This window comes from Malaclemys terrapin, chromosome 23 (assembly GCF_027887155.1).
Source record: "Malaclemys terrapin pileata isolate rMalTer1 chromosome 23, rMalTer1.hap1, whole genome shotgun sequence".
NCBI lineage: Eukaryota > Metazoa > Chordata > Testudines > Emydidae > Malaclemys > Malaclemys terrapin.
The window spans coordinates 16,914,129-16,983,031 of NC_071527.1; the positions used below are offsets into that span (position 1 = coordinate 16,914,129).

The following is a 68,903-nucleotide window of genomic DNA, read 5'->3' on the forward strand; positions in this document are numbered from 1 at the left end:
ACTGCCTTCCTGGAGCTGGGAACGGAACCCAGGAGTCCTGACCCCCCTGTCCTCTCCTGCTTTAAGCAGCAGACTCCACTTCTGCCCTCCCCCAAGCTGAAACAGAACCCAGGAGTCCTAACTCCCAGCCCCCAGCTCTAACCACTCAACCCCATTCCCCTCCCTGAGCTAGGAACGGAACCCAGGAGTCCTGGCTCCCATAAAGCTAACACTGAAGGCTTCCCCCCCTCATTGTCTCATGGGACGAACGCCCTGCGCCGCCCCCCCCCCCATCCCCGCCGTCATGGAGCATAGGGTGGCGGGATCCCAGCCGGGACGTGTGGCTCGCGCTCTGTGCTGTCCCCAGAGCAGGGGACAGGCGGGGCGTGGGGCTGATAAGAGCGCAGGGCGGGCGGGGAGGCCCTGAGGCCGAGGCCAGGGTTGGAATTATTCAGAGTGTTTCATGGCTGGGAAGGTGACCTAGGACTGCTGGCTCTGGGAGAGCAGTGGAGACTGGTGGTTAGAGCGGGGGCCTGGGAGCCAGGACTCCTGGGTTCTCTCCCTGGCTGTGGGAGGAGTGGGGCCTGGTGGGTTAGGGCGGGGGGGGGGGGGCTAGATGGGGCCTGATCCTGATCCCAGGCACAGGGAGGGTCGGGCAGATATAGGCTGTATTGGCCCGTTGCTCGGCTGGGTCCAGGTCCTGGCGAGGGGTGAGGTGCCAGGGCTGGCCCGGAGGCCTCGCCAACCAGGGGGATGGTGCCATGGGAAGCGATGGCTCTGCTCCAGCCCCGCCAGGGACGGCGCATTCCTGCTTGGCAAGCAAGCGGGGCCTTATATAAAGTTACACCATGAGGTGCTGGGAGCCCCGGGGGGGAGGGCTGTGCTCCTGGGGGCCGGGGCTGCGAGACCTGGGCCCAGCCGTGGGCTGGCAGGCAGGATTGAATCCCGGGTGACCGGATGGATCCAGCCACGGCCTGGTCTCCTCAAGGGACTCGCCCAGGGGTCCCAGAGCTGGGGAGGTGCAAGGTCCCTGTGGCGGGGGGGACACAGACCCTGGAGAAGGATCCTGGCCAAGTTGGGATGCCCAGAGCTTCCCTGAGTCCAGAGGGTGGGGTGTGGCTGGGAATCCGGACTCCTGGCTTCTATCCCCAGCTCTGGGAGGGGAATGGGGTCTAGTGGTTAGAGCTGGGGGCCAGGACACCTGGGTTCTGTTCCCAGCTTGGGGAGGGGAGTGAGGTCTAGTGGTTAGAGCGGGGAGCTGGGAGCCAGGACACCTGGGTTCTGTCCCCAGCTCGGGGAGGGGAGTGGGGTCTAGTGGTTAGAGCGGGGAGCCGGGAGCCAGGACCTGTGGGTTCTGTTCCCGGGGAGGGGAGTGGGGTCTAGTGGTTAGAGCACAGGTGGTTTGGGAATCAGGACTCCTGTGTGCCTAGGTTGCGTTACACCAGCTGAGGATCTGTCCCCGTGTACTAAAAAAGCCCCTCCTTTGTTAGCAGCAGGCTGGGGAGGGGTTCGCAGGGGGCTTTTTCCCCTCGCCGCCCCCTCTGCACACAGTCAGTTTCACAGCTCTGCTTGTCCCCTGCCAGCCCGGCGCTGTTGCCTTTAGGTCCCCACGCTGGGGTCTCTGTGTGTGGGTTTGACACCCCCTAACACCTCTGCAATCTCACACACACACACGGCAGGGTCCCTGTAGCAGGCATTGGGGTGTCGCTCAGCGGTGGCCGCGTAGGCTCCTAGCTCTGGAGAGGGCTGGTTTGATCCTGGGAGGGCAGTTGCTGTGACAACACACGTCTCCCCTCGCCTGGGATCTGATTCTCCTGTGACTCGCCCTCCTTGACCTCGGGAGAGTCACTCCGGAGTCAGACCCGGGCTGTGAATAGTTCCTCCTCAAACCTGCAGCTGGGGCCTTGGCAAGCGGAGATCCGCCCCATTCCTGATGCGCTCCCTCGCCTTCTACAGCGCGGGTGATGTAACACCCCGTGGGAACACCCCAGTTGGCCAATGCGGATGTTGAGTTGCTGCCTCGGCTCTGGTTTAGTGGGTTAGTAGGGCAGAGCCGCTCCGAGGGCCGAGCCTGAGCAGAACACAGCGGTGGGTGGGTGGACTGCACTCAGCTAACCTCCTGAGAGGTACCTGGGGGCACGGATAGGCACTGAGAAGGGACCTGAGGGGGTAGGGAGACAGGTGGACCTGTCACCAGCTCACCCAAAATATGGTGTGTGTTTTTCGAAAGCACCAGCTCCTGGAGTCATGTGACATACGAGGACCTCAGTTTTTGTTTACATTTTGGTAAAGGTATACTGCTGTTTATTAGGTGTAATACGGTGAACGAGGACTCCATGTGCTGGTGCTGCACATTATGTATTAGGTGTATTACGGTAGCACCCCGGGCCCCATTGTGCTAGGGATGGATGGATGTGTATGGGAATGGATGGATGGATGGATGGATTGATGTGGATGGGGATGAATGGATGGATGTGCATGGGGATGGATGGATGGATGGAGATGGGGAGGGACGGATGGATGGGGATGGGGAGGGATGGATGGATGTGCATGGGGAGGGACAGATGGATGGGGATGGGGAGGGATGGATAGATAGATGGATGGGGAGGGATGGATGGATGTGTATGGGGAGGGATGGATAGATGGATGGATTGATGTGTATGGGGAGGGATGGATAGATAGATGGATGGATGGATAGATGGATGGATGGGGAGGGATGGATGGATGGATGGATTGATGTGAATGGGGAGGGATGGATAGATAGATGGATGGATGGATAGATGGATGGATGGGGAGGGATGGATGGATGGATGGATTGATGTGAATGGGGATGGATGAATGGATGGATGTGCATGGGGATGGATTGATGTGTATGGGGATGGGGATGGGGAGGGATGGATAGATAGATGGATGGATGGGGATGGGGATGGATGGATAGGTGGATGGATGGATTGATGTGTATGGGGATGGGGATGGGGAGGGATGGATAGATGGATGGATGGGGATGGGGATGGATGGATAGGTGGATGGATGGATTGATGTGTATGGGGGTGGGGATGGGGATGGGGAGGGATGGATAGATAGATGGATAGATGTGTATGGGGAGGATAGATGGATAGATAGATGGATGGATGGATAGATGGATGGATGGGGAGGGATGGATGGATGGATGGATTGATGTGAATGGGGATGGATGAATGGATGGATGTGCATGGGGATGGATTGATGTGTATGGGGATGGGGATGGGGAGGGATGGATAGATAGATGGATAGATGTGTATGGGGAGGGATGGATAGATAGATGGATGGATAGATGGATGGATGGGGAGGGATGGATGGATGGATGGATTGATGTGAATGGGGATGGATGAATGGATGGATGTGCATGGGGATGGATTGATGTGTATGGGGATGGGGATGGGGAGGGATGGATAGATAGATGGATGGATGGGGATGGGGATGGATGGATAGGTGGATGGATGGATTGATGTGTATGGGGATGGGGATGGGGAGGGATGGATAGATGGATGGATGGATGGGGATGGGGATGGATGGATAGGTGGATGGATGGATTGATGTGTATGGGCATGGATGGATGGGGATGGATGGATGGGGATGGATGGATTGATGTGTATGGGCATGGATGGATGGGGATGGATGGATGGGGATGGATGGATTGATGTGTATGGGCATGGATGGATGGGGATGGATGGATGGGGATGGATGGATTGATGTGTATGTGTATGGGGATGGATGGATGGGGATGGATGGATGGGGATGGATGGGGATGGGGTGTGTGGGGAAGGAAGGGTGAATGGACAGACAGACTGACCAAAGTAGCCCAGACAGACTCCCTGGGAGCCGACCTTTGCCGGAGGGCGCTGGTCTCTGCCTTTAGGTAACCCAGTAGCCCGAGGCAATGACACAGAGCTGGGAAGTAGGTCAGTGGCATCCTTCATACCAGCGCATCCAGGCAATGCCCAGACTTGCCCTCACCGGGAGTACACACCCGCCCAGCTCCACGTGCCATGAGGACATGGGGCCAGTGCCTGGGGCGGATCCTCCCTGGGAGGAGCGGTGGCTTGTTTGGGTGGAAATTCTCTTGCAGCCTTGACCTAGAAAGAGAAGAAAACAGAGTAGATGGTGGGAAGTGCAGGGAGAGACTCCGCAGAGAATGCCATGGTGCAGGCAGGTCAGTAGGGGGTGCTGTGCTGCAGGGAGCAGGATGGGGGGCTCACCGGGGGGAGGGCTCGTGGCTAGGGCACCAGACACCTAGGTTCTCTTCCCAGCTCTGTTACTGACCTGCTGTGTGATCTGGTGTCCCTGCCTCTCTCTGACTCAGTTTCCTCTGCTCCCCTGTGTCTATGTAGATTGTAAACGCTGTGGGGCAGGGACTCTCTGGCGCTCTTTTTGCAGCAGCTAGCGCTGTGGGGCCCTGCTCCGTGACTTGGTGCTACCATAATACACCTAATAAATGACAAGTAAAGGAGGGAGGAGTATCCCCTCATTTACAGATGGGGAAACTGAGGCCCAGAGCGATTTAAGGGGCAGCAGGCTGGATGGTGGAACCTGGCGGCTCGGTGAGGGGCAGACGCTTTTTCAAACTGGGCCCTAAATAAGCTCTTAACAATCTGGCCCCGGTCTTCCAAGGGCATGAGATACCTAACTCCCATTGGTCCCAAAAGTGCCTAAACCTCTTTGGTGATCTCGGGCCTCACCCCAGATCTCTCAGGACACAGCTTCCACCCACCCATTTCTCTCCCCTCCTGGCTCAGCTCCTGCTTAGATAATCTCTCCGGGCGGCATCGGATCCCAGCAGCATGGAGCTAAGCCGCCCAGGCCCCTTTGCTGCTTCCAATCCCCCCCTCTCCTCCCTGCCCCATAGCCCCGTAGCCCCATTGTTCCTCTGGCTTTCGCACAGAACCTCTTTCTAGGCTAGTAGGTTGCTGGCGCTGCGCCCGGGCCTTAGCAGCGGCGTTGTGCAATATGCCAGCCGCGGACCTGTTTTGACTGCCTGGGCTGATAAATATTCAATGTTTACTGACCTATATTCCTAGTGCTCACATCTGCCGGCCCAGCTCGCGCGGGCGGGAGGGGGCGTCCAGGCCGAGCGTGCAGCTCCACACACGCTCCCCGGCTCGGCGCGAGGGCGTGGAAATAGTCCTCCCCGGGACTGTGACCCACTGGGCGTCCTGCCTTATGCAACCCACCTCCCCGCTCCAGCCCCACTGGCCTCCTTCCGGGAAAGAGCCAGGCCGGAGGAGGAAGGAGAGTGGGAAGCCGCCTCTCTCTTTTCGTCGGGCTTTCTGCGCTCCCCTCTGCCCAGGGTGGACGCGCCCAGGCCGATTGCCTTGCCACTGCCCGTACATGCCACACTACAGCTGCCCTGGCAGTCAAAGCAGGGGCGCTGGCAAGGTGGGGGTGTGGTGTGTGTGTGTGTTGCACTGGGTGATGTGTGCATGGGGTACCGTGGTGGGGGTGCGTGGTGGGGGTGCCATGTCTGATGGTTGGTGGGTACTGTGGTGCTAGCTGTATGGTGTGTATTGTGCAGTGTGTGTGTTGGGCTGTGTGTGGGGTCTGGGGGGGCAAGGTGTAATTGTGTCGTGCAGTGTGTGATGCATGCATGGTGTGCAATGTGTGTGTGTGTGATGTCTCTGGGATGTGTGTAATGGTAAGTGTGCAGTCTGTAGTGTGGGTGTGTGGTGCTGTGTGTAGTTGTATAGTGTGTGCTGTGTGTATGGTACAGTGTGGGTGTTGGGCAGTGTTTGTGTCAGGTCTGTGTGGAGTGCAGTGTGTAATTGTGTAGTGTGCAGTGTTTGGTGTGTGTGTGCAATATAGTGTCAGATGCGTAACATGTACACGGTGTTCAGTGTGTATTGTGCAGTGTCTGGGGTGCAGTGTGTAATTGTGTAGTGTGCAGTGTGTGCGTGCATGGTGTATGTGTGCAGCGTGTGATGTGTGTATGGTGTGTAGTGTGTGTGCACGCAATGCACTGTGTGTAGCTGTGTGGTGTGCGGTGTGTGCTGGTGTGGTGTGTAGTGTCTGTAGTATGTGTGTGTGTGGTGTGCTCTGTGTGAGTATGCAGTGTGTAGTGTGTGTGCATGGTGTATAGTGTGTGTCTACACAAACACACACTATACACCATGCACAAACACTGCATACACACACAGTGCACACCACACACACACACTACACACTGCTTACACACACAGTGCACATCACACACACACACTACACACTGCAAACACATAGTGCACACCACACACACACACACTACAGACTGCGGTGTGTAGCTGTGTGGTGAGGTGTGCAGTATGTGTGTGTACAGTGTGCAATGTGTAGCTGTGTGGTGTGCAGTGTGTGTGTGTGTGGTGTGCAGTGTGTAGTGTGTGTGCATGGTGTGTAGCTGTGTGGTGTGTAATGTGTGCGCATGCGGTGTATAATGTGTGCACGGTGTGTAGTGTGTGTGTATGTGGTGTGTAGCTGTGTAGTGTGTGTTGTGAGTATCTGTGTGGTGTGTGGTGATGGTGCAGTGTGTAGCTGTGTGGTGTGTAGTATGGTGTGTGGTGTGTAGTGTGCGCAGTGTGTAGCGATGTAGTGTGTATGTGTAGTGTGTGTGCCTGGTGCACGGTGTGTAGTGTGTGTGTGGTGTCTATAGCTGTGTGGTGTGTGTGTGCCTGGTGCGCGGTGTGTAGTGTGTGTTTGGTGTCTGTAGCTGTTTGGTGTCTGTAGCTGTGTGGTGTGTGTGTGCGTGGTGCGCGGTGTGTAGTGTGTGTTTGGTGTCTGTAGCTGCGTGGTGTGTGCGTGGTGCGCGGTGTGTAGTGTGTGTTTGGTGTCTGTAGCTGTTTGGTGTCTGTAGCTGTGTGGTGTGTGTGTGCGTGGTGCGCGGTGTGTAGTGTGTGTTTGGTGTCTGTAGCTGCGTGGTGTGTGCGTGGTGCGCGGTGTGTAGTGTGTGTTTGGTGTCTGTAGCTGCTTGGTGTCTGTAGCTGTGTGGTGTGTGTGTGCGTGGTGCGCGGTGTGTAGTGTGTGTTTGGTGTCTGTAGCTGCGTGGTGTGTGCGTGGTGCGCGGTGTGTAGCCGGGGCAGTCCTGGTACCCGGCAGGCCGGGGCACACGCGTCGCCGTAGCGGGGCGGAATGTGGGGCATGCTGCCCGCTGGGCCCGAGGCTTCTCCCGCCCTGCCCAGACCTGCTTGCCTGTGGCTTATGTAAGCGGCAGAGAGGGGTGTGACGTGCTGGGCCCCGGTCCAACCACCCTCCGTGTCCTTCCTCCTAGGTATTCTCTCCTCCTCTTCCCGGACCTGACACGGCTCCCGCCCCCCGCCCGCCTCACATCCCGCAGCGCCCGCAGCCCAGCCACGTCTCCGCAGCCAGCCTCCCGGAGCGGGACACGGGTGCCAGAGCTTCCCGGCGCGCCCGGCAGGCACGGAACGGACCCAGCCGAGCCTGAGGCGCCCGCCGGAATCCCACAGCTCCTAGCGGAACGGCAGCTCCTCCAGGCGCCCGGAAGATGATCCACAGGTGCCCAATGTACCCGCCGGCGCCCGAGGGTGCCCATCGCGGCTTGTTGGTCGCAGCTGGAGGGCCACTCACGGCAGTAGCTTGCCCGGTTACCGGGCTCGTTAACTGTTTGGGCTGAGGACCTAGCGAGAATCGTCCGTTCCAGTGGCAGAGTTCTGGGGGGCATTATCCCCGTGGCAGAGATCTAGGGCGCAGTGTCCTGGTGGCAGACGTCTGTGGACCCATATCCCCGTGGCAGAGATCTGGGGCGCGTTATCCCCGTGGCAGAGACCCGCGGGTGAGTTCTTGAGCCATCTCTAACCTCAACATCCCGACCCTTCCCCGGCGACTGTCCTGGGCTCTCTGAGGAATATCGAGGGTCAGAGCCGGGGTGACCTGGGTTCTATTTCTGGCCCCGTGATGGAGGGTCTCAGCTCGCCTGGCCAGTGCGTGGCCGGGGGCCCCCCCCCGGAGGGCGTGATGCAGCGGGCCCGGGCCCTGAAGGGCAAAGCCAGCACCAGCTGCCGGCGCAAGCGGGAGTTCATCTCGGACGAGAAGAAGGACGCCAGCTACTGGGAGAAGCGCCGGAAGAACAACGAGGCGGCCAAGCGCTCGCGGGAGAAGCGGCGCTTCAACGACCTGGTGCTGGAGAGCCGGGTGCTGGCGCTCAACGAGGAGAACCTGCGCCTCAAGACGGAGCTGCTCCAGCTCAAACTGCGCTTCGGGCTCATCAGCACCGCCGCCTTCGTGGAGAGGAGCCAGCAGCTCAGCGCCGCCAGCAGCGGCTACTCCAGCGCCTCCTCCCGGGCCCAGCACTCGGAGGACTCGTCCGAGACGGAGCAGTCGGGCCGGGACGCCGCCGGGGCCAAATACTCGCCGCGGGGCTCCCTCTCCGACATGTCCGACGGCTCCTCCCGGGACAGCCCGCTGCCGCGGACGCCGGGGGAGGCGGAGGCCGTGAGCAGGGCCCGGGGGGACGACGTGGCGCTGCGTCCCCCCGACCCCCAGGCCCCGGCCTCCCGGGGCGTCATCCTCTTCAGTGCCAATGGCTTCACCACGGTGGAGCCGCCCCGAGCCTGGGAGGCGCCGGGGCGGGGGGCCGGGGCGGAGGACGAAGAAGAGGAGAAGGCCCTGGGGAGCTATGCCCAGCAGATTCCCGGGGGTCGCCATGGCGACTGTGAGGCCTATTGCCAGCAGGGGGAGCTGCAGGGCCCCCCCGAGGCGTATGGCTGCCCACGGGCTGAGGGCTACGGCGCCCCTGCTGGCTTCCTTGCGGAGGAGGAGGCGCGGGAGGCCAGGCCGGAGCCCATGGAGATGGCGGTCGAGCCGAGTTCCCCCTTCGCGGGTTACTCCAGCGAGGAGAGTGGGGAGGAGCCCGGCTGGGGGTGCCCGCCTGCCCCCTACCCGCCCGCCCCGGACGTCAAGCTGGCCGCCCTGCCCCACAAGCTGCGCCTCAAGTGCCGGGCCCACAGCAGCGGTGGCCAGGACCTGGGCCCTGAGCCTGGCGCCACCGGTTGCCAGCAGGAGACGCCCGCCGACTGGGAGAGCGAGCGGCACGAGGAGATGGCGGCCCTGGTGCGGCAGGCGCTACTCCTCAACGGGCACCCCCCCGCCGCCGGCGCCCTGGACAGACTCCTCTACTGCAGCCCCCCACCCCCCTCAGACAGGCCGGAGCCTGGGGACTTTGCCGGCGGGTGGAGGGGCAGTTGCCACAATGAGGGCGCCGGGCCCATATAAGTGGTGCCCCCGAGCAGGGCACGGACCTTGAACAGCTGCTGCCTGGGCAGGTGACATGGACAAAGCCAACACTGACTGTCCTGCTGGGCCCGGGGATCTGCCCGGATGGGATCCAGTGAGCAGAGAGATCCCTGTCCTGCTGGGCTCGGGGATCTGCCCGTCTGGGATCCAGTGAGCAGAGAGATCCCTGTTCTGCAGGGCCTGGGGATCTGCCCGGCTGGGATCCAGTGAGCAGAGAGATCCCTGTCCTGGGCCCGGGGATCTGCCCGGCTGGGATCCAGTGAGCAGAGAGATCCCTGACCTGCAGGGCCTGGGGATCTGCCCGGCTGGTATCGGGTGAGCAGAGAGATCCCTGCCCTGCTGGGCCCGGGGATCTTCCCAGCTGGGATCTGGTGAGCAGAGAGATCCCTGCCCTGCTCGGCCTGGGGATCTGCCTGGCTGGGATCTGGTGAGCAGAGAGATCCCTGTCCTGCTGGCCTGGGGATCTGTCAAGCTGGGATCCAGTGAGCAGCGAAATCCCCGTCCTGCTGGGCCTGGGGATCCGGAGAGCAGCCAGTTCAGCTTGGCTGGGCTCACAGGTCTGGGAGCCGTCGGACGGTTCCCACCAAGCCAACATCTGAGCCCCACGTGCTGGGTGGGGCTGGCTTTGCAGGGAGAGAACCAAGCGGGGTCCCACCCCCTTTGGCTTTGGAGCCCCCTGGATGGTGACAGCGGGGTGCAGCCAGGGTCTGGGACCAGCAGCCTCCTTCATGCTGGGACTGTCTCACCAGCGGCGCCACCAGCCAGCCGCGTTGATGCCACTGGGACTCGTGGGGGTGGGGGGGATTTTCTGAGTCAGGAAACATTTGATGAAAATAAAACTGTATCTTTAAAAAAAATCCAAATAAATGTCCCAAAAGGATTTTCCAAAGCGCTGTGGAGCCGCTGTGGGGGGAGGGTGTGGAATGAGAGAAGGAAAGAAAGTTGGATGGATGGATGTGTATGGAGGGAGGAAAATAGATGGATGGGGGTGGTGATAGAGGGGGTGTATGGGGATAGATAGAGCGGGGGTGTGGCGATAGATAGATAGATAGATAGAGGGGGTGTATGGTAGGGTGACCAGACAGCAAATGTGAAAAATCGGGATGGGGGTGGGGGGTAATATAAGAAAAAGACCCCAAAATCGGGACTGTCCCTATAAAATCGGGACATCTGGTCACCCTAGTGTATGGGGAGAGATAGAGGGGGTGTACGGGGATGGATGGGTGGATGTTAGATATGTCAGGGAATGGACGGATGGATGGATAAGTAGGTGTGTACAGCATTGGATGGATAGATTGGAGAGGTGCATGGGGACAGAGGGACGTGTATGGGGATGGCTGGATGGGTGTGGGGGGGCATGGATGGATGGTTACATAGTGGAGGAGTGGTACAGGGTGCACACCCTTGGCTGCTGGAGGGGTTGGGGTGGAGCCAGGAGGGGGCTAGCAGGTGGTGGCTGGTCCGTACGAGGTGGGTCTCGGACCCCATGCCTCCCCCTGTTTTCAGAAGAGGGGGTCTGGGCCTGTGGTTTTTGCTTCCCATCCCCTTTTGGGGGCTTAGATCCATGGTGGCCCCCATGTTAAGAACCCAGGGGCTCCCCCCATGGCAGGCTCAGCTGGCGGTGGAGACGGGGTGCTGGCAGGGGGCACTGTGTGGTGTGTTGGGGGGCATCTCTCCCTGCTGCTGCTCCCCCGGTACTGGGGTTACTATCTGGGCCAGCACCGGGCCTGGCTGGCATCTCAGCGTTAGTAGGTCAGGCAGCTAAAGTAGGGCAGCACCAGCACCCCGAGGGCACCCGCGTCAGCAGCCATAATTGACAGCGCGGGGGAGGGAGCGTCCGGTGCAGGCCACAGGGGTTGGGGGATGGGGGTGGGGAGCGCCTGTGTGGGTCAAGGGAGCATCCCAACTCTGGAGGGGAAGGAGGGGTGGTGAGGCCCTGGGGATAGACAGAGGGGTACGTCCCACACAGCATACACAAAGTATCACACAGACACACAAAATACAGACAACACACAGACCCAACAACCCTCTACACACAACAGCACAGAGACAAAACACCATGTACACACACACACACACACACACACATGCACCAAACCCTAGGCACACTCATGCAAAATAGTACTGACAAATACACAACACAAAGGCACAACAACACACACACACACACACACAAAACAACACACTGTATGCAAAATACAGACACACACCCACCACAGACAAAATAACACACTCTGCAAACAACACACATGCTCATGAAAAAAATACATGCCGACACACAAAATAATTCAAACACACACACAGCACAAACAAAAACAATGCACATGAAACACATTCATGTGAAACAACACGCAGATGCATGCACACACACACACGTGTATGCATACAGTGCGCACAACGTAACACACAACCCCCCCCCACACACAAAGCAACAACAGAGCGCAACACAGACACACAGCACCAATATGCCCTCTGCAGCTCTTGGAGGAGGTGGGTGTGCTGGGAGATGGAGACAGCTGTGGGGAACCCCCCCACACACACAGGGACATCGTGCCCCAAATCCTGCTCACTCTGGGAGGTCAGCTAGGGAGCGGGGAGGGGGGGACCCCAATCCCACTGGACTGAGTGTAGGGGAGAGGACCAGGCCGGGGCCCAGGCCGGGCCTGTGGCCCTGCCCCACACACATAAGAACTTTTGTGTGGGGCGGGGGGGGCAGCCCAAGGGGTCCAGGAGATAAGTGCTCCCCTCCCAGAGCTGGGGATAGAACCCAGGAGTCCTGCTCCTAGACCCCCCCCACCAGAGAACACAGACAGGCTCGGAGCTGTCTGTACCCCCACTTTGCTCCTGCCCTGTAAGAGCTGAGTTCCCCCCGCCACCCTCCAAGTCAGGGCAGGATAATCCCCGATTAACATGGGCAGGAAGAAAGCACCAGCGAAAGTAGGTCATGAGCTGCGCCCGCCCCCCCCGTCAGCGGCTGGGCTCCCGCTTGGCACCACCAGTGCCCGTTCTGTTGCCATGGCAGCCCCTTCGCATCCTCACCACCGGGAGGGCGGTTTCATGGCGGGGGGCTCAGCGGTGGGAGACGGAGAGACAGAGGGTGGGGGGGATCAGTGATGGGGAGAGCCTGTGACAGGCGGGGGGCGGGGGGGAGCCCAAGCCATGCTACAGGGCTGGGACAGACAGGTTGGGGGGGGGTGTATGGGGGCTGATGCTGCGGTGGGAGATGGGGCACCGGGGTCCCATGGGAGGCTATAGGGGGGTTGTGATTCTGGGGTGCAGAGCAGGGGTCCCTATGGGACTGGGGGGCCCATGGGAGGCTATAGGGGGCAGGGGGCCCCCTCTGATGCTGCAGGGTTGGCAGTGGTGGCACATGGGGGGATGACCATAATCCCCCTCTGGGCTCTGGTGCCCCAGTGCACCCTGGGAGGCTCCCAGGTGCTCCTGGCCTCCCCCAGCTGCTGGCACTGTGGGTTCTGAGTTCCGTAGCCATTGGCGGGACAGGGGCTGCCATATCCGGGGGCAGGGGAGAGGGGGAACTGGGCTCACTGAACCCCACTCCCCTCCATGAGCCGGGCTGGAACCCAGGAGTCCTGACTCCCACCCCATCCCTGCCTCCCTTCTCTAACTACTAGACCCCACTGCCCTCCCAGAGCTGGGGCTAGAACCCAGGAGTCCTGGCCCGCTCTGTTTGACCTTAGCTCCTGGGCTCAGAGGGGGATGGGCACAGCCCTGGGGGCGGGGGAGGGGGGAGGTGTGTCCTCAGCCCCAGGGTGGGAGCAGAGCTGCCACCTCTGGGCTGGGGCTGAAGAGGGGAATGTGCCCCCAACCCGCCGCCCCACAGATATTGTATGAGAGGACAGGGGCGACTAGTGGTTAGAGTGTGTGTGTGTCGGGGGGGAGACACAGGCTGGGAGTCAGGACTCCTGGTATCTAGTCCAGGCTCTGGGAAGGGAGTGGGGGATAAATTGGGGGGCCTCCCCCGAGGCTCGGGGAGACAGTGGGGCTGGACGCCTGCCCCAGAGCCAGGCATTGGAGGGAGATGCTGGTTCATGGGCCGCACGCGTGCCCAGTCTGGCCCCTCTGCCCCATGGCAGGTTCGTCCTGGGGCGGGACAAGCCCCCAGCTCGGGACGGGGGCGGGGGAGGCTGTGGGGTTTGTGCCAGAAGGCCCTTGCCAAGGGGTAGGTGACACGGAGCTCACCAGCCACCCTGGAGCAGCGCCCACCTCTGGCCTCAAATGGGCCGAACCAGACCCTTGACCTGGCCCCACTGTGCCCATTTGGCCCCAGCCCACCCCCCTCCAGCCTGTCTCCGGCTCGGACCCAACCCCCGTGACTCAAGTGCCTCTGTGTCACGGCTGAACCAGAACCCCCAGGTCAGGCCGGGTGGCAGATCAGAACCCCGCGGCCGCTGCCCCATGGGCGGGTGGGGGTGACGCCGCCATGACACCTTTGGCCCATTTCCGCCGGCCTGGCCCGTGTGAGCCCAGCCTCACGTGAACGCAGCTGGTCACACCAGCCCGTACAGAATGGGCAACGCCCGGCCCCCACAGGCGGCTGGATCGGGGCCAGGCCTGCGCAGGAGGTCTGGCATGGGGCTGGGGCAGAACCAGGAATCAACGGGGCATGAGATCCAGATGGCACATGGCGGCTGGGGGAGAGGGTCTGATCTGGGGGGGGCCCTCAGAACTGGCCCCTGCCTCCCTGATCCTGTAGTAGTAATTAATGCTGTTTATGGGGGGGGGTCCCTTGATTTCACCCAGACAGGATGATGTGTTCCCCCACCCGGTCACCATCCAATGCCCATGGCACCCTCCACCGGCCGAGTGCAGGGAGGAGCCGAATGCCCGGGGAGGGCGGGGGGAATGTTGCACCTGGAAAGCGGGAGGCCCATGTGGGGGGGGGGGTTGGTGTTATGGGGGGGGTCTCAAGTGGGGCGTGGCTGTAGGTGCTGGGGCCACCAGACCTCAGCCTGGGCACTGACCCCGCCCCCATTCAATCTTTTGGGTTATGACGGGGAATGGGGGAGGCAGGCTGATCCCCATCCAGTCACTGCAGCAGCTGGTGGGGGGGGGCATGTTTGGGCTCCCCCCCCCATCATGCAGTGAGAAGGGTTGTGGGGGGGACACGAGCCCCTCCCCCAATGCTGCAACAGATACGGGGGGGGGCAATCGACCCCAGATAATGCAGCAGGGGAAGGGCTGACTATATCGACAAGCCCCCCCCCCAATGACACACCACACGGGGGGGTTGATATGTGCTGTACAGTCTTTATTATTACATGAGCACACGGTTGCTTTAGGACCCACGTGAGGGCTGGACACCGTGTCCCCCCCACACACAACACACCTGTGGGGCCCTCTCATATACATGGGGGCTGTGGAGTAGGAGGCAGCGGGAATCCCCCCCATAGCCAGAGTGACCAGGGGTTATAGCACCTTTCTCTGGGGGGGCGGTTATAAGGGATAATTTCCCCACCCCCCATCGTCCCCCCTCCTTGGTTATCACTTGACCCAGCCTAGGGAGGTACCGTTACTGGGGTTCCCCCCCCCTCAGCTCTCATTCTCCTGTCTGACCCACAGGCTGGAGAGAGGCCTGGGGACCCCTTTCTGTGAGGAGACCCCCCCCGCCAAGGCCTGGGGGGCGGGGTCTGCCACTGGGAAAGGCCCCCCCTGCTGGTCCCTCTGCGGGGGGGGTGCATGGGCCATGGGGGGGGGCATGTGAGTGTGTGTGAGCAGGGTGCCTACTGCATGCAGGGTCCATTAAGGCTTGGTTGGTGGGGCAATATGGGGGGGGGGGGGCGAGACAAAGATCCCCCCCCAATGGGCTGTGTAGGGCCCCCAACAGCTCGATTTGCTCTCAGGGCAGCACCGGGCATTTGCATAGCGAGAACCGTGCCCATGGGGGATGCCCCCACCAGGGCACATGGGGGGAGATTGGAGTAGCATCAGCACTGGGGGGGCACTGCCACGGCCCTGCTTTGATGACATCATCACACGGACAGGGCTGGTCTGATGACATCACAAACACGCGGGAGGAGGGATGGGGGTGGAGCTTGATGCCATCACCACAGTGCGCTAGGCACCTCGATGACATCACACAAGCAGCCATGGGTCGATGACATCATCATGCCAGCACAGTGGTGGGAGGGTGAGCTCCCCAGGCCGGGCCATGCCCTTGCAGCGCCACTGGCTGCCTGTTGATGACATCACCACCCACCTGATGATGCGACAGCTGCTGCTTAGTGACATCAGCGAGCCAGGCCCCAGTTTGGCTCTGGCCCGCTGGTTACCATGGTGACGTATAACCAGGGAGTGGCCAGGGGGCACTGAAATTCCCGCCCCCCCATCCCTGGAATCCGGGGACACGTTAACCCTTCCCTGACGGGGCCATGGCAAGGACCTGGGGCGCGGGGGCGGGGGGGGGGCAATCACAGTATTAACCCTTCAGTGTACGTGGTATTCTTGCGCGTATATATTATATATATATATATGTATAGATACTTTACACAGGACATGCCATTCACTGGGGGCATTACAATGGGGCGCTGCCTCCACTCCCCCGTGTCCATGGAGCTTAGAAACCAGGCGGGGGGGGGGGGGGAGTTCCTCCTGGCTCCGTGCCCCGCACCCCACTGATGGAAGCAGCTGTGACTAGAGGCGGGGGGGCGCTTTGTGTAACCCCATGCCGCCCTCTGCACAAAAACAGACCAGATTCCTTTTGGGGGGACGGCCGAGGGGATCCCGACCGTGTCTCCCAACATTCAGGGGCGTCCCCCTGTTTCCCTGCGGCGTGTACACTGCGGGGGGGCACCCTGCCCCCCCCCACTCCCCTCTTCTCAGTGCCCTGCCGCATTTTTCTCCACAACGGCAGGGGGCAGGACTTGGGGGGCAGGGCCCCTCCCCGCTGGCAGGATCACTCCCAGCGTCTTCGCCTCAGCCAAGCCCTTCCGGGGGGGGGCCAGCCCATTTTTGGCACCCAAGCAGGGGCCTTTGGGGGAGGAGGGCTTGGTTCGGGGCCCCAGGGTGGTGTGCTCCTCCACCACCTCCAGGATCAACTTCTCCTTGGGGGAGCCAGCCTGGTTCTGGGGGCCCTTGGGGGGCTGCCGGCCCTGGCCCCCCTCGACGTTCCTCTCCCACAGCCCCTGCCCGTCGGCAATCTCCTGGGGCTCCACCACCAGGGGCACGGGCCCGCGCGGCGCCCCCTCTGCCTCGCCCCTCCTGCCCTGCTCATATTCCTGCACCGGGCTCAAGGCTTTGGCCGGCGGCCGGGCGGGAGCGGCAAAGGCTTCTTCAGTCTGAACCCCCTGGTGCCTCCTGACGCCCCCCGCCGGGTCGCGGGGGCTGCCGGCCGCCTCAGCACAGGCTGGGCCTTCCTTGGCGCTTGTCTGGCCCCCGCCGGCCGGACCCGCCGCCTCCCCGGCTCCGAAGCTGAGGGCCGACTCCTGCCGGCCCAGCCGCCGGGCGGCCACTTGCCTGCCGGCCCCGTCGCCGGCCCCCGGGCTCTCGCCGTCCGACTCGACCAGGCTCTGCAGCCCGGCCTCGGGGTGGAATTCCTTGCGGTAGTCGGTGTGGGTCACCTCCAGGCTGTGTTTGCGCACGGCCCCCTTCTTCTCCGAGCCCAGGGGCGAGCCCAGCTTCTCGGCCGACTGCACCCGCTTGAGCAGGGGCGAGCGGGGTGGCTCGGCGCTCTTGGGCCGGGGCCGGCCCACGGGGGGGGAGGAGTGCAGCTTGGCGGGGAAACTCTGGGTGGTGTGGGAGCTGCCCACCGTGTGGCCGGGCAGCGGGGGGGGCGAGGACTGGGTGGGCGAGGGGGTGTGGGCCAGGGGCGACAGGGGGATGTTGCCGGCAGACTTGCAGCGGGCCGAGCGGTACTGGCGGTGCAGCTTGGGCGACAGGCCGTGCAGGGTGCTGGGCCGGATGTGGTGGGAGGAGGTGGCCGGGGAGTTCGGGGTGCTGGAGGCTGGGGAGCTGCTCTGGGACGAGGCGCCTGCAGAGAGAGGAGACCGGGAAGGGGGGTGAGATCCTGGACGGGGGCGGCTCGGATCCCTGGAGACCAGGGCCTCTGAGTTCCCCGAGGGGGGCAGTCCAGGGGGAGGACCCATCACACAGCCCCCCTCCCCATCCACAGCCTGATCCCCCTACATCCTGGGGGGCAGTCCTGGAGGAGCCCCCCCATGGCATACAGGCTGTGTTTCAGCCTGCTTGGGATCAGCAGAAGTGGAGAGAGCTCTCCCTGCCCCCCTCATTGCTGGAAGGACAGATGAGTGGGATGGGGTGGCCCCCCCAATGGATGGACGGACAGACGAGTGGATGGGGCGACCCCCTGATGGATGGATGGACAGACGAGTGGGATGGGGCAGCCCCCCCCAATGGATGGATGGTTGGACAGACAGATGAGTGGGATGGGGCTGCCCCTCCGATGGATGGACGAGTGGGATGGGGCAGCCCCCCCCCAATGGATGGACGGATGGATGGATGAGTGGGATGGGGCAGCCCCCCCCCCGATGGATGGATGGATGGATGGATGAGTGGGATGGGGCAGCCCCCCCCCGATGGATGGACGGATGGATGGATGAGTGGGATGGGGCAGCCCCCCCGATGGATGGACGGATGGATGGACGAGTGGGATGGGGTGGCCCCCCCCCCGATGGATGGACGGATGGATGGATGAGTGGGATGGGGCAGCCCCCCCGATGGATGGATGAGTGGGATGGGGCAGCCCCCCCGATGGATGGACGGATGGATGGACGAGTGGGATGGGGCGGCCCCCCCCGATGGATGGACGGATGGATGGATGAGTGGGATGGGGCGGCCCCCCCGATGGATGGATGGATGGACAGACGAGCGGGATGGGGCGGCCCCTCCAATGGATGGACGGACAGACGAGCGGGATGGGGCGGCCCCCCCGATGGACGGACGGACAGACGAGTGGGATGGGGCGGCCCCCCCAGTTCTCTTGGAGCACTCAGCTCACCCCATATCTCTGGTCACTGGCGCTTTGGGCCTGGATCCCCATCGCCCTTCTGCCCCCTGCCCACGGGCACCGGCTGATGTGGGGGCACAGTGCCTGGGCAGGGAAGATGGCCCTTGACAGACCCAGGGTGTGGGGGGGCTTGAACGGGGCTGGGGCGCCACCTGGTGGAGGGAGCAGCCCCTGCAGCCCAAGGACATCCCAGAGGTTTTGCCACCCCTAAGTCCAGCGGCAGTGGGGCACAACCTGACTCACAGACGCAGGAAGGTGGCTCTGAAGCCCCTCAACTCACCTGCACCCCCTTTTGGCATGGGGGCAGGGATGAGGAGGTAACAGAGACCCCCCCATGTCCCTGTCCCCCCCACTCCCTCCTGGTGATCCCTTGCCCCTGTGCTCTCCTGCCGTGCCCCCAGCCCACACCTGCTGTGCCCCCTCAGCCATGCTCCCTGCTCACCCCATAGTGCCCCACTCCCAGCCCACCCCAGTGGTGCCCCCACACCCTCTGCCCCCCAGTGCCCCCCCAGTGCCCCGCGCCCGGTACCGAGGTAGGCAGAGTCGGGGGTGGTGCGCAGGCTCTGGGTGGGCGAGCGGGCACTCAGGCTGTGGGTTGGCGAGCCGGGCAGGCTGTCACTGGAGGAGAGCGAGCGGCTGAGCGAGGAGAGGCTGCGGCTGGTGTGGAGCAGGTTGGCTTGTTTGGTGATCTTCCGGAAGAGCGAGCTGCGCTTCTTGCTGCGGGGGGGAGGGTCAGTGCTGGGGGGGGGTCCCCCTCATGTTTCCCCCACCCCAGTACCCCTTCCTGTCCTCCCTGCTCAGGCACCCCTTCCTGCCCTTCACCCCATCCCTCCCCCTGCTCCAGCACCCCTTCCTGCCCCAGCACCCCTCACCCCCCTTCCCGGCCCCCACTTCCTTCCCCCGGCCCCAGCACCCTCTCCTTTCCCCCAACCCTGCACCTCCTCCTGTGCCCCCCGCCCCAACACCCATCCTTCCCCCCAACCCTGGCACCCACCTCCTTCCCCCGGCACCCCTCCTGTCAACCCCAGCCCAGCACCCCCTCCTTTCCCCCCCCCGCACCTCCTCCTGCCCCCGTTCCCTTCCCCCTCTTCCCCCCCACCTTTCCTGCCCCTCCTTGCTGATGCTCCTCTTGTTCCTCCGCGCCATCTTGGATTTGTAGCTGCTCTTGCGGGCCGGCCCGACGCGGATGGATGTGTTCTCGAAGGGCGTCGTGGTCACCATCACCTTGTTCCCGCTCTGCCATGAGAGACAGGCCACGTGGGGAAGGGGCAGGAAACACCCCTCCATCCCCATTAGCCAAGGCCTGCCTCCGGCCGGGCCCTGTGGACAGCACCTGGGGACACAGCTGGGCTCCATGCCCCACGGTGGGGCAGGGGCTTGGCATCAGGTCCCTCTCCCAGCATGCTCTACTCCCTGGTGAGGTGCGAGGCCCTTTTCCCAGCATGCACCGTTCCCTGGTGAGGTGCGAGGCCCCTTTCCCAGCATGCACTGCTCCCCAGACCCCTTTCCCAGCATGCACCACTCCCCAATGGGGTGCAAGGCCCTTTTCCCAGCGTGCACTGCTTCCCAGGCCCTTCTCCCAACATGCACTGCTCCCTGGTGAGGTGCGAGGCCCCTTTCCCAGCGTGCACTGCTTCCCAGGCCCTTCTCCCAACATGCACTGCTCCCCAGACCGCTTTCCCAGCATGCACCGCTCCCTGACGCTTACCTTCAGGATGAGCTCTACCACCTCCGTGTGCACAAGCCCGTGCACGGGCTCCCCATTGACGTGGGTGATGAGGTCCCCGGCGCAGAGACCCGCCTCGTGGGCTGGGCCCCCCTCCTCCACGTGCTGCCGGACAGGAGGCAGGTGTCAGGGCTGGCCCATGCTGCTTACCCACAATGCAACGCCCCAACCAAAGATGCAGCACCTCCCCCGCCCAATGATGGTGTGAGGGCGGTACCCAGAATGCATTGCCCCCAGCCTTTCCCAGGATGCACTGCACCCTCAGGAAGGTGTGAGGTCCCTTACCCAGCATGCCCTGCCCCCAGGTGGGCACAAGACCCTCTGCCAGTATATCCTGCTCCCCTGTGGGGTGCAAGATCCCTTTCCCAGCATGCACTGCCCCAAGGATTTCCCAGCATGCACTGCCACCAGAGGGCACAAGGCCCCCCAATGCCCAGTCTGCATTGCCCCCCCATGGGGCACGAAGCCCCTCGCTCGGCCAGGCCGTACCCAGACGATGTGGTGGACGCTGTAGACGTCACTGTCGCCCATGTAGACGCGGATGGCGCGCAGCGTGAAGCCGTACTTCTTGCCGGAGCGCTGGATGGTGATGGGCGAGCGCAGGACGGTGACGGCAGGCGAGTAGTCGCGGCTCGGGGAGGAGTCCCGCGAGGACGGGTTCGAGGAGAGGGAGCGGGGTGACATGGGGCTGGCCAGGGGGGAGCTGGTGTGCTGCTCCACTGCAGAGAGACAGGGGCGTGTGAGACCAGCACGGCCCCGCCGGGGCCCTGCCGGGAGACCCAGGAGTCCTGAGCCCCAGTCTCCCTGCTCTAACCAATAGACCCCACTCCCCTCCCAGAGCCAGGGACAGAACCCAGGAGTCCTGCTGTCCAGGGCGCAGTACCTGTGGGGATCATGACGGCCAGGGCGGGGGGTACCTGTGGGGATCGTGACGGACAAGCTGGGGTGTCTGGGGAGTACCTGTGAGGATCATGACAGAAAGGCGGGGGGGTACCTGTGGGGATTGTGACGGACAGGCGGGGAGGTCCAGGGGGGTACCTGTGGGGATCATGATGGACAGGCGGGGGGTTACCTTTGGGGATCATGACGGACAGGCAGGGGGCGGGGGGTACCTGTGGGGATCATGACGGACAGGCGGGAGGGTCCAGGGGGTACCTGTGGGGATCATGACAGACAGGCGAGGGGAGGTTCAGGGGGGTACCTGTGAGGATCATGATGGACAGGCGGGGGGAGGTTCAGGGGGGTACCTGTGAGGATCATGACGGACAGGCGGGGGCAGTTCAGGGGGGTACCTGTGGGAATCATGACGGACAGGGCGGTGGCCGAGGCAGACTTGATGACCTTGCCCCCCACCCGGGCGCTGCGCCTCTCGCCCGCCGACTCCCCGGACAGCTGCTGGTGCCGGGCGCGCCGCAGCACCAGGTCGCTGGTGGCTTTGGGGGTCTGGGGGTCCGCCTCCTTCGGGGCCTGGGCATCGCCCCCCTTCACTCTATCGCCTGGGGGGAGAGACAGAGCAACGGGGTTGGGGGGCACGTGAGGGTCTCAGCCTCCTCCCTGTCACCCCTTCACCTCTCCATCCCACACAATGGTGGCACCATTACCCAGCATTCACTGCTCCCTCAGCAGAGATTTCAGGGCCCTTTCCCACAATGCACCTCTCTCTGCCCCCCCATCCGGTTAAGAAGGGCTGGTACCCACAATACACTGCCACCCCCAAGCTTTCCAGCCTGTTACCCAGAATGCACCTCCCCATGCTCTGCCTAGTTGGGTCAATGAGCAGGGGGCAATTACCATGGGGGAGGGGAAGTTCCCGGGGGGGGGGGGGGAGGGGATGCCACATTTAACGCTTTGCCTGGTTCCCCTCCCTCCTTCCCGGGAGCCCTGGGTCCTACCCACCAGCCTCAGCATCCCTGGGGGCAGCAGGGTCCCCGGCTGCCCCCGCGCTCCCTTCCTTTCCCTCGGCCTGGGGGGCAGCTGCGGGGCCCCCGTTCTCCCTGGCAGGGCCCCTGGCCCGGGGCTCGTCGTCGTCCTCCAGCGGCGCGGTGAAGCGGCTGGTGTCCATGAGCGCCGAGAAGCGGCGCCGGGCGCCCAGCGGGGGGCTCGACTCACTCTCTGGGTAGGTGTACTCCGAGGCCGAGAGGCGCTTCCTGCGGCACAGACATGGGGCGGGCAGGTGAGGCCCCAAGAGAGAGAACCCAGGAGTCCTGGCTCCCAGCCCCCTGCTCTAACCACTAGACCCCACTCCCCTCCCAGAGCTGGGGAGAGAACCCAGGAGTCCTGGCTCCCAGCCCCCTGCTCTAACCACTAGACCCCACTCCCCTCCCAGAGCTGGGGAGAGAACCCAGGAGTCCTGGCTCCCAGCCCCCTGCTCTAACCACTAGACCCCATTCTCCTCCCAGAGCTGGGGAGAGAACCCAGGAGTCCTGGCTCCCAGCCCCCCCGCTCTAACCACTTGATCCCACTCCCCTCCCGGAGCCAGCCTCTGCCAGAAGGTCTCCTGGACTGGTCCAGCAGGGGGCGCTGCAGGCTGGGATGAACTGGGGTTTCTGGGGGAGAGCCTGCCCAGCCCTCTCCTGCCCCCCCTCACACCTCCAGGGAGCCCCCCCATCACAGCTCCGGGACCCCCCCACTCACAGCTCCGGGGAACCCCAGTCACCCCCCTGTGGAGCCCCCCCACTCACAGCTCTGGGTAGCCCCCCTCAGTCACCGCCCCCAGTCACCCCCCTGTGGAACCCCCAGTCACCCCCCGTGGAGCCCCCACTACTCACAGCTCCGGGGAGCCCCCAGTCACCCCCCCGTGGAGCCCCCCCGCACTCACAGCTCCGGGGAGCCGCTGCGCCAGCTCTTGTCCCGCAGGGTGAAGCTGCCCAGGCTCTCACGTTTGCCGAGTGCCTCGTCTTTGTGTTTGTTGCTCTGGTCCCGCTTGGGGACGCCCGGGCCCTTGGGCTCGTGCTGGGAGAGGTGCTCCATGCTGCTGTACACCTGGGGGGGGCAAAGGTCAGGGGGGGCGCCGCCAGCCCCACGGATCCCACGCGCCCGCAGCCCCATGGCTTGCACACGGCCCCAGCCCCACGGCTCGCACCCGCGCTTCCAGCCCCATGGCTCGCACACGCGCCCCCAGCCCCATGGCTCGCACACACTTCCAGCCCCACAGATCACACACACGGCCCCAGCCCCATGACTCACACACATGCCCCCAGCCCCACGACTCGCACACACTTCCAGCCCCACAGCTCGCACACGCGCTTCCAGCCCCACGGATCGCAAACACACCCCCAGCCCCATGACTCGCACACACTTCCAGCCCCACGGCTCGCACACACTTCCAGCCCCACGGATCGCACACACGCCCCCAGCCCCACGACTCGCACACGGCCCCAGCCCCACAGATCGCACACGCGCTTCCAGCCCCACGGATCGCACACACGCCCCCAGCCCCACGGATCGCACACGGCCCCAGCCCCACGGATCGCACACACTTCCAGACCCACGGCTCGCACATGCACTTCCAGCCCCATGGATCACACACACGCACCCACAGATAACACACGTGACCCCAGCCCCACAGATCGCCAGCCCACAGACCTGGCCCCACAGATACAGCACCCATTTATCCAAGCCCAACAGCTCACACAGGTTCCATGCATCACACACACAAACTCATCCCACACAACCACTGCCCCAGGCGCCCCAGACTGGCCAGCCCTTTGCCTTCGGTGTTACGCGGTCCCACCTTGCTGAACCTGGGGGAGCAGGACGAGAACTGCCGAATTTCCACCGGCTCATCCTCCGTCGTGTCGTCCTCGTCGTAGGAGTTGATGTGGTGGTACTTGTCCGAACGAGCTGGAGGGGGAAGGGAGATAGTAATAAACAGCCCCTGTGCGCCACCCCAGAGGTGGCTGCATCTCAACACCAGATGAGGGGTCCCCGTATACACAGCCCCCCACCCTACCCCAGAGATGGCTGCATCTCAGTGTTGGACGAGGGGCCCCTGATCCTGCCATTCATTCCCAGCTGCTCAAGTGGCCCGCCCGGACACAATGAGTTTGCAGGCTCTCAGCAGGCCGGGGGCCCATGGCACATAACCCCGTCACCCGACTGGCGTTAATGGGAACCCAGGGGGACTAGGGACTGAACAGGGCATGGAGACCAAAGTCCCTTCTGCCCCCGGCCAGAGATGCTGCCTGTGGGCCTGGAGTGTGGGCAGCTTGCCCGGCCACTGACTAGGCCGAGAACATCAGACCCTAATCTCCTTTAAAAGAAATGGAAAGCAACACCCCCTGGTGGCAGCATGGAGGATTGAACACCCCTACTCTGCCAGAGCCGGGGAGAGAACCCAGGAGTCCTGGCTCGCAGCCCCCCCCTGCTCCAACCACTAGACCCCACTCCCCCCCCCCCCAGAGCTGGGCCATAGAACCCAGGAGTCCTGGCTCCCAGCCCCCTGCTCTAACCACTAGACCCCACGCCCCTCCCAGAGCTGGGGATAGAACCCAGGAGTCCTGGCTCCCAGCCCCCCTGCTCCAACCACTAGACCCCACTCCCCTCCCAGAGCCGGGAGAGAACCTGAGCCCCCAGACCCATGGTTCTAGATACACAAGTCTCTTGAGTCCCCATTCCCTGAGCTCTGGACCCCAGGCTGGCTCATGCTTCGGCCATGGCGGGCTGCCCGGGCTGTGCCCGTGGTGGGGAGGGGGTGGCAGGAGCGGGGGGGGGCACTTGCTGTCGAAGTAGCTGGTGTCCTCCTCCGACTCCAGGTGGGGGATGAACTCGGCCTTGTGGCGCAGCAGCCCTGCCCAGTCGAGCTCCTTGAAGAAGTTGTGTTGCTTCACCTCGAACGCGCCACCTGTGGAGACAGACCCCCGCCGGGCGTCAGGGAGGGGAGGCCGGAGAGCGGGGCCCTTCGCTGGGGGCGGGCAGGGGGAGGCCGGGCCCATGGCTGCTGGGCACCACACGGCTGTAATGGCCAAAAGGCTGCAGCAGGTCCATGGTGAGATGCTCGTGGCCCCGAGCCCGAGTCCCCATCCCCAGCTGGGCCCCGTGGGGGGGGGGGGGGAAACGTCTTACCGGCCCCCAGGCGGACGAGCGGGTCGGTCTGCAGCAGGCAGGAGATGAGGTGTTGGGCATCCGCGGGCAGGGCCTCCTCCCCATCCGGCCACAGGATGTCGTCTGAGAATGGGGGCGGGGGGTTAGATGGGGGCAGAGCTGGACCCCAACTCAGCCCCACCCCCGACTCTTCCCCCCCACACTCAGCCCCTCCCCTGACCCTTCCCCCCAAACTCAGAGCCTCCCCCAAACTCAGCCCCACCCCGACCCTTCCCCCCAAAACTCAAACTCAGCCCCACCCCCGACCCTTCCCACAAAATGTACATTGTCCCCTCCATGAACCTGCCCTCAAACTTCACCCCCCCCGGGGATGCCCGTGACCCCCTCCCCCCACGCCCCCACCTACCGCTGATGACCTGCCCGAAGAGCTCCTCGGGGGTGTCCCCGAAGAAGGGGACGCAGCCCACCAGGAACTCGTACAGGATGATGCCCATGGCCCACCAGTCCACCGGCTTCCCGTAGCCCTGCCGCAGGATCACCTCGGGCGCGATGTACTCGGGGGTCCCGCACACCTGCCCAGGGGGCACCCGTCAGTCCTCGGCCAGTGCCCCCGCCCCCGCTGAGCCCCCCTCCCCGTCAGTCCTCGGCCAGTGCCCCTAGCCCCCGCTGAGCCCCCTGTGATGAAGTGGGACTGTTCTTAATGTTTCCTCTGAATACTGTGTGGGTGCCTCAGTTTCCCCAATGCAGTTCTTAAGTCTCTAGGTGGTGGGAAAAGGCCAGTATGCATAAATCACGGGCACTTTGTGTCCCTGGCAACAAATGGCCGGGGCCCTTCCCCCCTGCAAGGAAATAGCTAAAGGTGAACAAAGAGATCAGGTGACCTCCTGGCCCGGGAAAGAGACAAAGGCCAGAGAAGGAGGGGCTGGAGGGGGTTTTAGTTTGGGGCTGGCTGGGGACGGGGAGTGAGGGCAGACGGGGGTGTCTGGCTCTCTGAACCCCAGAATGGACCCGGCTGAGGGGTCCCGTTCTCTGGACCTACAAGCTCTGTTTTAACCCGTATTCCGGTCAGCTAATAAACCTGTTTTACTGGCTGGCTGAGAGTCACGTCTGACTGCGAAGTGGGGGGTACAGAACCCTCTGACTTCCCCAGGACCCCGCCGGGGCGGCTTCGCTGTGGGAAGCGCACGGGGGGACATATGCTGAATGCTCCCAGGAGAGACCCAAGTGAGCGTCTTGCCCTGAAGACAGTCTGCTCCGCGGGAGAAGAGGCTCCCCGGAGTCCTGACTGGCTTTGTGGGGAGCAGTTCCAGAGCATCGCCCGGGGACTCCGTGACACCCCCCACCCCCCATCAGTCCTCGGCCAGTGTCCCCAGCCCCCCGCTGAGCCCCCCACCCCATTAGCCCCCAGCTAGTGCCCCCAGCCCCTGCTGAGCCCCCCACCCCGTCAGCCCTCGGCTGGTGCCCCCACTGAGCCCCACTAGCCCTGGCCTAATGCCCATCCCCTGCCTGATCCCCCCCATCAGGGGCCCCTGTAGCTCCACCCCATGGCCCCCCATCCCCTGCCCTGTGGCCTCACCTGCTTGTCCAGGAACTCGCGGGCGTCCTTCTCGATGTGGCCCTCGTACAGGTTGGTCGTGAGGCTCATCAGCCCCATCTTGGAGAGGCCAAAGTCTGTCAGCTTGATGTGCCCCATGGAAGTGATGAGCAGGCTGGGGGGACAGCGACAGGGAGCCCCTGAGAGCGGGGGCTGGGGAGCGGGATTCTGAGGCCCCCCCACCCCCTCCTGGGCCCCAGATCACCACATTGCATGGCCCATCCCCATCCTTGGGGGGAGCTGGGGGGGCCCCAGATGGGGCTGAGGGATGGAGATGAAAGAGCTGTGGAAGAAGCTGCCTCCTTCTGGGAATAGAACCCAGGAGTCCTGCCTCCCAGCCCCCCCGCTAGGCCCCACTCCCCTCCCAGAGCTGGGCAGAGCACCCAGGCGTCCTGCTCCCCGCCCCACTGGCTCCATACTTGTCGGGTTTGAGGTCGCGGTGGACAATGCCATAGTTGTGCAGATACTCCAGGGCCAGCACGGTCTCGGCGAAGTACATTCGCGCCAGCTCCACGGGCAGGGCCCCAATGTTCTTCAGCAGCGTGGCACAGTCCCCACCTGCCAGGGGAGCCAGAGAGACCCAGTTTACCCTGGGAGGAGGGTTCCCCTCATACCCCTAGAGCAGGGAGCTCCCCATTCTCGAGCCCTGTTGATGGTGGGATTCATGGAGCCCCAGGAATCTCGGCTTCCAGCCCCAATGTACTTAGATACTCCTGGGGGGATTCTGCACCACTGCGTGTGAACATAATTCATGTGCCGTGCATACTTTTATTTTTTTCCACAGAAAATAACTTCTGCTGGAAAGTTGCTGCCGTCCCACCTTTTGCCCACCAGAGGGCGCTGTGGTGCTAGACCAAAGCCGCCGCTCCCAGCCAGCCCCAGCTGCTGAGAGGGAAGAGAAATGTAGTGCCAGAGATATGGGGAGACAGACAGCATGGGGCACTTGGAGCTGCTGGGAGGTCACAGATAGGAGATCATAAGGGCTAGTCGGGGGAGGACAGGCTGGGGCAGGGGCTGAATGGGAGTGGAGGCATAGGGGGAAGGGGTGCAGGGCCACATGGGCGAAGGGGGATGGCTGAGCGGGGGCACAGAGACACATGGGGACAGGAGTGGTGCAGGGCCACATGGGGATGGGGGGAGGGGGTGTCTGAGCTGGGGTGGGGGGACACATGGGGACAGGGGCTGATGTGCTTGATGAATGGCAAAGGCCAGGGGTCAACCAGAAGGAAGCTCCCTAACAATCCCCCCGCCCCGCCCCCCAAAAAATATTCCATACTTTTCCCACCCATATCCAACAACCCTCCAAAGTTCACACCCAAGCTCCTTCCCAGCAATTACTTCCCTCTCCCTCAGCTCCTCCATTACCCCTGACTCCCCCGAGCCTTTGCACTGCTTCTGAGGGGTGCGGGAAATACGGTTCTGCACTGTAGTTTAAAGGAATTATTTCTCAGAGTTCTGTATTAATATGCCTAGTAAGGAATCTATTTGTCAAAAAACATTTCCTGACTCTTTTTTGTCGTCTGTATTGTTACAGACATACACGCTGAGAGGTATTTTGAAATAAATTACTAAAATAATTGAAACTGGCGTGATTATATTGTGTATTTTGACAAATGAACTATGCAGACTTCTGCAGAATTTTAAAATATTGTGTGCAGAATGTTAATTTTTTGGCGCAGAATGTTAATTTTTTGGCGCAGAATTCCCCAGGAGCAGTTAAAACAGCCTCTCGGTGATGTCGGGGTCTCACCGTGGGAAGCCTGTGCCGAGAGGATGTGAGGCAAGATGGCATGTCACAACATCGCCCCGGTGAAATGCAACACGGCTCTGTCACAACCCACCACCGCCCTGTCCCAAGACAACAGCACCCTGGCACACCACAGTGCCGACCCGTCATGCTACCGCACAAATCCACCCTGTGGGGACAAGACGCTGCCCCACAACGCCACCCTGCCACTCTAAACCCCGGCGCCGTTAGGACAGAACACGGCCCTGTCGTGACCCAGCAAGGCCATGTCCTGGCACGAGCGTTCCCTGGCCCGATCCCTGTCATGATGCAACATCTCCCCATCACGTCCCGTCGTTGCAATACAACTCCACCCAGTCGAGAGGCCACGCTGACCCTGCTCCGTCATGACTCAATGTCAACCCGTCCCAACACCCATCCCCCACGCATGACCCACCATCCCCACCTGTCAATTCCGTGTCAGCACAGCACAGTGCCGCCATGACACGGCATCGCCCCACTGCGCAATCAGCACCTCACACCGCACCACCCTGCAGAGCCAGCCCGGCACGACACACCGCCACCATGGCATGGCCACGCCACTGCGCAGAGAGGGCAGGTCACAGGATGACACCACCATGCTGGGAGGTGTCACATCGCTGTGCAGAAGGGGGCATGTCACGACACAACGCCACTGTGTGGTGACACGACACTGCTAGGCAGCTCCACCATGTCGCGACACCACCATGTTGTGACACAACACGCTACACCATCTCATCACAACACACTGCTAGGCAGCCCCACCACATCACAACACAACGCCACCATGTTGTGACACAACACACTGCTCCACCATGTCACGACACCACCATGTTGTGACACAACACGCTACACCATCTCATCACAACACACTGCTAGGCAGCCCCACCACATCACAACACGACGACGCCATGTTGTGACATGACACACACTAGCCACACACTGCATGGGCAGCGGAGCCAGTTTCAGGGCTGCTGTTGGTGTCCCCTCCCAAGGTGGGCCGGGCTGTGGCCCCCCCACCCCTGGGCGTGCCCGCCCTGCTCCCCCCCAGCTCCAGAAGTGCCCCCCTCCCACCCCAGGCATGCCCTCCTGACCCCTTAGCTCCAGAGGTGGCTCCCCCAGCCCCAGGTGTGCCCCCCATTCCCCCCAGCCCCCGGCGTGTCCCCCCAGCCCCAGGCATGCCCCCCATTCTCCCCAGCCCCAGGCGTGCCCCCCGAGCCCCAGGCGTGCCCCCCCAGCCCCAGGCGTGCCCGCCGTACCTTCCACGTACTCCATGACCATGCAGAGGTGGCGCTTGGTCTCGAAGGAGCAGAACATGCTGACGACGAAGGGGTTCTCGGCGAAGGTGAGGATGTCCCGCTCCACGAACGCCTGCTGGATCTGGTTCCGCAGAATCAGGTTCTGCTTGTTGATCCTCTTCATGGCAAAGCGCTGCCGCGTCTCCTTGTGCCGCACCAAGTACACGGCCCTGAAACCCAGCACAGGCTCGGTCCGGCCCCGCCCAGCCGCCGGGGCCAGGTGAGGACCCAGGAGTCCTGGAGCCAACCCCCCACCCCCCAGCTCTAACCTCTCCCCTCCCAGGGCTGGCGCGAGAACCCAGGAGTCCTGGAGCCAACCCCCCACCCCCCAGCTCTAACCGCTCCCCTCCCAGGGCTGGCGCGAGAACCCAGGAGTCCTGGAGCCAACCCCCCAACTCTAACCGCTCCCCTCTCAGGGCTGGCACGAGAACCCAGGAGTCCCGGAGCCAACCTCCCACCCCCCAACTCTAACCACTCCCCTCCCAGGGCTGGCGCGAGAACCCAGGAGTCCTGGAGCCAACCCCCCAACTCTAACCGCTCCCCTCCCAGGGCTGGCACGAGAACCCAGGAGTCCCGGAGCCAACCTCCCACCCCCCAACTCTAACCACTCCCCTCCCAGGGCTGGCGCGAGAACCCAGGAGTCCTGGAGCCAACCCCCCAACTCTAACCGCTCCCCTCCCAGGGCTGGCGCGAGAACCCGGACTGACACCCAGTCCTCCCCCACTCTAACTGCTCAACCTCACTGCTGCCTCAGAGCTGGGACAGAACCCAGGAGTCCAGAGTTCTCCCTTCCCCCCTCAAATTCTCTGTGAGCCTGGGGGCGGGTTTGGGGATGCTGATCCCTTCCACAGAGCAGTGGGGCTGTGAGGGGAGGAGCCAAATCTCTCCTGCCTCCCCCTGACCCCCAAGGGATGCAGACCACGGCCCCGGGTCAGGGTTCAACCCCTCCCTCAACACTCTCTCACCCATAGGCTCCATTGCTAATAAGTTTGATGGTTTCAAAGTCCCCTTCTCCGGGCGGTTTCTTGTGTTTCAGGGCAGCTCCCCGGCCCTGGAATAAATCACACGCATCACTGAGGGTAGGGGTGGGAAAGAGGGAGCTCCGACCCCCCAGATCCAGCCCCCATGTCAGCCCTCGGGCCCCACCAGCTCCCAGCCCCCTGCTCTAACCACTAGACCCCACTTCCTCCTAGAGCACCGGGTGCCTGGTGTTCCCATTCTGGGCTAAAGCCAGGTGGGGCAGCCTGGGGCAGCATTTGTGCGTGTAGCTGTGGGGCTGGGAGTCCCTGGTGGAGTGGGTCTATGGGGTGTGTTGTTTCTGGGTCTGTGTATGCGTGTCTGTGTCCAGTGTGTCTGTGTGTTGCTTCTGGGGTTGTGTATCTGTGTGTGTGTGTGTTATTTCCAAGTTGATGGCTCTGTGGGGAGTGTAGTGTTTCAGATGTTGTGTGTCTGTGAGGGAGGTGGCTCCGCAGGGAGTGTGAGTGTGTTTGTGTGTGTCTGGGGTGGGTTGTATTGTTCCTGGGGTTGTGTGTGTCTGCGGAAAGTGTGTGTCTCTTCATGTTGTTTCTCAGGCTGTGTCCTTCTGGGGTGTGTGACCGTCGGCAGCGTTTGCGTGTTGTTTGTTTCTGGGGCTGTGGCATGTGTGTCCGTGGGGAGTGTTTCTGGAGTTGTGTGTCTCAGCAGGGGTGTTGTTTTGGGGGTCGTTTCTCTGGAGCTGTGTGATGGTGGTGAGTGTGTGTGTCTCACAGGTTGTGTGGGTTGATTCTGGGGTTGTGTCCCTCTAGCCTTGTGTGAGTGTGCTGCATGCTGGACTGTGTGTGTCTGGGGTGGACTGTGTTGTTTTGAGGGTTGGTTCTCGGAGGGGGTGTGACAGGGAGGTGTGTGGGTGCCTCTTGGGTGAGTTGTGTGTGCTGTTTCTGGGGTTGTGTCCATCTAGGTGTGTGTGATTATATTGCACACCAATCTGTGTGTATTTCTCTGTAAACCTGTACGGGAGCGTGCGGGTGTCTGGGCGTTGTGTGGCTGTGTGGGAGTGCGGTTGTGTTGCCTCTGTTGTGCGTTCGTATCTCTGGGTGGGCAAATGCCCTGTGCCATACTGCCACCCAGTGGGACCCAGCGGGATGGCGCCCATTACAGCACCTCAGGCCAGGGCACGGGGGCGGTTCTGACACACACAAGGGCTGTTCCAATCCCCTCCACAAGGGGGCAGTGGGATGGTGAGTCCCCCATCAGTAGAGACCCAGAGCTGTGGGGCACCAGCCCCAGCCGTCACATGCTGCCCACCCCCAATGGCTCGGAGCCCTGATGGCCGCGTGCTGTCTGCAAACCTGGGGGCGGGGACTTACCTCCATGAACTCGTCTGTCTCGGGCGTGTTGGATCCACCGCTGTCGTGTTCCTCCAGATGCACCATGTCTGGGGAGAAACACGGACTGAGGAGAGGGGTCACGGGAGCCCCCAAGTAACGAAGGAAGGGCAATGCGGGCAGCCACACACACACACACACACACACACGGACACATGCACAGGGATAGACAAGGCAGTCCCAGACAAGGCAGGCGCGTACACACATGTGCATGCTAACATGAATGTAGTCACGTGTAGGCCCACACACAGATACACGCATGCAGTCGTACAGGCACACACATGTGGCTGCAAACACACATGCAGTCATACATACACATATGCAGTCACATATATGCATATAGACATATGCACAGAGTTGCAAATACATGTATGTCTTCGGACACCCATGTGAATGCTAACACACATGTAGTCATAGAAATGCAAGCACAGACGCATGCCTGCTAATGCACAGTCACACACGCACATGCAATCACACACACACGTGTATGCTAACATGCACAGTCACACACCAATGTGCAACACACACGTGCCTGCTAATACACATGCAGTCACACAGCCACATGCAATCACACACACACACGTGTATGCTAATACAAAAATGATAATACACAATCACACACCAATGTGCAATTACACACACATGTGCCTGCTAACACACATGCAGTCAAGCAGCCACGTGCAATCTTACACATGTGCAGTCACACCCCAATGTGCAACAACACACACACACATGCAATAACACACACAGGAATGCTAATACACACAGTCACACACTCACCTGCAGTCACACACACGTGCATGCTAAGACGCACGCAAACACCCACATGCCATCACACACACTTGTGCAATGCCAACACGCATGCAGTCACAGCCACCCATGCTCACCAGCACAGGCCTGGCCACAGAGGGCACCGGTCCCCGTGCCCCTCTCCCCTGCCGGGGTTACCTGTGAAGGGGTCGCGGGTGAGGCCCAGTTGGCTGATGATGTAGCGGGGAATGTCCGTCTTCATCAGGTGTCCCTCCTTGGCGTGATCCTCAGCCGCCTCCAGCAGGTGGTAAAACTCCTCGGGGTTAAACTCCTGCAAGACGCCGGCACGGCCACCAGCCCCATCACTAACGGGCAGGCGGGGGGGGGGGAGGGCACACCCCCATATAGAGACCCTGCGGGCTCGGGAGACACCCCAGGGCTGCCCTTGTGTCCGAGAGCAGGCACTGGGGGGGGGGTGCCCCAACTATAGATCTGCACGCAGGGCGGGCGGTTACCAGGTCAGCGAGCAGGATGGAAGCGGGGCACTGGCATACCAGGGACTGCCAGCAGGGGCACAGCAGGTGTGGTGCCCTTGTTTGCATCAGTCTGTATGGGCGTATCGGGGCGTGTGTGTAAGTGAGTGTGCATCAGGCATTTCTGTGCGTGTGTGTATCAGGTGTTTGTGCCTTTGTGTGTTTCAGGGGTGTGTGGGGTGTGTGTGTGTCAGGTCAGGCCTTGCAGGCATTTGTGCACATCTGTGTTTGGGGGGGGGGGGTGTTGATGTGTCTCTATGTCCATTTCAGGTATTTGTGCGTGTCTGTTTTAGGTGTGTGGGGGAGGGTGTATTTGTGTTTCAGGGATTTGGACGTGTGTTGGCGTGTGTGTCTGTTTCAGGTGGGTGGGAGTGGGTGTCAAGTGTGTGGGGGTGTATTTGTGTTTCAGGTGTGTATGTGTGTTGGGATGTGTAGCATGCCAAGGTGGGTGAGGAAATATCCTTTATTGGACCAACTTCTCCTGGTGAGAGAGACAAGCTTTCGAGCTACACAGAGCTCTTCTTGTGTGTGTCGGATGTTGGGGGGGGGTTTGTGTCTCAGGTGTCTTTGTTTGTGGATGTATTTTGGGTGTTTGTCAGGGGACTCTCTCTCTCTCTCTCTCTCACACACGCACACACACAGAGCTGTGTCCTTTGTCTCCGTCTCAGAAGCTGCCGGACCCTCCCCCTGGGTCTCCCCGCCCCACGTCCCTGGGCGAAGCGGGGGTCACACACTGCTTGGCGAGTTAGACAGCTGAGGCTTTCGGGGTGCAGGGCAGAGGGGCTACCTACATCCCAGCTGGAGGATGTCTCTGCCTGTCTCTGTTGCCATGACGGCCCTCTAGCAACTGGGCAGCGATGGCTGTTGCCACAGCAACAGGCCGCACCAGCAACCTGCCTTGGCCAATGCCACACCGCTCCCTGCTGCCAGCTTGCTCGCCATTGGGCCAAGGCAGCAGCCCAATCACTGGCCAGCACAGCTGTTGTCAGGGCGACCGGCTGGGTGCCATCCGATTGGCTGGCATGGGTGATCCAAGCTGCCAGGTTTGGGGATGGCTATGGGGGGAACATAGAGAGGTAGGGGCAGGCTGGGGGTGTGAGTGGGGGAACTGGGGGGCAGGCACAGGGGGGATGGGGACAGGCACAGGACTCCTGGGTTCTCCCCCTGGCTCTGGGGGACGAGCTGGGGGTCTAGGTGTTTAGAGCAGGGGGCTGGAAGCCAGGACTCCTGGGTTCTCTCCCCGGCTCTGGGAGGGGAGTGGGAGTTAGGGGGCAGAGTAGTGGGGCTGGGAGCCAGGACTCCTGGGTTCTCTCCCCGGCTCTGGGAGGGGAGCAGGGGCTAGTGGTTAGAGCTGGGGCTTGGCATAGGGTTAGGGTTAGAGCAAGGATGCTCGCAGCACGGCACTCTGACGGGCAGCAGGGCTGGGATCTGGGTGTCCCAGAGGAGAGCCCCAGCCCCTAGCGTGGGGCGCAGCAGAGTGGGGGGCTCCTGCCCGCCCTCACCAGGCACTCCAGGAGCCGCGCCGGGCGGGAGATGATGATCAGCAGCTTCTTCACCAGCTGGGTCACGAAGGCGACTTCCAGGCTCTCCGAGCGCTCGTACGCCTGGGGGGGGGAGATGAGAGGCAGCCCATGCCGGCCCTATGTCCTGGGCCTGCCCTCCTGCCCCACTCCACTCGCATCATCCCCAGGGCCCTCATCGTGTCCCCCATCACCCCACTTCCCAGCACCCTCCTGCTCCCATCGCATCCCTCTGACCCCCCGTCCTACCCCTGTTGCCCCACCCTGCTCCCGTCACAGCCCCACTGCCCCATCACCCCCCAGCCCGCTCCCGGCACAGCCCCACTGCCCCATCACACCCCAGCCCATTCCCGTCACAGCCCCACTGCCCCATCACCCCCCAGCCCGCTCCCGGCACAGCCCCACTGCCCCATCACCCCCCACCCCGCTCCTGTCACAGCCCCACTGCCCCATCACCCCCCAGCCCGCTCCCGTCACAGCCCCACTGCCCCATCACCCCCCAGCCCGCTCCCGTCCACACCTGCTGGCAGCCTCTCCCCCCACTCACGTCCTGCAGCAGCTTCTCCATGTTCTCCTGCAGCTCGTAGAAGTAGATGCTGGTGATCAGCCCCTCGCGGGCCTTGGCCAGGCAGTCCCGGGCCAGCTCGATCACCTGGTGGTGGATGAAGCTGAGTGCCCCGTCGGCCAGGGGCAGCACGCTCTCCGGCTCGAAGGCCGTGATGAAATCCTGCAGCTTCTCCTCCATCTGCGCCGTGGCCTGGCCGGGGGCAGGGATGGGGAGACTCTACTGAGCCGGCACCGGGGGGGGGGAGTTTACCCCAGAGACCAGACTGCTCTGAGCAGGAACCCCACTGCCCTCCCTGAGCCAGGGCAGAACCCAGGAGTCCTAGCTCCCAGTCCCCTGCTCTAACCACTATTCCCCACTCCCCCCTTCCCCAAGACAAGATGGAACGAAGGCGTCACCTGGCCTGTCGCAACCCAACCTTGGCTAGACCCCCCAGACCTCTGTCTCTTGGTCCCAGGGGTGAACGAGACCCTGAGGGGAATGGGGGGCGGGGTCCCCCCTCCGACCCCCCCGGGATCCCCCATGGAAACCCCGGAGAGAACAGGCAGCGGTTGTACAGTGTTTCGCCACCAGAGGGCTCCCTTCCCAAAGGAAACCCCCCCCCCAGGGTTCGGCTGGACACCCCCACCCGGGAGGGGGGGTGTCCTGGGGTCCTGCTCAGCCCATCCTGCCTGACTCCCCTTGCCCAGAGACTCACAGCTGGGAGCTTTGCCCACAGGCACTGCAGGGACCTCGCAGGCCTCCCCGCTGGCGAATCCCACACCAGGACACAGGGCTGCCCTGCTGCCCGGGCCCCCACCCTGCTGTACCCCTGGGCCCCCGCTCGCTGGACTCTGCCAGGCCCCCAGGCCCCCACCCTGCTGCACCCCTGGGCCCCTGCTCGCTGGACTCTGCCAGGCCCCCAGGCCCCCACCCTGCTGCACCCCTGGTCCCACACCCTGCTGCACCCCTGGGCCCCCGCTCGTTGGACTCTGCCAGGCCCCCGGGCCCCCACCCCTGCTCCCTGGGCCCTTGTCCCCTGTGATGCCCTCAGGGCCTGTTCCCTCCCCCCCCCCCGCATACCTTGGGGAACCGTTCCTTGTACACATGGTTCATCATCACTATCTCGTTGTCGTAGGAGGAGGGGGAGCGGCCCGGGCTGCAGGACAGGGAGGGGGGGGAGGAGTCACTTGGTGTTCCATCTCCGTGCCCCCCCCACGCCGTGTTTCCCCCCAGTGCCTCCCGCCTCCCAGAAACCACCCAACCGGCGCTGAGATGCAGCCACCTCTGGGGTGGAGACCTGGGAGCTGTTACACCAGAAAGGCTTTGCACAAGGAAGAGCGCCCCCTGCTAAGCCCCTGATCCCTCTCCTGATCACCCTGCTGGGGAACTGGGGTCAGCACTGGCTTTGAGAGGAGAGCGCCCCCTCCTGAGCCCCCACTTCCCGCAGCACAGCACCCGCTAGCACCTCACTGGGGCCAGCATCGACTGCTGGGGGAGGGCGCCCCCTGCTGAGCCCCTTGCCCCTGCAGTGGACAGATTTCCATTGTGACCCCAGCCCCAGGGGAAGGGAACAGACGCTGGGGGAGGGGGAGTCCGGAGGGGATGGGGGCGTCCCCTCTGCTCCTGCAGTACCTGAGGCTCCGGGACCGGGGGCGCACGGCGGGGGAGCGGCGCCCCCCATCGTCGTCCGTGATGCTCTCGGTGCTGCCGAAGTGCTTGGAGAGGAAATGCAGCTCGTCCATGGTGGGCTGGTAGGGCAGCTGGTGCAGCCGCTCCTGGGATGAGCAGGACGACTAGGGAGGGAGAGAAAGAGGAGGGTTAGGCAGGGACCCGGCACTGAGGTGCAGCCACCTCTGGGGTGGGGCGTGTCAGGTAATTAATCGCCGCTTCGGAGAGGAAGTGAAAGAGACTCCCACGCCCTATTAGAACTGCAGCACAGCGCCCCCTAGTGCTGCACCGAAACCAGCCCTGACAGAGTGAGGAGAGCGCCCCCTGCTGACTCCCCGCCCCGCTCCCTGCAGCGCCGCACTGGGCCAGCATTGTGTGGACGCGCCGGCCGGCCCTACCCGCCCGTCTGGGGGGTCGACACTCACCGACACGGTGGAGCTGGGCGTGTTGGTTCCATATCCGGATGAGGGAAGGGAAGCCAGAGACCAGCGGCGCCCGTCTGCCCTGAGGGGACCAAACAGCGGAGGGTGAGGGGATTCAGGCCAGGGGGATCCGGTCTAGTGGGGATCCAATCTCCAGAGAGCAGTGAGGGCCTCGGCCCCGTCCAGCCCAGCTGCCCCCATGCCATGGGCTTGGAGCTGCTGCCTGGCTTGTGGGATGGGGGAGAACGGGGCTGAGCAGAGATGCCAGGCAATGCCCCACCCGAACAGCTACATGGGGACCCACACTCTGAGACCCGGGGGTTCCCTAAGGGCTCGGGGGTCACACACGGGGCCACTGGGAACGATGGCGGTGTTAATTAACTCCCCTCCCAGAGCCAGGTATAGGACCCAGGAGTCCTGGCTCCCAGACCCCCTGCTCTAACCCACCAGCCCCACTCCCTTCCCCGAGCTGGGGAGCGAACCCAGGAGTCCTGGCTCCCAGCCCCCTCACTCCAACCCACCAGTCCCCGCTCCCCTCCCAGAGCTGGGGAGAGAACCCAGGAGTCCTGGCTCCCTGGCCCTGTCCTGCTCACACTCCCTTCCTGGCTTTGGCCCAAGCCGGCTCCACCAGTCCCTCGCTCCGTCCCTGCGCCAGGGTGCATGGGGAAGGCACCATGCGGAGGGACAGAGACCTCGCGCCCCATGGGCCGGAATGGAGAAGGGAGCGGCACTTTCCACCAGTCGGTTCAGCCGAGGGACGCCAGGACCAGGAGGAGACGGCGCCATTTCTCCCCGGGCTCTTGGCAGGGGCTGTAATCAGAGCAGGGAGCGGCAGCTGCAGCCTCTTGCGTGGGCCAGGGGATCGGATGGGAGCCAGGACTCCTGGGTTCTCTCCCCAGCTCTGGGAGGGGCGTGGGGTCTAGTGGTTAGAGTGGGGGGGCTGGGAGCCAGGACTCCTGGGTTCTATTACCAGATATAGGAGGGGAGTAGGGTGTAATGAGTACAGCGGGGGGGAGGGGCTGGGAGTCAGGACTCCTGGGTTCTCTCCCCAGCTCTAGAGCCAGTTCAGGCTTTGGTGTTTTGTGCTGAGGCTGCTGGCGGGTGGGAGGGTGTCGATTAGCTGTGGAGGGAGAAGGTTGTTTATGGTGAAGACACCTGGGAACTGGGCTGAGGCCCGGTAAACTCGTTCCACTCCCCGAAGACTGGCACCAAGGGGGCGGCGCAGCCCTTACCTGCGCGAGGTGGTGAAGGAGAAGTGGGCGGGTGCATTGGGGGAGAAGTTCCTCGGGCTGTCCAGGGGGCTGCTGCCTGCGAGGGAGAGGGAGCAGGGGACGACAGACAGACATAGAGCATGTTAGGATCCCCCGATGGATAGCATCCCAGCGCTGCCACCAACACCAAATGCTTCCCCCATAGAGGGCAGAGCCACAGGGGGTGGACTACATTGTTATTGGCTGCTGTTCCCACTTCCTCCCAAGAGCAGCCAATGGGGTGGAAGGCAGTAATACTTTTGTAAGCTTTAATAGACATGTTGTAACTTTTGTAAGCCTAAATTCATTACAGCAGGTCATAAAATCATAGAAGATTAGGGCTGGAAGGGACCTCAGGAGGTCATCTAGTCCAGCCCCCTGCTCAAAGCAGGACCAATCCCCAGACAGATTTTTGCACCAGATCCCTAAAAGGCCCCCTCAAGGACTGAACTCACAACCCTGGGTTTAGCACGCAAGCCACTGAGCTATCCCTCCCCTAATGTCAGGCAAAGTTGCTGGCGGTTGGAGAAAGTGGTGATGGGGGCATGAGAAAGAGATGGATGGATGCAGAATCCGTCCATGGACAGACAGCTGTATTAGCAGATAGATAAATGGATGGATGGATGGATGGATGGATGGATGGATGGATGGACTGACAGAAGAATGGACAAATGGATAGACTGATAGATAGATGGGCAGAAGGCTAGATGGGGAGATGGATTGGAGATGGATGAATGGATGGATGATCTGAAAGATAGAAGAATGGATGGATGGACTATAGTGAGGTGGACAGTGGATGGATGGATGGATGGATTGAAAGAGATGGATGGTTGGATGGATGGATTGAAAGAGATGGATGGAAGGATGGATGGATGGATGGATGGAGGACTCAGGAACGAATGACTGGCTAGAGTGATGGATGGATGGATGGATGGATGGATGGATGGATTGAAAGAGATGGATGGTTGGATGGATGGATTGAAAGAGATGGATGGATGGATGGATGGATGGATGGATGGATGGAGGACTCAGGAACGAATGACTGGCTAGACTGATGAATGGATGGATGGATTGAAAGAGATGGATGGATGGATGGATGGATGGATTGAAAGAGATGGATGGATGGATGGATGGATGGAGGACTCAGGAACGGACGACTGGCTAGACTGATGAATGGATGGATGGATTGAAAGAGATGGATGGATGGATGGATTGAAAGATGGTTGGATGGATGGATGGATGGATGGATGGATGGATTGAAAGAGATGGATGGAGGACTCAGGAACGAATGACTAGCTAGAGTGATGGATGGATGGATGGATGGATGGATGGAGGACTCAGGAACGGACGACTGGCTAGACTGATGAATGGATGGTTGGATGGATGGATTGAAAAAGATGGATGGATGGATTGAAAGAGATGGATGGATGGATGGATGGATGGAGGACTCAGGAACGGACGACTGGCTAGATTGATGAATGGATGGATGGATTGAAAGAGATGGATGGATGGATGGATGGATGGATGGATGGATGGATGGATTGACAGAGATAGATGGATGGATGGATGGATGGATGGATGGAGGATTCAGGAACGGACGACTGGCTAGATTGATGGATGGATGGATGGATTGAAAGAGATGGATGGATGGATGGATGGATGGATGGATGGAGGACTCAGGAACGGACGACTGGCTAGACTGATGAATGGATAGATTGACGCTGTGGTAAATGAATAGACAGGCGAACGGACGGACGGGCAGCCAGACACAAGGCCCCAGGGATGGAGCCAGACGCAGAGCTGGGCAGCCGTTGGCTGATGGGAGCAGCCCCGGGCCAGCGAGGGAAGGGAACTGCCCGTGGTGGGGGCAAGCGCTCCCCCTGCTGGCTATGGAGCAGCATGGCTGGGACGACGCTGGGTGGATGGAGTCCCGGGCTGGGGGAACTCACCGATGTGACCCGGGAGGGGGGAGTGGGGCCGCGGCAGCGTCGGGGACGTGCTGGTCAGGATCAGGCTTTTCCTGTTACTGGTTCGGCAGCTGCAGAGAAGGGAAAGAACAAGAGAAGGGGGAGACAGGACTCAGTGGGCCGGCTCGGGGGAAACGGGGTCTGACCCCAGTCCCAAAGCCAGCATGTGATCAAGGGAGTTTCAAGAGACAGCTCCCCTTCGGCGTCTTCTCGACCCCCTCTGGCCCAGGCCTAGAAACCATGAGCTCTGCTCCACTCCGCTCCCAGCACCGGGGAAAGAACCCAGGAGTCCTGGCTCCCAGCCCCTCCCCACTCTAACCACTAGCCCCCACTCCCTTCTCAGCACCGGGGAAAGAACCCAGGAGTCCTGGTTCCCAGCCCCCTCCCCACTCTAACCACTAGCCCCCACTCCCCTCCCACCACTGGAGAAAGAACCCAGGAGTCCTGGCTCCCAGCCCCTCCCTGCTCTAACCACTAGCCCCCACTCCCCTCCCACCACTGGAGAAAGAACCCAGGAGTCCTGGCTCCCAGCCCCTCCCTGCTCTAACCACTAGCCCCCACTCCCCTCCCACCACTGGAGAAAGAACCCAGGAGTCCTGGCTCCCAGCCCCTCCCCACTCTAACCACTAGCCCCCACTTCCCTCCCAGCACCGGGGAAAGAACCCAGGAGTCCTGGTTCCCAGCCCCTCCCCACTCTAACCACTAGCCCCCTCTCCCCTCCCAGGGATAGAACCCAGGAGTCCTGGCTCCCAGCCCCCTCCCCACTCTAACCACTAGCCCCCACTCCCCTCCCACCACTGGAGAAAGAACCCAGGAGTCCTGGCTCCCAGCCCCTCCCTGCTCTAACCACTAGCCCCCACTCCCCTCCCACCACTGGAGAAAGAACCCAGGAGTCCTGGTTCCCAGCCCCCTCCCCACTCTAACCACTAGCCCCCACTCCCCTCCCACCACTGGAGAAAGAACCCAGGAGTCCTGGCTCCCAGCCCCTCCCTGCTCTAACCACTAGCCCCCACTCCCCTCCCACCACTGGAGAAAGAACCCAGGAGTCCTGGCTCCCAGCCCCTCCCCACTCTAACCACTAGCCCCCACTCCCCTCCCAGCACCAGGGAAAGAACCCAGGAGTCCTGGTTCCCAGCCCCTCCCCACTCTAACCACTAGCCCCCACTTCCCTCCCAGCACCGGGGAAAGAACCCAGGAGTCCTGGTTCCCAGCCCCTCCCCACTCTAACCACTAGCCCCCTCTCCCCTCCCAGGGATAGAACCCAGGAGTCCTGGCTCCCAGCCCCTCCCCACTCTAACCACTAGCCCCCACTCCCCTCCCACCACTGGGGAAAGAACCCAGGAGTCCTGGCTCCCAGCCCCTCCCCATTCTAACCACTAGCCCCCACTCCCCTCCCACCACCGGGGATAGAACCCAGGAGTCCTGGCTCCCAGCCCTAAGCAGTAGGACCCCTCCCAGCCGTTTGATGGGGACAGACGCCAGTGACAACATCTGTGCTGCCCTCCTCCCGAATTCCCCCCACTCCGGCACCAGTGCCCAGCCCCAGGACAGGAGCTGCAGGGCTACCAGGCCCTCCCTGCTCTAACCACTACACATCACTCTCCTCCCGGGGCCAGGCTCCCCATATGCCTATAACCTTCACTTCAACTGCAGGAAGGGTGTGACAACATCCCTGCCAAGCTCTCTGAGGGGAGTGGGGCCTAGTGTTTGGGGAAGGGGCTGAGAGCCAGGACTCCTGGGTTCTATCTCCAGCTCTGTGAGGGGAGTGGGGCCCAGTGGTTGGGGGGGGCGGGGCTGAGAGCCAGGACTCCTGGGTTCTATCTCCAGCTCTGTGAGGGGAGTGGGGCCCAGTGGGTGGATGGGGGGGCTGGGAGTCCCCACTATTGTGCTGTGTTTTCATGCCCGGTCAGGAACAGACTCCAGAACGTCTCGCACAAGCTGACCCCAGGATCCTGCTTAAATTATCCGGCCCTGACATTCTCCCCTCCCCCAGCCCCATCTCTCACATTCTCCTGCTGGTCCTGCCTTGCTCTGGGCTCCTACCCAGCTGCCGGGCTCCACCCCAGAGCTGGTTCATGGCCGAAGTGGTGAATGAGGTAACTCACCCAAGGTCACACAGGGAGTCAGTGACGGAGCTGGGAATGGAACCCAGGAGTCCTGACCTCCCCCCCCCCCAGCAACAAAACAAACCAACCCAGAGATAAATCAGGATTGAGGTGCAATAAACAAAGATGGAGAAGGGGAGTGCCAGGAATGAGGGGCATCGGTAGAGCTGGGGAGCTGGGCTGGGATAGCAGGGGCTGTGGGTCAGAAGTGAGGGGCACCAGCAGAGATGTGGGGGGAGGCCAGGGCTGAGATAGCAGAGGCTGCGGGTCAGGAGTGAGGGGCACCGGCAGAGCTGGGGGGAGCCCAGGGCTGGGATAGCAGGGGGCTGTGGGTCGGGAGTGAGGGGCTCCGGCAGAGCTGCGGGGGCCAGGGCTGGGAGAGCAGGGGCTGCCGGTCGGGAGTGAGGGGCACCGGCAGAGCTGGGGGGAGCCCAGGGCTGGGAGAGCAGGGGGCTGCGGGTCGGGAGTGAGGGGCTCCGGCAGAGCTGGGGGGACAGGGGGCTGCGGGTCGGGAGTGAGGAGCACTGGCAGAGCTGGGGGGGCCAGGGCTGGGAGAGCAGGGGGCTGCGGGTCGGGAGTGAGGGGCACCGGCAGGGCTGTGGGGGAGCCCAGGGCTGGGACAGCAGGGGCTGCGGGTCGGGAGTGAGGGGCACTGGCAGAGCTGGGGGGACAGGGGGCTGCGGGCCGGGAGTGAGGGGCACTGGCAGAGCTGGGGCGAGCCCAGGGCTGGGCCAGCAGGGGCTGTGGGTCGGGAGTGAGGGGCACCGGCAGAGCTGGGGGGACAGGGGGCTGCGGGTTGGGAGTGAGGAGCACCGGCAGAGCTGTGGGGGCCAGGGCTGGGAGAGCAGGGGCTGCGGGTCGGGAGTGAGGGGCACTGGCAGAGCCGGGGGGACAGGGGGCTGCGGGTTGGGAGTGAGGAGCACCGGCAGAGCTGCGGGGGCCAGGGCTGGGAGAGCAGGGGCTGCGGGTCGGGAGTGAGGAGCACTGGCAGAGCCGTGGCTGTACCAATCTCTCACTGGCAGTTTTCTCGCGCACCATCAGCTTTGGGGCTCTCGCTGCTCCGGCCCATTGGGCCCTGCAGAGTTCTAGCCGCTGCCCCTTCTGGGGTAATTTATCTGCCCCACCGAGGATTATTTATTAGCTGCGGGACTCTGGTGCCCATTGGCTGGGCCGGTAGCAGAGCCTGGCCCGTACACAGACTGTTTCACACTTCACGGCTCTGACGTGTAACTGGCAGTCAGTAGGGTTCAGAGTCAACAACCCACGGAGGGGAAAGGGGACAGAGAGAGCCAGGGAGAGCAGGGGATTATGGGAATGCTGGCTGCTCCCCTCTGCTGTGACAGGCGGGGACGAGCATCCTCAGCCATGTGTCATACACCCTACACTGCTCTTCGCAGAGGCGATTCCCTCCCCCAACTCTGGACCGGGGAGCCATGTCTAGGCCATGATGTGGCAACTGCCAAACCCTCAACTGTCCCATCCTCTAAGCACCCTGGCCTCAGCCCCCTCGGTCCCTGTGCCCTGCTCCTCCCACCGCCTGCAGCTCGGCCCCCTCACTCCCGACCCATAGCCCGCTCTCAGGGTCACATATTCCAGCTGTGTCTGGGTTGTGCGTGATGTGGCTCAGTGTGTTTGACTGTGTAGGTGTGTGTGTGTGTGTGTGTTTGTCAGAAGCCAGGGTGAGCAAGATCTGTTGTGTCTCAGCACGTGTGGGGCTGTGTGTTTGCCTCCCGTCTGGATGTGTGTGAGAAGATCTGTCTGGTGTGACTGGGTAGGGGGTTGGCATGTGGGGGGGAGTGTGAGTGGCTGTGTGTGTTGTGTCCCGGTCAGGTCTGGCTGTGAGTGTGGTTCAGGATGTGAGTGTGTCCTTCTGTGTGTGTATTGTCTCCTAGTGGTGTGTAGCTGGTGTCTGTCTGTCTCCATGCCCTGTCTCCATGGAGACGCCCTGTCTGTCTGTCTCCTGTCTCCATGGCGATGCTCTGTCCATCTGTCTCCTGTCTCCATGGTGATGCAGCCGGCCAAGCAGCTCATTAAACCCAACAATGGATGGGAGCTGAGCGGTTGCTCTCAATCGGAGGAGGCCCGGTAGGAAAGGCCATGTCAGTGCATGTGCAAGCATGTCAGTGTGTCAGTGGTGTGCAAATGTGTTAGCATGTGCACGTGTGTCAGTGTGAGTGAGTGTGTCAGCGTGTGTGTGAACGTGTCAGTGTGTGTCTCTGTGTGTGTGAACGTGTCCGTGTGCGTCAGTGTGTGCACGTGTGTCAGTGTGTGTCAGTGCATGTGTGAACGTGTCAGGATGTGCATCAGTGTGTGCACGTGTGTTACTGAATACGCAACCATGTATAAGCCGTTCTCCCACCACACACACTATCACACAAACACCAATTATACTGCACAACAACACACACATGGAGTAACACACACTCTCTCCAGGGACCAGCAGCTGTTCCTCTATTGCACACACATACACATACACACACACACACACACGGTGTAACTCCCCCAAAGGTGCCCACCTCGGCTCCACACCCGTCTCCCCCCACCCTCCCAGACTGATCCCAAAGGGCCCTGCCCCCAGTCCCACCCCAGCCCCTCCAAGCAGCCAGGCAGCACTTGGCAGGTGGGTGAGGTGGTTGGGGGGCAGAGGGCTGGGGCGGGAGGGCAGAGGGCTGGGGCTGGGGGGCAGAGGGCTGGGGCGGGAGGGAAGAGGGCTAGAGGTGGCTGGGGGAAGCCGCTCTCCTTTGCTGTCATTCCAAGATATGTCTCTAGCCCCTCCCCCCCATACACTATTCAGCCCCTAAGACAGGAAGCGCCATGGGGCAGGGGCTGGAAATACTGAACAACCCTCAGACCCCAGAGCTGGGTCCCCCCCAGGCCCAGCGAGACGCAGAGCTTGGAGGGCCAAGGAGATGGGTGGATCTGGGCTGTTACTGAGAAAGAGCAGAGTATGTGAGATAGATAGATAGATAGATAGATAGATAGATAGATAGATAGATAGATAGAGGGGGTGGATGGGGATAGATAGATAGATAGATAGATAGATAGATAGATAGATAGATAGATAGATAGATGGGGTGTATGGGGATAGATAGATAGATAGATAGATAGATAGATAGATAGATAGATGGGGTGTATGGGGAGGGAGAGGTGTGTCAGTGGAGGGAGGGTGTGTCTGGGGTTGGAGGGGGGAAGGAGGGGTTTGTAGGGGGATGGAGGGCAGGTGTGTCTGGGGATGGAGGGGGAGGGAGGGGTTTGTAGGGGGATGGAGGGAGGGCGTGTCAGTGGAGGGAGGGGAGAGGAAGGGGAGTGTCTGGGGATGGAGGGAGGGTGTGTCTGGAGTTGGAGGGGGAGAGAGGGATTTGTAGGGGGATGGAGGGAGGGTGTGTCTGGGGTTGGAGGGGGGAGGAAGGAGAGTGTCTGGGGATGGAGGGGGGGTTTGTATGGGAATGGAGGGGATAGGGAGGGGTGTGTCTGGGGTTGGAGGGGGGAGGGAGGGGAGTGTCTAGGGATGGAGGAGGGAGGGAGGAGGGAGGGGTGTGTCAGGGCACCCTCCCCCCCAGACTCTGAATCCCCCCACTCCAAATCTGCCCCCTCCAGCTCTGAACATGACCCCCCAGCTAGCAGCCTCTGCCCCCCGACTCCAAAGACATCCCCCCATCCCCACATCAGCCCTGAACTCATCAGTGTCCACCCATCAGTGTTGGTCACTGGGGGGACCCCAGTACCCCCCAGCAAAAATACCCCCAAGACACTGAGAAAGAGGTGGAAAAGCCAAGCGGGGAGGGCAAGTGGGATGGAGGGAAGGGCCAGGGGCAGGATGTAGGGAGGGAGATGGTGGGGGGGTGAGGCTGCAGATGGAGGGATAGTAAGGAAGAGGGAGGCGGAGGGATGAAGGAGGGAGGGACAGAGGGGCTGGAGGGAGGGGGCTGACAGGGATGGAGAGGTGAGAATGGAGGGGGATGGGGATGGAGGGATGTTGGGGGAGAAGGAGAAGGATGGAGAGTTGGGGGGGTGGGAAGGGGATGGGGGAGGGGATGGGGATGGAAGGATCAGGACAGAGGGGAAGGAGGGATGATGGGGGGATGGGGCAGATGGGGAAGGGGAGAATGGCGGGGGAGAGGAGAGGGGGATGATGGGGGAGGGACAGGGGAGAGGGATAAGGATGGAAGGATCTGGACAGAGGGGAAGGAGGGATGATGGGGGGGCTGAGGAAGGAGGGGAAGGGGGACTGACAGGGGAGGGGGAGGGGGAAGGAGAAGGATGAGGATGAGGGGCTGAGGATGGGGGGATGGAGGATGATGGGGGGATGGAGGGAGGAGGGGGACGAGCGGATGGAGGGGGGGCTGAGGAAGAGGGGAGGGAGGCTGTGGAGAGAGGGGGAGGGAGGAGGATGGGGGGAGGGGATGGAGGGGGCCTGAGGACGATGGGGGGAGGGGATGGAGGATGATGGGGGGCTGGGGATGGAGGGGGGCTGAGGAAGGGGGGATGGAGGGAGGAGGGGGGCTGAGGAAGGGGGGAGGGGGACTGAGGAGGATGGGGGGCTGGGGATGGAGGGATGATGGGGGGATGAAGGAGGAAGGGGGAGGGGGACAGAGGAGGGCTGAGGAAGGGGGAGGGGATGGAGGATGATGGGGGGCTGGGGATGGAGGGGGGCTGAGGAAGGGTGGATGGAGGGAGGAGGGGGACAAGGGGATGGAGGGGGGCTGAGGAAGGGGGGGATGGAGGAGGATGGGAGAGGGATGGAGGATGATGGGGGGATGGAGGAGGAAGGGGGAGGGGGACGGATGGAGGGGGCTGAGGGGGGAGAGGAGGGGGACGGAGGAGGATGGGGGGATGGAGGGATGATGGGGGGAAGGAGGGGAGAGGGGGATGGAGGGAGGGGCTCAGGGGGGCTGTGGATGGAGGGGGGATGAGGGGGGAGGGGAGGGGGACAGAGGAGGATGTGGGGCTGGAGGGATGATGGGGGGAGGAAGGAGGGAGGGGGACGGAGGGAGGGGGGCTGAGGGGGGAGGGGAGGGGGACGGAGGAGGATGGGGGGCTGGAGATGGAGGGATGATGGGGGAGGGGGACGGGGGGAGGGGGGCTGAGGGGGGAGGGGAGGGGGACGGAGGAGGATGGGGGGCTGGAGGGATGATGGGGGGAGGAAGGGGGAGGGGGGCTGTGGATGGAGGGGGGCTGAGGGGGGAGGGGAGGGGGACGGAGGAGGATGGGGGGCTGGAGGGATGATGGGGGGAGGAAGGGGGAGGGGGGCTGTGGATGGAGGGGGGCTGAGGGGGGAGGGGAGGGGGACGGAGGAGGATGGGGGGCTGGAGGGATGATGGGGGGAGGGGGACGGGGGGAGGGGAGGGGGCAGGTGTCCGGGCCCCGGTACCTCTTGGTGCGGCGGAACATGCTGCTGCCGTCCAGGCTCCGGGGCCGCGGGAGCTCGGCCGGGGCCGCGCGCCGGGGCTCAGACATCGCCCCCCGGGGCCGCCATGGGGCCGAGCCCAGCGCGGAGCGCGGCGAGCGGCTGCCGAGAAGCCGGAGTGGGGAGCGGGGGGCGGCGCTGGGACCGGGGAGGGGCCGGGCTGGGGGTGTGTCTCCGCGGGGGGGGGGGGGCGCTGGGAGCGGGGGGAGCGGGCTGGGGGTGTCTGGCGGGGGGGCGCTGGGGGCGGGGGGGGCGGGCTGGGGGTGTGTCTCCGCGGGGGGGGGGCGCTGGGAGCGGGGGGAGCGGGCTGGGGGTGTCTGGCGGGGGGGCGCTGGGAGCGGGGGGGCGGGCTGGGTGTGTGTCTGGCGGGGGGGGCTGGGTTACTGGGTGTGTGTCTGGGGGGGGAGGGGGACTCTGGTCTCGGGGCCGCAGGGATGATGCAGCTGGAAATGCTGTTTCAGGCAAAGGGACCATTGAGGGATGGGGCGGGGGGGAGATCGGAGATAGACACACACACACACACCATATAACACACACAAGCTCTCTAGCAACACACACTCCAGCAATACACACCCCATACCACACACATGCACCCCATGCAATCCCCCCAAACAGACACACACAGAGATACACCCTAGTAACACACACATGCACTCTCACACACACACACGTCACAGGTACCACACACACAAACAGACACAGCCCCGGCTGCCCCTGCGGTGGGTGTAGGGAGACAGGGGGCTTCTGGGTGCAGTGGGGCCTTTGCCATCTGCGGCTGGTGTGATCACTGAGAGGACACGTCTCTGTGCGGGTGTGGTTGTGTATTTGTGTGTGTGGTACCTGGATCGTGGGTGGCTGTTACTAGAGTGTATCTGTGTGTGTTGCTGTTTGGGTGGGGTACATGGTGGCCGTGCCTGTGTTTATGATGTGTGTGTGTTACACAATACGTGTTCTGTGGTGGGTGTTACTGCGGTGTGTGTGTGTATAGGCCCCTCCCCCCCAAAACATAGAGAGCATTTATCTGTAGTGTACGTGTGTGTTGTGCGATTGTCCATATTTTGTATGAATGTATATTTGTGTATATATATGGGGCTGGGTGCATGGTTGTATATATGGGATGTGTGTATCTATAGGGGGCTATATTGGGGTGGGGTGGGTAGGTACATGGGGTTGTGTCTGTGACTGAGTTTGTACGTGGGGGGTGGTTTTGCATGGACTGTTTGTCTGGGTACATGCATGGTGTGGTTGTGTGTGAGGTGCTCCGTGTAGCTTGGTGTGTAGGGTGTGGTTGTGCACACAGCACGTGTGGACGATTGCACACGTGGGTGTCTGTGGGGGTCTCCGCGGCTGGTTGTGTGCAGAGCTTGGTGCAGACCTCACCCACCCCACCCCCAAACCAACCCCCCGCCCTGCCGCCCCCAAAACACAGGAGGGGAGGAAAGACCAGCAGAAGCCTGAGGGGTTTGGAAGCCAGCACGGCCCCTGGGATGTGCCAGGCCAGATCCAGGCAAAGCACCAAGGTGACTTAGGACGGGCAGATTAACCCCCGCCCCACGGCCGCGTCACCATGGGCCTGGGTCGTAGCTCCCCTCTGCCCCAGCCAGCCAGCGTGGGAATCGCCCGGATCGGTCCCATGTGCAGTCTGTAGCGGGACACTGACCGTCGCAGGCCATGAGCTGCGGGGAGCTCTCGGTGGGGGGGGTGACCACCCCAATCCCGGGACACACAGACACCGCAGCGGAAGGGACTCACCTGCTGCTTTTCCGTGGCAACGGCAGGTCTTTCTGCAAAACAAGATGGGGGACGGGAAGTTAGCCCTTGGGGGGGAATGGGGGCAGAGGGGATTTTGTCCCCTGGAGCATCTTCAGAAGGTGACGGCGTCCTGGGGCTGACCTCTTTTCTATGAGCCTGGAGCGTTTTGATCTGTGCAGCACAAGGCACAAGGGGGTCCTGGCCCATCCCCGGGGTTGCTAAGTGTCATCGCAATACAAATAATTAATAGTAATTCCTACACATGGGGGTCTCTCGCCTGGCACCAACAGGCAGCCACCTCTGGGGTGGGGCCTGGTGGCTGTTTATACAGGGATCCCCCATCCGGCACTGAGATGCAGCCACCTCTGGGGTGGGGCACCGTGTGGCTGTTTATACCCAGATCCCTCATCCGGGCCTGCGATGCAGCCACCTCTGGGGTGAGGCACGGGGGTTGTTTATACAGGGACCTTTGGCCTGGTACTGAGATGCGGCTGCCTCTGGGGTGGGGTGGGGTGAGGGGGCTGTTTATACAAAGAAAACTCTGTGTCCTCCTGTACCAGCAGGGGGCAGGGTAGGATACAAGCAAGAGTGAACCCAGTTAGAACCAATCCAGGACCTGGGTATCAAAACCCCGCCTCTCGCGAACAAGCCACGGGACTGATGATGCTCATGGAGGCGGGGCCTGGGGGTGACAGCTCATCTCAAAGGCCACAGCCACACAGCGCCCCCTAGCCTGGAGCTGGGGGCCAGCACTGCCTGGCAGGGGAGAGCGCCCCCTACTGAGTCCCCCCAGCCAGCTCCCTGCAGCACAGCGCCCCCTAGTGCTGCACTGGGCAGACTGCGAGGGAAAGTGCCACTCATTGACCCCCACATCCCGCTCCCTGCGGCGCCCCCTCCCCTAGCACCACCCTGAGCTCAGGACAGAGGGGAGAGCGCCCCCTGCGGAGCCTCCCGCCCTCTCGCCTCCAAGCTCGGACTCCGCTTGGCCAGCAGCTGCTGCAGCGTGCAGGGGGGCATCTGGCCGCGAAGGGCCCGGATTGCATTAGCAGGCCGCAGCCACCCTCCCCGTCTGTCCGACTCTGTCTGCCCGTCTGTCCGAGTCCCCCCCGTGGCTGCAGCCAGGGCTGTCTATCCTGGGAGCCCGGCAGCCGGCATGCCAGGACCTCAGCAGGAGACACATTCTGGGAAGGGATGTTCCCATCCTGGACGGAACCCGGGAATCTGTTCCCCGCTCCCCCCGGCTCCCAGTGCAAATTTCACATGCCCCCCCCCAAATCCCCCAAGGCCCAGATCCTCAAAGCTACGTCGGCACCTCGCTCCCCGGGCAGCGCCTTGGAGGATCTGGGCCCAAGCGTCTCAAACTTGGATCCAGCAGGAAAAAATGAATCGAATCTCTCAAAGAGCCTTAATTGCTAGTGTGATCAGAGGCCGACGGACTCCTCGCTCAACACACGTGCAGGGGCTGATGCGGCCGACGGCACCGGACGCTGAGCCCCTCCCCGCCCTAACCACTAGCCCCCACTCCCCTCCCAGGGCTGGGGGTAGAACCCAGGCATCCTGGCTCCCAGTGCACTAACCACTAGACCCCACTCCCCTCCCAGGGCTGGGGGTAGAACCCAGGCGTCCTGGCTCCCAGCCCTCTGCTCTAACCACTAGCCCCCACTCCCCTCCCAGGGCTGGGGGTAGAACCCAGGCATCCTGGCTCCCAGTGCTCTAACCACTAGCCCCCACTCCCCTCCCAGGGCTGGGGGTAGAACCCAGGCATCCTGGCTCCCAGTGCTCTAACCACTAGCCCCCACTCCCCTCCCAGGGCTGGGGGTAGAACCCAGGCGTCCTGGCTCCCAGTGCACTAACCACTAGCCCCCACTCCCCTCCCAGGGCTGGGGGTAGAACCCAGGCGTCCTGGCTCCCAGTGCACTAACCACTAGCCCCCACTCCCCTCCCAGGGCTGGGGGTAGAACCCAGGCGTCCTGGCTCCCAGCCCTCTGCTCTAACCACTAGCCCCCACTCCCCTCCCAGGGCTGGGGGTAGAACCCAGGCGTCCTGGCTCCCAGTGCACTAACCACTAGCCCCCACTCCCCTCCCAGGGCTGGGGGTAGAACCCAGGCATCCTGGCTCCCAGTGCACTAACCACTAGCCCCCACTCCCCTCCCAGGGCTGGGGGTAGAACCCAGGCGTCCTGGCTCCCAGCCCTCTGCTCTAACCACTAGCCCCCACTCCCTCCCCAGAGCAGGGGGTAGAACCCAGGCGTCCTGGCTCCCAGCCCTCTGCTCTAACCACTACACCCCACTTCCCTCCCAGAGCTGGGGGTAGAACCCAGGCATCCTGGCTCCCAGTGCACTAACCACTAGACCCCACTCCCCTCCCAGAGCTGGGGGTAGAACTCAGGCGTCCTGGCTCCCAGCCCCCCTGCTCTAACCACTAGCCCCCACTCCCCTCCCAGAGCTGGGGGTAGAACCCAGGCGTCCTGGCTCCCAGCCCTCTGCTCTAACCACTAGACCCCACTCCCCTCCCAGAGCTGGGGATAGAACCCAGGAGTCCTAGCTTCCAGCTCCCACACTCTAACCACTAGGCCCTTCTCCCCTCCCCGAGCCAAGACTTGAAAGAACAGCTCTCTCCCCCTTTCTCTGTAACACCCTCCCCACAACCATTCACCCCATTCCAGTGGCGAGCGCTGCCATTGGTGCGGCTCTGGGAAGGGCAGGGCCGGGGTGTCTCTCCCTGCCAGCTGGGGGTCCCAGGGTGGGGCAGAGGGGATGGACCCACTCCAGGCCCTTTTCCTGCACTCTGCCCCCCCAGGGAGATGGAAAATAACTCTGTCTGCGTGTGTTTGTGCATGTGTGTGTTTGCGTATGTGCGTGTTGGTGTGTGTGACTGTGTGGGTGTGCATGTATCTGTGCATGTGTGCATTTGCGTGTGTGTACACACGTGTGTACATGTATCTGTTCATGTGTGTGTTTGTGTGTTGGTTTGCCTGTGTATGTGTGTGTTCATGTGTGAATTTGTGTGCCTGTGTGTGTGTGTTCATGTGTGTGTTTACATGTTGGTGTGCATGTGTGGGGGTGGATGCCTTCATGAGTGTAATAATGCCTGTGAGTGTGAAAACGAGGGCGGGCTGTGCATTTGCCCATGTGTGTGAGAGTGTGAGAATGAGGGTGTGTAAACACAAGAGGGTGTGAGTGGCACAGGTGTGCGAGAGCGTGTGTGTGGCTGAGAGGGGGTGAGAAGAGGAAGCGGTTGTGTGTAAGTCTCTTGGGGGGTGGGGCGCAGGAGAGAATATGCCGGTATGGTGGGGGGTGGGGGGGTGTACAGTGTGCACATGTGAGAACGTGCAAGGTGGAGGTGGGAAATCTGTGTCACAACCCCATGTGGGTCTGTCTGTGGGGCACACCTCCTGGTGTGTGTGCACCTGTGTCCTGTGTACAATTCCACATATACTTTCCTTTCCCACGCTTGGTGTGTCATATTTCCAACGGTGTGTGTGTAGCATTTCCCTGGGTGTGTAGCACAGCCCAGCGTGTGTGTGAGCGCTGCTGGTGTGCAGCTGTGCGTGCCTGGAACAATTCCACGTCCGGGTGTGTGAGATATTTCAGTGTATCGGTGTGTAGAACAATTCTCTGTGTGTGTGTGTAACATTTCTCTGTGTTTGTGCGCAGAACAAATCCCTCTGGGTGTACAACACCTCCACAACCCCAGCCACGTGTGCACCGCTCCCCCACCCCGGGGTGCTCCCTCCCGCCAGCCCACTCCAGCTGGGAGACCCGAGTCTCTGCCCCCCCGCCCCGCTGATCCCCAGGGGCCAGGAGCCCCTTTCGGGGGCGCATCAGCCGCAGCACCCCGAGGCGGCACCGCAGGGGTTAATTCGCCCCTGGGGTCCAGGCTTCCAGGAGCAGGATCGGGCCCCGGCGCTGCCACCCGGAGCCTCCAGTCGCATTGCAGCACCCGTGGGCTCCCCTCCCCCGCAGTGTGCGGCGCGCACAGGCCTTAAAGGGACAGGCGCCTCCCCCCTCCCCCCCGCTATGGCGTGGGGGCATGGCTGGGACCTGGTCATTATCCGCAATATGGGGCCCCCGCCCTAAATCCAGCCCCCCACAGCGCCCCCTGCTGGGAGAGGCCAGGACTGGCGTAGCCAGGAGACACCCCCTTCCCCCAGCCAGGGCTCCTGCCCCGCTCCCCACAGCGCCCCCTGCTGGGAGCCCCAGGACTTCCTAGGGATGGGGGCAGATTTCTCCCCCCCCGCCACTCCAGAGCAGGGAGGGGCCGGGCTGGGCTTCCCTCCAGCATCAGCAGCTGCTGTGCCCACAAGTTCCCCAAACCGCCCCCTCTGCCGGGAACTCGCCCCCCCATCCCTCCCCCCAGGGCAGGAGACACGGGGGGGGGGGCTGCACTGGCAGCTGATTCCCCACCCTCCAGCAATGGGATAATACCCCCCCAAATGTCTCTGCCCAGCACTGCACCCCCAGACACCCCAAATGCCCCTCAGCCCCTTGAAATCTCACATCACCCCCCACAACCTCCTCAAATGCCCCACAGCCCCCCACGCCCTGCACAGCCCCCCACACCCTCTCAAAAGCCCCAAAGCCCTCCATGCCCTGCATAGGTCCACACACACCCCCAAATGCCCCACAGCCCCCCACAACCCCCTCAAATGCCCCACAACCGCCTCCCACAGCCACACCTGCCCCCATCCCCAGAATGCCAGCCCCCCAGCTCCCAAACACAACACACAGCATCCACAAATGCCCCCACGACCCCCCAGACACCCTGCACAATGACCCACGGGGCCCCACTGCACATGTGGGAGTCACAGCCCCTGTGTCTGCATACAACCGGCTTGTGCCACCAACAGCCAGCAGCCTTGGGGCTCCCAGTCCCCAAAGCCACTACTTTTGGGGCTGCCGTTCCCCCCCACCAGCCACCAGCTATGGGGCTCACACCTCCTGACGTCCCAATGGACCCACACACACCCCCTCCCAGGCACTCTGTGTCCTGCAACCCCCACTCCAACTTCTCAGGCATGGAACTGACCCCTCTGGCCAGTGGGGGAGGCTTGGGCCCACCCCACCCCGTGCCTCAGTTTCCCCATCTACTAAATGGGAATAACGACACAGCTGTCCTGAGGTTTGGTTATACAGTGATCCTTTGCCCAGTACTGAGATGCAGCCGCTTCTGGGGCAGCGTGCAGGGACTGTTTATACAGGGATCTCTTGCCCAGTACTCAGATGCAGCCACCTCTGGGGTGGAGGACAGGGGTTGTTTATACTGGGATCCAGTGCTGAGAAGCAGACACTTTTGGGGCGGGGTGCAGGAGCTGTTTCTACAGGGATCCCTCGCCCGGTGGAGAAATGCAGCCGCCTCTGGAGGCGAGGTGTGGCAGTTTTTTCACGGCCTCACAAGACAGGCGTTCAGCACAGGAAAGGTATTAAAACCCTTCACACCACTGGGGGAATCGTGACAAGAATTTGCCTTGTTCCAATCTGGCCAGGACCCTGGAGCAGACACCTCCCTGCTCTCTTACACAAAATGCCAAGGGATCTACATCACCAAAACCACAGCGTGCGTGCATGCGTGCGTGTGTGTGTGACCCATCCACAAAACAAACAAGGCCAGGACCAGCTAAGGCGGTGACCCCTCAGACTCCCCCCAAAGCACAGGCCCATGGCTGGACCTGCCTGCCCTATGGGGCAGGGCAGGCTACAGCAAACAGGCGCAGGACCCCTCCTCCCCCACAGCTTGGCCCTGCTCCGAAAAGTTGACGGAGGCACCAACCTAAAGAGCCCTGTCACGCCGGATTAACAGCCGCACATTTCCGGTGCCGCTCGTCTCCGGCCCCCACCCCGGCCCCAGCAGAAGGCAGCCAGCCGTTGAAATGGAATGGTGCCAGCAATGCATCTGGGAGCTCTCCCGGCACCAGGAGCATTGGGAACCCGGGTGCAGCACTGAGAATCCTTTTCCCTGGGGGCTCCCCCGTCTGGCTGCACCCACCTGTTGTTCTTTGTCTCCCCAGGGCAGGGCCCAGCCCAACGTGGTTCCGGTCCACGACTGGGCTCCTCGGCGCTACCGTAATACACCTAATAATCATAAAAAACAATATGGATCCAAATTTCCAACATCCCACATTTGGTCAGCCCAGCTGCACCTTGCACTCGGAGACTCTGGAGGCCGATCAAAATCATCTGGTGCTCAAGGCAAAGGGCTGGGAGTCCTGGGTTCAGTTCCCGGGACTGCCTTAGGCAAGGCCTTTTGCCGCGCCGTGCCTCGGTTTCCCCAGATTGTTAGGCCAAGCACGGCAGGGCCCTGATCTCAAAAGGCAGAGCCCCTTTTAACTGCTCGCTCCCTGTTCAAGTATTGTTGAACTGGAAGGAGGCCCAGAGGAAAGCGAGGAGGGTGGGGGGGCGGGGGGAGGAGGGAATGGGTTATGAAGGGAGATTTTTTTTTTAGAATCTAGCAGGGCCACATGATCCCGCAGGAGCGAAATGATCCCCATTCGCAGTAACGACAGTTTTAGGAGGGCTGGTCACCATCATGCTGCAGGGCTTAAAGCAATCAGAGGTCAGGAGGGGAGGTCATGGGGGCAGGGGTCTCACACCTTCCTCTGATCCTATCCAGCAGCCCCATGTTTCATTTGTCACTGGTTTGCCCTGCGCTTCGCACCCTGAGCCCCTAACGTGGCCTGGGGTTCCTGGGCTCTACTGTGACACCAATCCATCGGGAGCAGTGTCACTACTCCTCTCCAGGGCTGGCTCTGTTTTGGGGGGAACCTGACCTCCCAAACCAGGGGCCGCTTTTGGACATTTCTGGGCCTGAATCCGCCAGGGAAGAAACGGCGGAAGCCGCCGCGTGTGGGCGGGATGGGGGGGTTTGTTTTATTTTCCTCCTGGCATGGCTGCCCAAGTGTCAGTGAGTCCCACAGGTCAGTTTCAGCCCAGAGGCATTCTGGGGATTGTAGTCCTGGAGGAGGAGGGAAGAGGATGTCTTGGACCCCCTGCCATTCACCTCCGGGGCTCAGCTCAGTGCAGTTGGTGCTGTGGGTTCTGATCTCAAGAGGGTTCGGCACTGTCCACTGGTGCGGGGAGGGGGCAGGGGGGTGGTTCTGGGGGCTGTGAGGATTCCAGAAGCAGGCCCCCCAGGGGAGACAGAGGGGTGTTGTCCCCTGTGTCTCACTCCCCCCCTCTCTCTAGGCCCAGTTCTCATTTATACTCTTCTAGGCTGCTCCGGCAGCCCAAAGGAGTCTGAAAGTGTGTAATGCCCCCGCAAGGATCAGCCCCGAGTGGGGGGGGGGCATCTCCAGCTGGCAGCCCTGCCCTCCAGCTGACACTGCTCTGGCTTTTCTCTGCCTCCCAGCAGTGGGGGGGGGGAGAGACGTTAGAGCAGCCCTGAGGCTGCTCTGGATTGCACTAGGGGATGGGACCTGGCCCAGGACTGTGGGGAATGCAAAGAGGGAGCCTGAAGTGGGGCAGGGCGTGGGGCTGTTTTAACAGTTCTACACAGGAAGTGAAGAATACCAGCTCTGAGTGCAACTGCACAGTGGGGTGGGGGTTTGGGGGAGCCCGAGTGACCTCCCCTGCTCTGGAATCGAGCCAGAATTGAGCTCACGCCTCACACCCCCGACTGCGGAGGATCTTGACAGGGCCAAACTGGGCCAGTGGTTCTGATCCCTGCTGTGTGTCACAGCCCAGGGCGGGATCCACAGGTACTGAAATGAAACAAACATGTTTACCGCCTTGGTGGAGCTGCCGACAGGCAGGTCCCGAGGGCCCTGCGAGCCCCGCGGGGGGAGGGAGGTTTCCATCCCAGGTGCTGGCAAGGTGGGTAGGATCCTGATGTCGCACATCGGGCCTGGGGGCAGGGGGACGGGCTGTGGCCCCTCCCCCGTGCCCCCCACATATATAACAACAGATGGGGGGTGCGCTGGCCCCACCCAGCTCAATGCACGTTACAGACATCACTCGGATCAGCTCCACAACTCTCCCCCAGCCCCGGGCGTCGGGGTCATTATCCCCACTGTACAGAAGGGGGAAACTGAGGCACAGAGGCAGGGAAAGGGTTACACGGGGAGCCAGTGGCAGAGCTGAGACTAGAACTCAGGAGTCCTGACTCCCCACCCTCCCCCACCCCACCCCCTAGCACTAACCACTAGGCTCCATTCCCCTCTCAGTGGCCAGATGGAGAGCATTTGCCGCATGTTGCCATCTGGCTGTCCTATGCCAACCCCCCCCCCCCCACACACACACACACACACACACACTCCCACCTGACCTGGCAGCAAAACCCACCAGGCAAACACCAGCCGCAGAATGGACCCCCACCGCCCCCCCCCAGTGCCCCATTCGCACCCCCCTGCCCTGCAGCCCCCGCCCTCTGCTCCACAGCCTCTGTGCACCCTAGAAACTTCCCGGCGGGGGGTCATGGCCATGGATGGGGGAGGGTCTCTCAAAGGGGGGGACACCTGGAAAACGGGATGGAGGGAGCCCCAGGCACCGCAGCGCCACAGGAGGGGATGCATCGGTGGGTCGCCCCCCAAACAGCCCCCCCGCCCCAAGGACGCCCCCCAAACGTGGTCCCGGGGCTCAATGTCCCATCGTAGCCGAAGGGGGGCAGGGAGGGGCTCTATGGGAGGGGGCACCCTGGATCGAGCAGGGCTCCTCCCCCGTCCGTGAGCCAGCAGGGGAGGGGAACCAGACACCCACAAAACCACAGCCCCCCACCCCCCATGCCAGGCGCAGGGTTTCAGCCCCCCTTACCTGGAGCCGGCGCCTGCGGATAATCCCCGAGTCGTCCATCTCCCCCCAGCCAGCAGGCCCCGGGCGCCCCCGAGCCAGCGATGGATGGAGCCGAGGGAGGGGTGGTGGCTGCGGGGGGGGGGGGCTGGTTGCGGCGGGGGGGGGGGAGCGAGGATCCTTCACTCGCGTCTTCTGCCACAAAACTTGGCAGTCACCAGGCCCCGGCAGCGGCGGCGCCCGGCCCAGCTGCCCAGCGCGGGGGGGCGGCTCAGGTGTGTGCGCCCCCCCCCCCGCCTGGGGGTCTCAGCCCCCCCCCCCCCGAGATGCCCCGCAGCCCCCCGCGGGGATCAGCCCGGGTGCGCGCCCGGCTCCATCCTCGTCCGCCGCCGCCTGCTCCCGCCCGCCCGGCCCCTCGAGCTCCCGCCCCCCCGCTTCAACTGGGGGGTCCCGGGGCCCCGGGGCCTCCCGCCCCCCCCATGTTGCCCCCGCCCGCCCGGCTCCCGGGGATGCAGCCGCCTCTGCGCGTCGCCGGCTCCGCTCCCGCGCGGTGGGGAGGGGGGGCGAGATCCCGGCTGGGCGGCCCGGCCTCGCCAGCCCCTGGCCCCCGGGGACGGGGGGCTGCTCCGCCCGGCTCCCCGCTGCTGCGGCAACCGCGGGGCCGCCCCCCCTCTCCCCCGGGGCCGGGGAGTTAACCCTTCCAGCCCCGCAGCCGGGCAGCCTCCAGGGCCCGGCTCCGCCCGTGCCCCCCCCCGTGTAGCCCCCACCCACTGCCCCACCCTGTGTGCCCCCACCATCCACTGCCCCACCCCGTGTGCCCCCCACCCACTACCCCACCCCGTGTGCCCCAATGTGCCCTCGCTGCCCCCACCACCCACTGCCCCCACCCTGTGTGCCCCCCACCCACTGCCCCCACCCAGTGTGCCCCCCACCCAAGTCCCCCAACCCAGTGTGCCCCCAATGTGCCCTCGCTGCCCCCACCACCCACTGCCCCAACCCAGTGTGCCCCCAATGTGCTCTCGCAGCCCCCATCACCCACTGCCCCCACCCCCTGTGTCCCCCACCATCCACTGCCCCACCCCGTGTGCCCCCCACCATCCATTGCCCCATCAACCCACTCCCCCAATCTGCCCCACTGCCCCCAAACCCATGTGCTCCCACCATTCCCCCAGCGGCTGCCCCCCAAACCCACGTGCCTCCATCACATCCACTACCGCCCTCCGTGTTATCCCCCCTCACTGCCCCCTGCCCGTGTGCCTCTCATACCCCCCACTACCCCCTCCCCCACTTCCCTCAGACCCTGTCCCTAGAGTCCCCTTAACTCTGGCCTTGTCTCCATGCAATTTTCACACACACCCTGGTATGCTGGCAACCCTGCGGCCTCTCCCTCCACCCCAGCCTGTATCCCTCCCTCGACACTGTTGCAAGCTCTAGTGTAGACAGCACTCCGGGGGTGTTCGCTCGGGCCCAGCAGGGCTAGACGCCCCCGAGGTTATTGTTATTTGTATTGCAGAGTTTCCAATCGATATGGGCCCCTTGTGCCGGGCAATGCACAGACCCCACCCGAGATCAGGCTCCCCCATGAGAGACAGTCCCTCCCCTGAACAGCTCAATAACCCATGTAGCCAAAGGAAGAATTATTATCCCTGCTATACAGAAAGGGAAACTGAGGCACAGAGTGATTAAGTGGCTCACCCATGGAGTCGTTGGTGGTGCCGGGCATAGAACCCAGGAGTCCTGGCCTCCCAGCCCCTTCCTCCCCTGGTGCAGGACTGGTCCCCATAGGACCCCAGGAAGCTCCAGGGGGCTGGGGGTGTGGAGCCAGGTCCTCTCAAGGCTAATTGGTTTGGGATTAAGGGCTGGATTAATTGTTAACCCTTCCCCTCCCGGAGTCCACAGCATCTGGTGGCCTGAGCTGGGCTGGCGTCATCAGCTGAGAGCGCAGGGAACTGGGGGCGGGGGGGGGGGCAGACAGAGCCAGGGAGCCTAGAACGCCAGCTCAGCTCTTCCCAGACCCCCTCCCCCGGCACCTTCCTCCCCCCTTCCTCTGCAGCCCTCCCTCTCTGGCCTCCTCCCCCTGCCTCTACGCCCTTCCCCGAGGGGGCCTCCCCTCCCCCCTCCTGCAGCCTTCTCCTCTCCCCTCCCCCCCACCTGCAGCCTTCGCCTCTCCCCCACCTCTCTCCCCTCCCCTCCCCCGCACCTGCAGCCTTCGCCTCTCCCCCCACCTCTCTCTCCTCCCTTCCCCCCCGCAGCCTTCCCCTCTCCCCCCACCTCTCTCCCCTCCCCTCCCCCCCACCTGCAGCCTTTCCCCTTCCCCCACCTCTCTTCCCTCCCCCTTCTGCAGCCTTCGCCTCTCCCCGCTCCCCTCCCTCCCCGTCTCCACTTGCCTCGACCTCCCCTCCCGCCTGCCCGTCTCTCCCCTCCCCCGCCAGTCCTGACATATGTTAAGAGCCGGATGCATTATTGATCAGTCAGTGTCTGGTCCCGGGGGGTCGGGCGGCGGGGGGGCTGTCGTTGCTCTTAGAAGAGCTGCCAAGCTGTTGCTTCTGCCCCCCCCCCGCAACAGGGGGCTCGTCCAGGAATTCCCTCTGAGCTGGGAGAAGGCGCGAGGGGGCCTGGGCTAAGGGACTGGGGGTCCCCAGCATTGGGCAGTTGGGGGGCTGGGCTAAGAGTCTGGGGGTCCCCAGCATTGGGCAGTTGGGGGCTGGGATAACGGACTGGGGGTCCCCAGCATTGGGCAGTTGGGGGCTGGGATAAGGGACTGGGGTCCCCAGCATTGGGCAGTTGGGGGGCTGGGATAAGAGACTGGGGGTCCCCAGCATTGGGCAGTTGGGGGGCTGGGATAAGAGACTGGGGTCCCCAGCATTGGGCAGTTGGGGGCTGGGATAAGGGACTGGGGGTCCCCAGCATTGGGCAGTTGGGGGGCTGGGATAAGAGACTGGGGTCCCCAGCATTGGGCAGTTGGGGGGCTGGGATAAGAGACTGGGGTCCCCAGCATTGGGCAGTTGGGGGCTGGGATAAGGGGCTGGAGTCCCCAGCATTGGGCAGTTGGGGGGCTGGGATAAGAGACTGGGGTCCCCAGCATTGGGCAGTTGGGGGCTGGGATAAGGGGCTGGGGGTTCCCAGCATTGGGCAGTTGGGGGTCTGGGCTAAGGGGCTGGGGGTTCCCAGCATTGGGCAGTTGGGGGGCTGGGATAAGAGACTGGGGTCCCCAGCATTGGGCAGTTGGGGGCTGGGCTAAGGGGCTGGGGGCCAAGTCCTTGGTATCTGGCCGTGGGGAATTTGGGCTCTGGCGATGCCCAGAGGGGTCAGTTTCTGTGGGGAAGGGGGGGCACAACCCCCCCCCTGCCCTTCTCCATTCCCCCTCCCTCCCCAAACCTCCTCTGAGGCCTAGAAAAATCCAGTCTCCGGAGCTAATGGAGCCGCGGCCGCGACCATGGCAGGGAAATGAGCGGGGCTGAAATATTGATGGGGCCGATGGATTATGAAAGGCCGGAGCGGTGGGGCGGGGGCTGCTCCAGGGGAGGCTGCGGCGCATGGCCCAGGGAGGGGGAGGGGGGGCTGCTCCGTGGGGGTCTGGCTCTGATCTGCCCCCCGCCCCCCGCCCCCCGCTCTGAATCCACTCGGCCCACTGCAGATGAGGCTGCTGCGTCAGGATGGGGTCAGCAGGGGGCGCTCTCCCCTGGCAGGCAGGGCTGACCCCAGGGGGCCCTAGGGGGCGCTGGGCTGCAGGGAGCGGGGTGGGGGCTCAGCAGGGGGCACTCTCCCCTGGAGGCAGGGCTGGCCCCAGGGGGCACTAGGGGGCGCTGGGCTGCAGGGAGCAGGGTGGGGGCTCAGCAGGGGGCGCTCTCCCCTGGCAGGCAGGGCTGGCCCCAGGGCGGCGCTAGGGGGCGCTGGGCTGCAGGGTGGGGGCTCAGCAGGGGGCGCTCTCCCCTGGAGGCAGGGCTGGCCCTAGGGGGCACTAGGGGGCGCTGGGCTGCAGGGAGCATGGTGGGGGCTCAGCAGGGGGCGCTCTCCCCTGGAGGCAGGGCTGGCCCCAGGGGGCACTAGGGGGCGCTGGGCTGCAGGGAGCAGGGTGGGGGCTCAGCAGGGGGCGCTCCCCTGGAGGCAGGGCTGGCCCCAGGGGGCACTAGGGGGCGCTGTGCTGTAGGGAGCAGGACAGGGGCTCAGCAGGGGGCGCTCTCCCCTGGAGGCAGGGCTGACCCCAGGGGGCACTAGGGGGCGCTGGGCTGCAGGGAGCAGGGTGGGGGCTCAGCAGGGGGCGCTCTCCCCTGGCAGACAGGGCTGGCCCCAGTGCAGGGTTAGGAAGTTGCTGCATTTCCGATGAGATGTAGAGTGGAGGCCGTAGCCCGTAATGATCCCCTGGTAGTTTTCGTGAGCCAGGGAGATGTGCAAAGGTGGCTGCCAGGGGGGTTGGAGCCCATGGGACTCTCATCGCCACGCAGATCCATAACATGGGGGTCTGGGTGCTGGGGAGACGCAAGCACGGGGTGTCGCTGGTCTCCGGGGTGATTGGAGCAGGCGGCTCTCGGGGGTGACGGGCGGCGTCTGGTCTCCAGGGCAGTTCGTGGCCTCGGCCAGCGCCCGTCCCGGTCCTGCGCCAGCCTCAGCACGAACATCGGGTCGATGGGCTGGGCCAGCGCCGTCAATGCACTTGATGGGCGGCCAGGGCGATCGGCGGCCTAATGGGGCGGTTAAAGGAAATCAATAGCTAGGGCTGGGCCCAGCAGACACACAGCAGGGCCTGGAGGTGTGTGTGTGTGTGTGTGTGTGTGTGTGTGCGCGCGCGCATGCACGCCAGGCTGGGATGGGGAGGGCAGCTGTGTGTGTGTGTGTTGCCTGCGGGGGCAGGTGTCTGGCTGGTGGTGGGGAGTGTGTGTGTGGATCTGTGTCTGTGTGTTGTGTGCACTAGTGTGCGATGAGTGAGTAGCTGGGGTGTGCGCTAACGGACGGTGTGAGGGAGCCACAGGGAGACAGAGAGAGAGACGGGGTCACTGGTGCCGAAGGCCCAATCTCAGCGTCTTGGAGGCCAGGGCCTGCCCCCCGGAACCACATGGGTCCTTGGTGCCCGGCCCAGGAACGGGGCCATTCTCAGAAGACTGGTTACCAGATGGGGCAGAGACCAGCCCCTGGGCCAGCGTGCCCGAGCGAGCGTGGGTGAGCCTGGCATGCGTGTCTGGGTGATGCGTGTTCCCACCCGGACGCCGGCAGTGCCGGGGGGAGCTTGGGAGGAGGGCGCCACCCCGCGGGCTGGGTGCAGGAGCAGAGCCCAGGTCTCTCCCTGGGGTGATGGGGGGGGGGCTGGGACAGGCAGAGGAAGGAGAGGCGTGTAACACAAACACACACACACACACACACCCTGCAGCCAGTCACAGCGGCGGGACACGCCGTGCTCTGCACCCTGCGCTGTCCATGGTGCTGGAGCTGAAGGACTGCGGCTGGGAGCTCTCCAGGGGCCGGACTCCTGGGTTCTCTCGCCTCCCCCGGGCTGCCGGGGTGGAAACACCCCTCACCGCGCTGTGTTTCTGGGACCGGGGGTCCGACCAGCGGAGCCGCTCAGAGCCCGACCCGCCCCCCACCCCCGCTGGGCCCCTTCCAGACAAAGCCCTTTAAGAATCATCGCCGGGGAAACGTGAAATATTGGTGGGCCCCACAGAACCGCCGCGTGGCTCTGTCGCTCTCTAGTGGCCAGTCCCTGCACTACAGCCTGGGGGACCCGGGGCTCTTTGACCCTCCTGCTTCAAGGGTTTATGTTCTAGCGCAAGGGATGGGGAGTGAGGCAGGACTCCTGGGTTCTATTTCTGGCTCTGGGAGGGGAGGGGGGGTCGAGTGGCTTGAAGCAGGGGAGGGGCTGGGCCTCCACTTGTGCCCTGGGCCGCCCACAGGAGAAGGCCTGGTCGCCGACAATCTAGAGCAGGCAAAGGCCTTGGGGCCAGCGCTCGCCTTGGGCCCGTGCCCACGGGCGCTGGCCCCAGCCAGATGGCAGAAGTTGTTCTAATTCCCCTTCTTGCCGTGGCCCCTAACCCCTACCTGCTAATCCCAGCCGGCGCTTAGCGGAGGCCACTTCCCTGCCGGAAGCACTGAGGTCAAAGCAGTGACACCACCTGTCCCGATTAAGCCAGGCAGCGCCCCGGTCCCCAGGGCACGGGCCAACGCTGCAGGCATGGAGGAGTCAGACAGAAGGAGCAATTCCCCCCACCCCCACCCAATGCCAAACAGCCGTCGGCAAAGCCCTGGTAATACCATGCACTTTGCTAGCCCTGCCCAGCTATGGATCCCATTGGGGGAAACTGAGGCACGGAGCAAGGGCATGAGACGCAGCCTCACTGTGACTCAGGCCTTAAAGAGAACCTGGGAAACCTGGTTGTGTGTCCCCCCCTGTTCTAACCACTAGACCCCACTCCCCTCCCGGAGCTCAGCACAGAACCCAGGAGTCCTGACCCCTAGCCCTCCCCACACTCTAACCACTATCCGATCTGATAGTTGAACCCAGGAGACCTGACTCCCGCTCCCCACTCAGAGCAGACCCCAGGAGTCCTGTCTCCCAGTCCCATGTGTTCTCGGGCCCCACTCTCACGCCCAACACCAGAGCCATTTAACCCACCCACAACGTGGGGGGACGCAGCTCCTGCCCATTGTCCCCAGAGCTGCCCTGGGGACCCCTGAAGTGCAGGCCGGGATTCTTCCGCCCCCATGGCACGTGTAGGACCCAACGCACTCCCCATGGGCACCCCGCAGCCTGGCACCCACCAGCGCACGCAGCCCTCTAGGTGGCAGCAGTAACCCACTGCCCGGCAGCTCCCAGAAAGGCCACTGGGGTCAAGGCTGGTTCAGCCTCTGGCGCCGGGTTTTCGGAGGTGAGTCCCACACGGGGCTTTAGCCAGAGCTGGAGACAGGACCCAGGAGTCCTGACTCTCATCCCAGCCCCCCCGCCCCACTCTGACCACTAGATCCCACGCGCCTCCCAGAGCCAGGAGTCCCCGTGCGGTGGGGCGAAGGTTGGTGCATTGAACCAAACGGCTCCTTCCAAACCATTGAGGCCCAATGGCTTGGGCCGGGGCAGGTTACACAGCTTGGGCTGCAAGGGCCCACCCTGGGGCTGGGGCTGTGTCTGTCTGTCTGTCCTGATCCCTGCTGACTCGCCCCCCCTGGAGACACATCCCCCCCATGGCTGGAAGGCAGCTCCATGCAGTGCCCCAGTGATCCCCGGGGGACCCAAAAAGACAAGGGGGGGAGTTGATCACCATTAAAAGGGCAGAAGGAACTCAGAGATCACCCCATGCAGTGGGGCAGGGGGAGGAAGATGGGGTCTCAGGGTCCCCCACCTCCCTGGGTGCATTGGTAGAGGCCCTTCTGTTTGTGCCAGGGATGACCTGGGTGGCCCACGCCCCAGGCCCACAGGGAAGGAGATTGTGGCAGCGAGAAAGCCCTGTGCCAGGATGCCTCCCTAACCCGCCCCCCCCCCCCGCTGGGTCAGCTGGGCACAGGCTGCCATTAAATTGTTGTGCTACACGGCTGTTAAATAGCTCCCGTGCCCCACCCCAGAGGCAGCTGCATCTCAGTACTGCCTGAGAGACCCCTATATAAGCAGCCCCCCTGGCCTAACCCAGAGGTGGCTGCATCTCAGCACCAGGCGAATAAGCCGCCTCGTGCCTGACCCCCAAAGGGAGCACAAGACATTGGTTTTAAGTGTCTCCCACAGCAAGAACCGATGCAAAACCCACGTTCCCAGCTTCAAACGCAGGTCCAGATCCCGGCCCCTCCCTCACACGCTGGGTCCCGTCCCCACCCGGGGCGGGGGGGGAGGGAGTTTTTTGGCCCTGGTAAAAACCTGAAGTTTCTCCTCTTTGCCTTGTTGATTAACATCAGCGGACCACGTCCGTCCCCGGACCCAGCCCAGAGCAGGCCCCAGACGATGGGATTTGGGAGGAAGGAGGGGGAGAGACAGAGCCCCCCCGCCTACACCAGTGTGACGCGGGCGACTCCGGATTCACCCCGGCGCTGCTCCGGCTGGCGAGTGGCTGCGGCAGGGCGGGGAGGGATTTGCTTTGCAGCGGCCGGAGCGGGAGGCGACGAACGGAGGCGCCGCTCCCCAGCCCAGCGGCGGCAGCGGGGTGGGAGATCGCCCCCCCCCGGTCACCCAGACAAGACCCCCCCGGCCAGCACAGCCTGCGCAGGTAGGCACAAGGGGCGGGGGTGGCGGTTTCCCTCCTGGTTAATGACAGCACGCGGGGGGGGGGGGTCTGGTGGCCCAGTTCCACCCTCCGGCAGCCACTAGGGAAAAGGGGGTGCGGAGGGTCCCCCATCTCCCGGCGGTAACACATCCACCCAGAGGAGCCCGACGCCCCCAACCCTGCGGGCTCGGTTCTGCCCCAGAGAGTCGCCCGTGGCCGGGGCTGGGAAGTGGAGATGGGGGGCTCCACCCCCCCCCATAGACATCCCAGCGGCTCTGTGAGGGGTGGGGGGTTATCACATCAGAACATGGGGCTGGAAGGGGGGCTCCTGCTAGCAGTTCAGCCCCCTACTAGCGCAGGCCGCCCCTATAACTTGGGGGGCCCCCCACTGCTTGGAGGGGGGGAGAGAATCAGCGACACGAGAACGAACCAGACCTTGTCCCTCCCGTGGGGCGCTAGTTTGAAATCACCCGAAGAACTATTCAGCCCCCCCCCCTCGGGTTCACTCCGCCCCCCCCCCATTCACTCCGCCCCCCGGCAGCCGGGCTCCCTCCCTACTGGGTCAAAGCCAGACGAGTCCAGAGCAGGAGAAGGAAAACCTCGCCCCTGGCAGACGAGCAGCCCGGTCAATCAAAGCTGCGGAGAGTTTGGGGTGAGTGTGGGGGGCAGGGGCGAGGGGCCTGCCCCACCGAGGGGCGGCGGCTATTTGATTTTATTGGGGAGAGAAGAGCGTGATTTCAGGGTCATGGAAATCGTGACTTTGGGGGGGGGGAGTTAAGGGGCTTGCTGGGGTCCCAGGACTCCTGGGTTCAGAGCCCTGTTCTGCCACAGGTTGCCCCTGGGAGCTCGGACCAGTCGCTTGAATTTCTCTCTGCCTCAGTTTCCCTCCTCTATAAACCCCCCTCCCCCCCACCACCACTCAGCTCCCCGGTAGTGCAGCGGTTCTCAGCCAGGGATCCGGGGAGGGCTGCCAGGGGGACGTCAGCTCCGCCAGAGGTTTGCCTAGTTTTACCACAGGCCCCATGGAAAGCCCTGGCCGGGTCAGGACCCGCTCCCGTTTCAGACAGGCGGTGACTTGTCTCTACTGCGCTATAGACGAGCCGGGGAAATGGAAGCAGATTTCCATCCCGGGGGGGTTATTTTACAATGACGTGGTTCCAAGGAGAAATCCAGCCATTGCTCAGAACTGGTGTGGCTGTGACACGGGGATTGCTGTCTCTGACTTTGTCCGCAAGTGGTTTTGAAGTGAGGTGAAACCGGGGGGTGCTCAGGGGCTGGGACGGTTGAGAGCCGCTGGCGTGGGGCAGTTTGAGAGCTTCCAGGGATGTAGAAAGGCATTTTACACATGGGGAAGGGGGGGCACAGAGTAGGGAAATGACTCCCCCAAAGTCAGGCAGCACAGCTAGGAAGGGAACCCAGGCGTCCTGACTTCCAGTCCCCCCGGCTCTAACCCACCAGATCCCACTCCCCTCCCAAAGCTGGGGAGAGAACCCAGGAGTCCTGGCGCCCAGCCCCCCTGCTCTAACCACTAGACCCCACTCCCCTCCCAGAGCTGGGGAGAGAACCCAGGAGTCCTGGCGCCCAGCCCCCTGCTCTAACCACTAGACCCCACTCCCCTCCCAGAGCTGGGGAGAGAACCCAGGAGTCCTGGCGCCCAGCCCCCTGCTCTAACCACTAGACCCCACTCCCCTCCCAGAGCTGGGGAGAGAACCCAGGAGTCCTGGCGCCCAGCCCCCTGCTCTAACCCACCAGACCCCACTCCCCTCCCAGAGCTGGGGAGAGAACCCAGGAGTCCTGGCGCCCAGCCCCCTGCTCTAACCACTAGACCCCACTCCCCTCCCAGAGCTGGGGAGAGAACCCAGGAGTCCTGGCGCCCAGCCCCCTGCTCTAACCCACCAGATCCCACTCCCCTCCCAGAGCTGGGGAGAGAACCCAGGAGTCCTGCTTCCGTTCTGGGGCGTATCGAAAGGCTGCTCTAGATTGAGCGGTTCGATCTACAGTCCTTGGGGCCGAGTGAGGCCAAGAGAGCAGCTGCGTGAGCATGACACTGCCCGGGCCAGGGGGCTCCTCTGGGGGGGGGCT

General features: G+C 63.1%; 2 protein-coding genes across 6 annotated transcripts in view; one reads left to right on the forward strand and one right to left on the reverse strand.

The window, feature by feature from the left end:
• Positions 1 to 10,123, forward strand: part of LOC128828080 (uncharacterized) — a 13,028-nt gene extending 2,905 nt beyond the window's left edge. The window contains exons 1-2 of one of the 2 annotated variants that reach the window (XM_054012428.1): positions 5,325 to 5,394; positions 7,253 to 10,123. In XM_054012428.1, the coding sequence (XP_053868403.1) occupies positions 7,897 to 9,213 (1,317 nt within the window). In that variant the 5' untranslated portion in view covers positions 5,325 to 5,394; positions 7,253 to 7,896 and the 3' untranslated portion in view covers positions 9,214 to 10,123. Of the gene's footprint in view, positions 1 to 5,324; positions 5,395 to 7,252 lie in introns of those variants that run through there. The other variant, XM_054012426.1, reaches the window with a different exon arrangement.
• A 4,359-nt stretch (positions 10,124 to 14,482) lies between these two features.
• On the reverse strand, positions 14,483 to 58,714 carry MAST1 (microtubule associated serine/threonine kinase 1). Of its 4 annotated transcripts, XM_054012424.1 has the most exons (27): positions 58,672 to 58,714; positions 49,928 to 49,959; positions 40,646 to 40,734; positions 38,679 to 38,754; positions 37,450 to 37,528; positions 36,989 to 37,149; positions 36,437 to 36,512; positions 35,357 to 35,566; positions 34,792 to 34,893; positions 32,955 to 33,087; positions 31,989 to 32,056; positions 30,609 to 30,694; positions 29,605 to 29,813; positions 27,000 to 27,138; positions 26,563 to 26,695; positions 25,393 to 25,558; positions 25,008 to 25,109; positions 24,664 to 24,786; positions 23,677 to 23,786; positions 22,762 to 22,925; positions 21,840 to 22,090; positions 21,236 to 21,439; positions 20,433 to 20,662; positions 19,926 to 20,048; positions 19,317 to 19,453; positions 18,747 to 18,934; positions 14,483 to 17,221 (listed from the first exon to the last, which is right to left on the reverse strand). In XM_054012424.1, the coding sequence occupies exons 1-27, from the start codon at positions 58,708 to 58,710 to the stop codon at positions 16,071 to 16,073; spliced, it is 4,581 nt and encodes a 1,526-aa protein (XP_053868399.1). In that variant the 5' UTR covers positions 58,711 to 58,714; the 3' UTR covers positions 14,483 to 16,070. The 4 variants fall into 4 exon arrangements, with proteins under 4 accessions (XP_053868399.1, XP_053868398.1, XP_053868397.1 ...); XM_054012423.1 differs by lacking the exons at positions 49,928 to 49,959; positions 58,672 to 58,714 and adding an exon at positions 48,140 to 48,268; XM_054012422.1 differs by lacking the exons at positions 49,928 to 49,959; positions 58,672 to 58,714 and adding an exon at positions 48,140 to 48,268 and having other exon boundaries at positions 35,330 to 35,566.
• Positions 58,715 to 68,903: the final 10,189 nt, after the last annotated feature.

Bases quoted from the DNA above. Each gene is read 5' to 3' on its own strand.
- MAST1 (XM_054012422.1), bottom strand. From the start codon at position 48,225: ATGTCTGAGCCCCGGCGCGCGGCCCCGGCCGAGCTCCCGCGGCCCCGG. The intron at 33,088-34,791 runs GTGAGGGCGGGC...GGCGTCTTGCAG, and splicing joins CGCGGCTCCTGGAGTGCCTG to GAGTTTAACCCCGAGGAGTT. The intron at 23,787-24,663 runs GCAAGTGCCCCC...TTCCCCCTCCAG, and splicing joins GGACACCAGCTACTTCGACA to CTCGTTCGGACAAGTACCAC.